The sequence below is a fragment of the Populus alba genome, chromosome 15 (genome assembly GCF_005239225.2).
Source record: "Populus alba chromosome 15, ASM523922v2, whole genome shotgun sequence".
NCBI lineage: Eukaryota > Viridiplantae > Streptophyta > Magnoliopsida > Malpighiales > Salicaceae > Populus > Populus alba.
The window spans coordinates 11,863,799-11,924,746 of NC_133298.1; the positions used below are offsets into that span (position 1 = coordinate 11,863,799).

Below are 60,948 nucleotides of genomic sequence, written 5' to 3' on the forward strand. Positions count from 1 at the left end.
AGGTCATGTGTGACTTCTAAGAACAAATCCATGAGGTCCATGGGTCAAAGCGAACAATATCTTGCTAATGAGGTGGGATGCTACACACATAGCCATAACATGCATTCACAAGCATTTAAACTTAAAAATAAAATCATAATAAACAAAAAAAGTACAAATATACCTAAACTTGAAGGTTGAAGGTTGACTATACAGAGGTATAATCACTCAAAGTTTTTGAAAACCCTAAGCCTTATATTTAAATGCTAGAATGAGACCTTACAGTTGCTTAACTAGAATCCTAAGGAAAACCAAAACCCTAATTTTTTTTTTTTTAATTAAGATCGCAAGGCTAGCATGAACATTGTTAAGGACTACAAACTAAAAAAAACAACTAGGCTATGATATGCCAATATGAAAGCTAAAATGCTTTTTATAAAAATCAACGGAATAATTGTTGAAGACAACAAGGATAACCATTTTTTATTTCTACTTGAAGGCTAGCAAAACACTTCAAACAACACAAAACATATGAAAGAATGACATTCAAATTGATCAAAGTGATGCCCAAATTAGGCCAAACAATGACGACGACAAGGTTAGGTCGAGAGAAGACGAGAAAGAGCACAATTAGGGTTTTTTTTATTTATTTTGGGGGCTAGGTTTTCTAATCGCTTTTGAAGAAGAGGACAAAGGTCATGCAAGCCTTTTATATCAAGGCTTTGAAACAAAGTCATTCAACCCTAATAAAATTCAAATTGGTCATTAAATGTTAGCATCTTTTTTGTTTTAATACCCTTAAGTTTCAATTGTGCAATATGGCCTAAAGTTGAAGCCAAATCAATAAAAAGTCCTAACTAGGTCCTTTGCCATATTTAAATGAAACTCTTTACTTTCTCACTTTCTCAAAATGGTTCTTAGATTTTCAAATCTTATCAATTGAAGTAATAATCAGTTATAAAAATAAAAAAATATTCAAATAAATCATTGATTGAATTAATAAGACTTCTCAAATTTTATCAATTTGATCTTTAATTCTTTAATTTCTCCGGTTACAATAAACTTAATGTGCCTTCTAAAAGTTTGTCTTGTCAAAACATGAGAAATTTTGACCAATCAAACTTGATTTGTTTTTTTTTTTGGATTTTCTTGTTTTTGCTATGTAAAACAAAATACATGTGGGTAAAAAGGAGTTATAATAGGCGGAGTAGTGCCAATTGATATAGTTTAATAATGGAAAAATAAAACAGGTAAGATGCAAAATTTTAATTAAAAAGAGGAAATTTATATCTAGGGGGGTGGGGGGCTGAATTGAGGATATTTAATGCTGGTTAAGGGCCTACGTAATTATTTTTGGACTGGGTTTTTCAATTTTGGGTCAGGTCCAATTGCATCACCCACAGCCACAGTCAAATTCCCAACGAGTCAAAGTTGAGGAGCCAGAGTCAAATTCCGAAGTCAATTATTTTTTGTGCTTCTTTCCAGGAAAACATCACCAGCCAGCCACAGGCAGATAGTGGCTAAAGTTTCAAGCAACAATCCAAGATTCCAATCCTCACTATTTCTCTACTTATTATCTGGCTGTCTCTCTAAATTCCATCAAAACAATCAAATGGGTGTTCTGGGAATCAACAACTTGATCGATTGGGAGTCAGAGTCATACCCAGTGGCCACTGACTTCATTGCCATTCCATTATTTGCTGTCTTCTTCTTTTCAGTTAGATTTGTTCTTGACAAATATGTCTTTGAGGTATCATCTTACTACTTACTTACGTTCTTACTGCTTGTAATGGCGGACTATGTTTTTTCATGCATGTAATATTCTGGGGTTGAGTAGTTATACTAATGGTTGGCGCCATATCAAATTGTTGTTGTTAATTATCACCATTTATTTACCTGCTGTTGGCTGTTAGTTCTGCTTTTGATGTTGAAAGTGCTTTGGGAGAATCAACCTTTTTGTTTCTTTCATCCTTTGCCTTTTTTATTTTAGGGCAAATTCACCCTGGATGGAGCAATATTGCTTTTTCAAGTTTCATTGTATGTGAAAATATTTATCTTGCCAGTTAGTTATTTCATGGTAAATCAGAAGCGTGACAACAAACAGCTGTTTATTTTTGTTGCAGCGTTTGGCCAGAAGATTTATTTTTGGGAAGGGGCATGTTACAGTGGATGTTGGGAAACATGGAAACCGGAAGAAAGTTAATAAATTCAAAGAGTCCGCGTGGAAATGTGTTTATTTTCTTTGTGCTGAGATTTTGGCTCTTTATGTTTCATATGATGAGCCTTGGTTCACTAATACTAAATATTTTTGGGTAGGACCTGGTGATCAAGTTTGGCCTGATCAGAAGCTTAAGTGAGCTCTCCAACTATTTAAAAGCATCTTTCCTATTATTACTATAGATAGCAGAATTAAGCTAGTTTTAGCATTAGATTTTCTTTCCATCAATGTTGTTAGGTTTATATATACAATTTCATATGATCATGCTTAGCTGACTGATTATTCTCTTCGTGCACAGATTCGAATTGAAGGTATTGTACATGTATGCTGGTGGGTTCTATACATACTCTACATTTGCTTTGGTTTTTTGGGAAACCAGGCGTTCAGACTTTGGTGTATCCATGGGCCATCACATTGTAACTTTCATTCTCATTGTTCTGTCCTACATACTTAGGTATGTTTCAAAGGGCTTCAACTTCAAATTTGTTTTCCACTTCCTATGTTTTAAGAGCATTGATACTGATCATTTATCCAAAAAAAAACATCCCAACAATAATGTAATACTGATTATCAACAGCTACAGTATAAGAGCACTCCATGCAAACTCAAATACATTTTTATCCCGGATAAGAACAGAGAGAATGTATAAACAAATTTAACACAATACATCCATCATACTGTCATACTTTTGTGCTAAAGATGCCTGCACGTTGTCTTTACAATCTGCTTCATCTTGCAGGTTTGGTCGTGTTGGTGCTGTTGTTTTAGCCCTGCATGATGCAACCGATGTGTTCATGGAAATAGCAAAGATGTCAAAATATAGTGGCTACGAATTGATGGCTAGTGTTTTTTTCCTTATGTTTGTTCTCTTATGGACCATACTCCGCATCATTTACTACCCATTTTGGATACTTAGGAGCACAAGGTGAGTATCTGGCAAGGCAAAAATTTATCAATAGTCATTGGTTTCCTCTTTTCCTTGAAATGGCACAGAACTTGAGAAACCATGAGATTCTTATGATGCATGAGGTCTAATTTGAGAATTTATAAAGATAACCTCAAATGAGAGGACCTCTATAATTTTCTCAAGCCATTTTTATAAATAAGTCCCAATTGAAAAATTGAAAGTTTGGATCTAAATTTCTTTTTGATTAGATATCGAAGTATATCTGAAATTTCTACCTATCCACCCTGAGAACACTATCATCCTCTGCATCACTCCAATTATTTTGTAAGACTCTTCAGGTGGATAAATAAATACGCTTCATTAGAATTTTTCCCTGCGAGAACTGAGTTAGCAGGAAAAATAGGTAGATTCAGTTATTTGCCATTTCAGCATTGCCTGGCTATTTCTAATATGATATAATGTCGGCGTTTTTGGTGAGACAGGGCAATGATGTATGAACTCTACATAGTTTTTTTCTTTGTGACCTTGCAATGTAGGCCCACTCACATTCTGGTTGGCCAAGTGTTTTTGCTATTATGTGATTGGTTTCACTTTCAGTACCTGTGGGACTTATTAAATACTCTAAATAGAAGCCGCCAAAACAATCCTGCTGAATTAGGAAAATTTGTAATTGTGCTAATTTTCTGTTACATGTCAAGACAGTCTTTTCTTATTCAACCCACAATCTTGCAACTATAGTTATCTTCTGGCCCTATGATCATGAACACTTGTGGACCAATTACCACAACAGCTCTTTGCTTGTGTTGTTAATGGAGGCATTCATGGCCAGGACATCATGAATCTCATGTCTAATCTTTTCAGTTTGCTTCTTCTAATTCCCTTCACTCACTGCTTCTGTTTCTCAGTACAGTCCAACACCCGTCCAATCTCAATATTCTTTCCATTCCAGCAATATAAAACATGTTTTTTTGGGCCATAATTTGAACTTTCCATATATTCACCGGCAAAAGAGTTGAGCTTTTTTAACTATAATTTATTAGAGATACAGATAGAGCCTCCAACTCTGAACATTCTTTTTGTATAAATATGTCTTGCTAGTGGATTTTGAACTATTATAGCACTGTTAAGGATTGCAGTTGAGAGATAATATTTACTCTAGTAAGCATTTAAATCCAATAGACAGAAAAGAAGGAGAAAAAAAGAAAGAAAAAAGAGTAGAACTCTAGGTGTAAATAGAGTATTAAACAGTGGCAGTTCATTTTTTAACTCCTTATTATTCATTTTATCTTTTCATATTTTTCTGAGAAGAAACATAATGCCTGCCTGTTATTTTTTTTTTTTCTGGTATTAAGTTTTTGCACACTTCATCACAGCTATGAAATTGTTTTGGCCATCAAAAAGGAAAAGCAAATGGTGGATGGACCTATCTGTTATTATCTCTTCAACACTCTTCTGTTTTCCTTGCTTGTTCTTCATATTTATTGGTGGATCTTGATGATTGGGATGGTCATGGCACAAATCCAAGCGGGAGGCCAAGTTAGTGATGATGTTCGTTCAGGTAAGGAGCATGATTTCCAAACACAAATTTGCAGCTTTTTCTATACACAAGCACAAGCATGAACACAACGAAAGAAAACAAAACTCAATTGATGTATATGCAGGGTGAAATTTTCATGAAAAAAACAACTAACCTTATCATTGCTTTACTAATATTATATTGTAAGACTTGCATTTAGCGTCTGTTTCTTGCAGTATGTGGAACATAGTAAAAATGTTTGGGATTTGTTGGGTTTTTTACCGAAGGAAAGCTTGGGGGAAACAAAAGATGACTGAAGATTGGAATACGTCTGCATTATTAACAGTACTCTACATTGATTTGTTAGAATTCTATGATGTGATAGGAATGCAACAGGAATTCTTATTACAAGTAGAAGCCACCATGCTCAAGCATTTAAGGTTCCTGTGAATGATAACCTAAATGCCTTTTGAATACTATAGGGTCAAGACAACTTATTGTTCAATGAAAAAAATTGTATTTCTCATTATTTATTTATTTATTTATTTTTCACTACATTTTAAACATTTTGTGGGTAGAGAGCCTCTAATACATTGCTTTTTTATTCATGTCATTGAAAAGTTTTATGATTTGTTGAACATTAGCTATAACTTATTAACTATGATTACACCTGGAAAAGTGATTTATCTTTATCTTAACCTTATTGGATACTGATACTCCTTGATTACTTTCCAATACATATAAACTTCTTCTGAACATGCCCAATAATATTCTATATTGCTAACCATTAAAACATTCTGGAAAATTCACGAACAGTACTTAAAAATTGAGTTGCTTGCGCAACACCATTGGTATGGATTCATAGTGTTAGCAATGTTCTCGCGAGCATATTTTTAAAGAAAACAGTAGGTGTAAACTCATAACATGACCATGATGAAGCTGTTGGAACCTGATCTGATTAAAAATATAATTTAAAGACAACTCTAGTTGAACTTTTTAAAAAAAAAAATTGAAGCGGTGGTTATTTGAACATAAAAAAAAAAAAAAAAAAAAAAAAAGAATGTCCAAGCTGCAAAGAACTCTTTGACAATGTCATTAAACTCGGCGTAATGGGTTAATCTTGAAACCTTTTGGCCCGACTTATTGCCTAGGCTAGGCTTCAAATTAAACCATGTGAGAGTTTGCCTCGACGTCACCTAATCTACTTATAGGGTCCAAAAATAACCTACACGACCGGTCAAAAGGTGGTTTTGCTTTAAAAAAGTTTCAATATGACATTTTTTTTAATAATAAGATGTTAACATATTAAATCGATCTGAATCAACTCAGGTTATCCCGCAATCCAAGTCATGAATATGACCATAATGAGCTAACTTGGTTGAGTCATTCTCTTTCTTTTCCCTTCTCTTTTCTCCTCGGTTGGCCTTCATTGAGCTCGGGTGGGACAAAATTTGGAACTGAATTAATAGAGTTATTAGATAAATAGAGACGAAATTGAATGAAGAGATAAAAAACAGATTGTGCATGTAACACACGCATACACATGAGGAAGGCCTGCACATGCATGCCTCTTCTGAACTGTGATGGATCCCTTCTTGGTGCTGTTGGAATCGTCTTGACTGGAGCTTCCTTTCACAGCAGTCTGTGGTGACAATGTAGCTCCGGTGTGGTTCTAATGATCCTTTTTTCGTTCTTTCTTTTCCTCTATTTTATCTCCCATAGCCTTGGTTTTCATGCATGATTTCCTCTCTTATTCCTTTCAAGGACAAGAGGGCTTCATTTTTTTCTCATCTTCAATTGTAGTCCTTGTATTTTCAATCTTCTAAAAAACAAAAAATCCGAACTATTTTTCGTAAAATCGAGTGTCCATAAATTGACAGGATTTTTTTATATTTTGTGAAAGACCCACAAGAAGTTCATCGAAACAAACTATTAAGGCTGATTTCTAATAAAATCAATGTGAGAGGACCAAATTGAAAAAAAAAACATGCATGACTAAAATAAAAGCAAAAAAAATAAAAATAAAATTGCACCGTGTACAATGTAATTGAGAATGGGGTTATAGTGGAATGAATGGTGTTTTACCTAACTCTTTTACTATTTTGTTAACGGTAATGTGTGTAGGTCATTTTTCAATGTTTAATGGAAAATTAAATTATGTTAATGTTTGTAGAGATTCTAAGACAAATTGAATTGTTGTGATTACAACTACAACAGAGTTATTTAAGGTTCATTTAAAAAGTATAAAGATGAGTGCAGCAAATGAAAAGATGGAGATACATTATCTTACTTGAAAAATACAGTACGTATCGTATTTCAAGTTTTTCTGTTTCCATGACCTATCATATTAGGTTACAAATGAAACAACACAGAAGTTTGATGCTTACCGTACTTTCTAGTATATAAGAGGTACATTCTGATGTTATGCCAAATTACTTGGTTGATGCTCATAAATCACTCAATCGTTGGCCAGGCATTTGAATCATTAAGGGAGGCCTTAAATTTATGTGAGATCTGCAGCAATCTTTTTTTAATTTTCCTCACCTTGAAGAAAACTATATGTTCAGAATATCCTAAATTCTTGTTGTTGTATCTTTTTAATAGTGAATTTTTTGCTTATACACAGATTCTGAAGGTGAGGATGACCATGATGATTAATAGAAGGCATGAAACATGCACATGTAGCCAGGTGATCCAGAAACCATATCTTCATCACTTAAATCGTCTGCTCTCTTTGATGGCATTAACAATGTCTCGGTTCTGCCTTAATGCAGATGGACATCAAGAAAAGACACCTCAACTTTGTCAATACTCTGTTTCCATTTGTAAGTAGGTATTTTGAGTTAGTTTTGGTGATAAACAAGTACATTGATTGAAGGAATTTGTATACTATATTGGGGACACATGAGGGGTTGGTTAGAAATATATAAACTGGCAGATATAGTTGATTTGTGGTTCATGATTTGGTGAATATAAAACATTTTCATGGTTTCTCACCTCACTGAGCATAGGAAATTTGTTAGTGGAAACTTTTAACTGCATGATTCTGTTATTTGTTCTGCTACATGCAATTGTTCCCTTTTTTTTATGGATTGAAGAAGGTGAACATGCTGCTTTTCTTTTCTTTTTCATGCCTAACAATCAAGATGCCTAAATTCAATGATAGTTTAGCCATGGGAATTACTTCCTTTTATGCTCATTTTTCTTGTTTACCATGGGAATTGACATATATCCTTGTTAGTATAGCATATGCTTGCAGGAAGTCTGCTTTCCTTTGGAGAATGTCCTTTCAGGATAGTAACATAGTAAAAGGGAGATTTCCAAGAGAAATATCCTGGAATGGGATGGATCTTTTCTTCACCTATTTTTATGAACACACCATTATCTTCATTCGTATCATTTGACTGTCTGAAATATCTTTAGGAATTCAGATGTTTGTTTTTTTGGTGAGTTAGTCGTAATTCTAAATAATTAGTGACTTTTTTCTTTATCACCCAAGATGTGTAGAGATAGGAGATTTTAAAATTTTGTTGTGAGTTAGTGGCAGTTCATAACTTCATATGGAAATGCATTCTAGTCTCTCTTTAAAAAAAAAAAAATGCTGCATGATCTAATTGGAGCATTGTAGTCTCTGAAGTTTGGTCATCCTGGTTTATACATTTGAATCTGTTCCTAAAATCCCAGGAAGAGTGTTGATTTCATTGGAGCAGTTTCAGCTAATCATACTGCATGATCTCTAAGGATAGGAAAATCAATTTAATTATGTGGCATCTTCGATTCAATCTGTCTGCCTGGTAACAACCAACATATGGAGACTTTTCTGAGGGAGTCTATTCTTGAATCTTCAATTGAATGAGCAAGTATGGCTTGAACTCCAGAAATTTCAGTCAATGAAAAGGATTCATGTAGCTGGCCCCTACTAGTTTACGATGAAGGCGTTGTTGATGAGTTGAGTTGGTGCTTGTATAGAGGAATCTTTGGTGAAAAGTAAAGATGGAGCAGTGTCCTTGGAGACAATATATATGGATTCTTTTGATGTCCTTTGGAGAATTTATGATGCATTTTGTTTTTCACAAGAAACGAGAGAGATTACTAAAGAATTGCAATGCGGAGGAAAAGAGAGTTCTTAAGACTGGAAAAAGTAGGAAGCATTTACTATTGGCTAGTGCAGTCAATCAATCATAACGCTAACGCTTTCTTGCCTCTTCGGTGGTATAATGATTTTCTTTTCTTCTTGCTCTCTCTTCTGTTGTCTTCTTCATTTTCTTTTCTCGTGTAAGCAAAAGTTCTCGCCGTTATTTGAAACTAAAAAAAACAAAAACAAAAAGGTTTAAAACGTTGCCGTAAAGAAGAAAAAAAAGTGAGGTTATATAGAAACTCACTGGGGAGAGTACATGTGGCCCTTTCAACCTTTCTTGATAGAATGGATATTGCTGTTCATGCAGTCATTTTGGTGGCTTCAGTTGTGACAGCCACCATCACAGTAAAAATAAGAATATGATGATGAGTTCTTTTGTGAGTGGAAAAAAAGAAGAAGAAGAAAGAGCAGCCAATAAGATTGATGAGTGGATAGAGAGTGAGTTCCAATAACGAGGAGTGACCCTTCTTCCATAGCCTGAAGGATGGGACCAAAAATTCGTAGCTTTCACTTTGGATAAAAAGGAACCTGAAATGTTTGGACGCATAATCTCCCCTTCCGATTCTTTCCGCGTGGGGCTTGCTTTGGTTTATGTGGGATATCTTTCCCACAAGAAAGATGGAAAGCGCTTTTCTCCTCTCTAGGGCAAGCTCCCTGCAATCAAACCTTTTTCTTGACAAACTATCATTTCTTCATTACATTAAGATGAGTCAGCTGGAAGGCATGAGAGTAACGAGATATCTGATGTTCACTTGGCTATACTGTGGTTAGTACAGAAATTCGCATCCTTGGATATTATTCTAGGCCTTAAAGTTGTTCTGAAATTTGGAATCCTTGGACATTACACTTGGCTGCACTGATTCGAAACTGGAAGAACCATCAACTCTTGTTGGGTGCTTGGTGTAAGAAAAACATCCTGTGAAAGCTATCCAATGGCTGTGCAGGAAAGGATACTCAGTCAGGATGAATAGGGCGAGACTGAGGGCCAACTAAGATCCAGAACATAAGGTGGAAAACTCATATAAACCCTCGAGTAATAAATTCAATGGTGGCTGGCACTTGAGATGCAACTGTGCTTTACTCTCCTCCTATCGTAGCTCCTTGTTTCAGCCGAGTCTAGGTTTCTTTATACGAGTTGAGTTGCTAGTCTTTTTTCTCTCTTATGGGGGAAGGGGTTAGGTCGGGTGCATGAAAGAAAAACATCAAACTAGAAATATAACATTTGACCAGAATACTCCTAAAACCAATTGAGAAATTAGCAAAAAGGAGGATAGCCTCTATAACCTCCTTTTTGTGAACGTAAGAAGACAACTCTCTTGCTGGCTGCTGCTTCCTGGCTTAGCCTGAGCAAAACCGATGAAGCCTTGATATATCCCAAGATTTTGTTTTTGGTTTTTTTTCAAGATGGCATCCCAAGAAAGATACGCTTTTTTGAATAGGCTTAAATATATTTGATGATGATCTTGAAAGCCAGATAAGCTAGGATTTGTTTACTTCATCCATGCTCTGTCAGCATTTATTATCCTTGAGCTAAAAACATTGAATATTTGTGTGCAAAAGACAATCCAGTTCCGTAAATTACAGATTGTAAAACTAAATACAACTGTGACAACGATGCACTAAAATTAAGCCACTGCACAACTGGCAAAACTATTGCCAAAAAAAGGAAATCATCTCTCTGTAACCGTTTGAACAAACTGCTACTACTTTGTTCCGCTTTAGTATTTTGAACATCCACCATCACGGGTGTCTAGGAAGTTGCTGAGCTGCACAATCATCCGCTGCATTCCCAATGTAATATTTCTTTTGTTCTATATTATTATCTCAATTTGAAAACTTGGAGATCAGCTTGTCAACATGAATTATGATATCATCAATGCGAGGACGAACTGCTGCCTGAGGTTGAAGCATCCATGTCACAAACTGATGAAGAGATTCTGGGTATGGAGGTTTGGGTCCAGCTGGCCACTTTATCTGTGCATTTACAATGGCCAATTGAAGGCTTCCTCCAGACTCTCCAAGTGCATATTCAAATGGAGATACTCCATACCTGTGGAAATCAGCCATAAGAAAAGTCAGAAAAATGTAGCTGCAAGTTGAGACATAAATGAGATCTTGCTTCACCTTAGAGGGCAAAGGCAACAGATTTTGAAATAACAAACAACAGTTAAAAGGAAATGTGAATGTACAAGAATATGAAGTTTCAGACAACATGATGCACCCAGGAACATGCTTGCAGCAAACACATCGATACAACACAGACACACGCACACAAAGCATGCATGTGCTCACACACATGATAACGCATCTATGAGTTATATATGCAACCATATAAACTAATATCAATACCATTGTAAATAAGAATTAAGAGAGAAAAAAAGTCAATAAATACTGAACCTAAAATTATACAAAACAGCAGATGGACTCCGTGTTCCTCAATAGTGGGTAAAGCACAGGCATATATAAAATCAAACAGTTTTCACTGCAGAAAGTAAGAAGTACACAACACAAGACTAGTTACAAATGATTTCTGATAATAGAATAAAAAATATGACTGAAGCAAACGATTCTTACATTATTGCATATAGTGTGCATCCTAGTGACCAAATATCAGTTCTCTCATCAATGTCTGCATGGCTGGGGCAATCCCACAACTCAGGAGCTCTGAAAGGTGCTGAACAATGCTCAGACGCCCATTCCTACATTATAGCCATCAAAATCTAGTCATGATACAGTGGTGGATGCTAATATCTTACAGAAATTGACATGTGCTAAACAAACTAAAAAGTAAAGGTAAAGGCTCCCTTGTGTGGTGATAAATTCATAATCAAATAAACTTCAAGAACATTTTAACTTTTATTATGAAAAATAGATGAAGAAATTGAACAAAACATTCAATAGAATGAAGCTTTAAAGATCACATAAGTATGCACCAAGAAAAAATTGTACAAGTACATAACAAAAAACCATAAAAATATATATTGGTACATGGATGCACTAACAAGGTTGCTGATAATGATACTGATGAAGAATGAACATAGAAGAGTAAAAGATTACAATCTGCAAGTATGAAAAGAAAAGGAGAATAAAAATGATTACCTGCAACTGTAGAGCATCTGAGCGAGATCGAATTTGCCTTTTTGCAGGTCGAGCACTCCCAAAATCCATCAATATAGCAAGAGGTGATTTCCCTTGCCTATGTGTTAGGAGAACATTACCAGGTTTGACATCATTGTGTGCGTATGAAGGGTCAAGATTGTGCATATGTTTCAGCCCTGCACAAAGCTGCAGCAGCATTTTTCATAAGTGGGCACAGGACACAATACATTTGATGCATATCGAAGTATGATATTAATGCACAACATGTAAAGATACTACTGCATAACAATCCTGCTTCGAGATCAGAATGTATTGAATTAACAAGAAAATTATATATCATTTCTATTCACCTGTCGAAATATTTGAAGAACATCTGTGGTAGAAAAAAATTCCTTTTTAGCTTTCATAGCAGTGGAGTTGTCCAGTAAGGTTCCATCCAAGTGAACTGGAAATAACAAATAGGCTTCATGGTTCCAAGATCCTTCTTGAGTAGCCTATCCAGTAAATCATAACAGGACAAAAGAATGTTTAAGTAAAATGCATGAAAGAAGAGATACTTATTTTCAAGTCTCCTTGTCACTAATTTTGAAGCACAGAATAAAAATCAACCCTAATCTGATCGAATGACACTAAAGGATCCTGGCCTTGTGTTTGGAAAATGGTTAATGGCCGGAATTTCCCATTTGTTAAAGCAAAATAGAAAGTCCAACCCACATGACATTTGTACATAAATTATTTTCAATTCAACATACAAGTTCCTATTCTTCTGTTATACAACATGCTATTACTTCTACACATAGGTTACTATCTACGAACATGAAGGGGATTCTGCAGTGATAGTTTCACAAATAGAGGGTTCTACGCCTCTGATTGGATAGGAAAACATTGTTGGATTAGAAATCCATGTAGGAGATGCACACACAGATACAGGCACATAGGCATTAAGAAACTTCAACAAAACCCAGAAGTGAAGAAGAGAACATGGGTCCAAGTTCCTTAAATATCTGACTTGTTACCCATTGAATGCTCTTCCCAGCCATGATGCAGATAGACAGAATATGTCCATCCAAGAGACTCAGATGAATTAATGACAAACACAACATCAATTTTATAAGAAATCTATCTACAATAATTTGAAAAGGAAGAACTTGCAGTTATTACCTTAACTGCAATAATAGCATGATCAAGAAGGGGAAGCAGATTGGGGTGATTGAATAGTGAAGAAACATGAATCTCTTCCCGCACCAACTCCAACTGCTCATTATTCTGAATAAGAACTTTCTTCATAGCATAAGTTCCATCACCTGCACAGTATTTAAAGTCAGACCGATGGTGTAACTGAATTCATTTCTTTTCCCCAAATGCTAGAAAAAGTTATATGAACGCACATATTCATCATTTTACAGCGAAAGGAGGAAAAAAGCTGAGATGGTACATTTTGAAAGTGTTATACAGGTTGCTTTTCAAAATGTTTTTTACTCTTAAACGCATCAAAATAATGTTTTTTTATTTTTATTTTTTGAAATTCATTTTTGACATTAGCACATTAAAACAATCCAAAAACACTCAAAAAATAAAAGCATGATTGTGCTGCAATGCCAAACAAGGTCTAATTTAAGAGATCTGATTGAGTTTCAAGATTCAATGTTTTTGCCCCAGATACAAGTAAACTGAAAACTTTTCACCTCATACAAATTCAAAAACATCATAATTTTAGGATCAGCTAAATAACCTGACCAACGAAACACCGTAAGATTAAATTCAACAACAAAACATTCTAGCTTCCCTCATAAAATCAAGACCATGTATATGCATATCCAAATGGCATAATTTACAACAGAAATGTTGTAGATCAGGGATCAATTACAAAACATTACAGCACTAATCACTCAAACACCAAATGATGATGTCCACATAAATGACATCCCATATGCTTTAAGATCCACATTTCAGCAACCACAAGAGAACACGTAAAGAAATATTTAAGAGAAAGGAAATAGATGTCAGTAATAAAAATCGAATCTTTTTGAATTAATATTTGAGAATGAGAAGGTACCAGAGAGATGGGATTTGTCCTTGACTTTTTTAGAGAGGCCACCAGCAACAGCACCACCACCAGAAGCAGGAGAGGAGGCGTTGACCAATTCCTTGACCAAAAACACATAGGCAAATCCACCTTCACCAAGCTGCCTCACGATCCTGAATCTGTTCTCATTGATCCACACATCTCCCCCTCCGTTAACGGCGTCGTATAATGCATTCAGCCCCGAAAAAGAGCACCCCATCTATCTCTGAACTCTCTCTTTCTCTCTTCTGTCTTTCTGTGTGTGTGGAAGAGCGAAGGGGAGCGGATCTTGGACTCTCTCTCTCTCTCTCTCTCTCTGGTTTCTTGTTCCCTGTTTGGAAAACGAAATTAATTAATTTTTACTTGCTTATATGTCTATTTTTTATTTGATTTGAGTTCCAAAATTATGAATTTGTTCTCACATTTTTAAAAAAAAATTCGACCAAGTCTTTTTTATCAATATTTTTCTCAAATGTTTTCTTCGAATTGACGTTATTTTATAATAATATTTATAAGAAGCAGGCAAAGAAAATTTTTTTCCTAGGTAAAATAAGTATTTTTTATTAAAAAAAATATATAAAATTTTCTAACATGGTTTTTATATATAAAAAAAAATCTTAATTATAAACTAAAATATTTATATATATTTAATTAAATTAATTAATATTTAATAAAAAAATAATTAATATTAAAATATTTGATCTTGTAATACAAATTAAGCACTCAAGTATATCTAATAATTTTGTTTTATATAATAAAAAAATCAATCAAATGATTATACCCAATAAAAAAATCATCAATAAAAAAAAATTGAATAAATATATAAAGATTAAGTATCAAGCAACCCAATATAAATTTTTTTTTAAAAAAAAAAAACTAGTAAAAAAACAACATAGGTCCTTTTGGTTGGCTTGTTAAACATATTACCATGGCACAAAATTAGCGTGGACTTATGGAAAGGAAAGTTCAAAAAACAAAAGCATGAAAATCACTCCCCAAAAAATTATATCTTGAATAATGAAATTAGAAGAAAAAAATAAAATGATCTAAAAAAGATAAAAGTTAACTTGTGTATATCTTCAAAATCCATGATTGTGGTTATGAGACCTGAAAGTAAATCCAAAAACAATGAAGCAAAATTTTCAATAAAAAAATAAATAGCGAAGAAACTAAAAAAATATTGAAAAAAATTGAGTCGACTTAGGATTGGGATAATACCACATAAAGGAAAGTGAAAGCAAAGGAAAAAAAAAAGTATGAATAATAATTAAAAAAATTAATATTGAAGGAAAAAAATTAAAGGTAAATCAATTTTACAAAAAAAAAAACCAAGAAAAAAACTAAATACAACTCAAGTTAACTTTTGAAATTCTTGATCTTGGCCGTAAAGCTGTGACTAACTTCATAAAAGGGAGAGATAACAAAAAAACACTTATCAACTAAAAAATGGTAACAGATTGAATTGTAAAGAAATAAAAATGCAAGAGAAAAGACATTCAAAACAAAACAAAAAACAAACAACAATAAAAAAATGAGAACCAAATTCAACATAAAAGTAAATTAAAATCAAATGTTTAGGCATTAAATTGAAAACAAATTATAATTAGTAAAAGGGTAAAACAAAATCAAATGAATGAAGATCAAATTTATCTGAAAATCAAATTAAACTTAATGTTACAGATGAAATTGTAAGAAAAAATTAATTTTATAAATTATCTCAAACCATACAAATAGCAATGAAAAGAATAGGGACCAAGTTTGAAAGATGAAAAAGTTTAAAGGGGTAAATTTGAAACATGCTTCTAATTTTATAAATTATTCTAAATAAAATAAATAATAAAAATAAAAATAGGGACAAAGTCTAAAGGGATTAGCAATTGAAGAGCCTTTTTAAAATCTTGAAGGTACATGCGTGTAATTGGAGGGGGGGTCGTTGACGCCAAACTAGATGACCTTTGGCCACAAGCACCTTCTCCTCGTAAATGCACGCTAAGACGATTCAAATACCACCGTGGAAGGTGATGTTTGACCACCAGGAGCTCTCGTACACACCATCCAAATGGCATCGGGCTTCCCACCCACTAAGAAGTCATTAATAATTTTTTTTAATAACATTTGTATATATTAAATTACACAGTTGCCCATAACCTAACTTGACAATTACAAAAAAGACTGAGCACAAATATAAAAATGCCTATGAACATAAATTATAGAAAATTCAAACCCAGTGGCATGTAAGTCATTTAACTATTCATTAAAAATGACAAAGATAAAAACACCCTTAAATGTAAGCTTTAAAGAATTTTGAATATATGGGTATAAAGGTCATTTTACTATGTATTATAAAATGAAAAGATGTATTTACCCCATTAAAATTTTAGGATGAAAAATAGACCATTGTGAAATTACTAAATTGCTCCAATAGCATCCAATCTTGATTTTATTTTCAATTGAAAAATATGATTTTCACCCTAAAATTCTAAAAAGCCACCAGTTTTATTTATTTGTTTTTCACTTTAGTCCCTTGCCTTTTAATTTTACACTCCCTAACAAATTAGCCTAAATTAACTTTAAAAAAAAACATTATGAATAGTGTGTCTACAATGTTTTGTAAAGGAATCCACAATACTTTTTGTATAGTGAATTCCCCTCACCTTTTAATATTACTTATAATATTAGATTGGTTCACATGCTATGTCACGAACTTATCTTATTTTTGTATATGTAAAAAGATGTTAATGCATTGTTACTTTTAAAGAAGTAAGAAAAATCTGCAATTCAAATCACAGACATGTTTTGATCCAATAAGTTGGTTTTATTTAATTGTATGATAAAAAAAACAAAAAAAAAAACACAACAACAATAATGAACTAGATTAAAAAATAAAGTGATGATGATGATCTGTACACATAAAAAATGCTTGCCAAAAAAATTAAAATTATGAAGCTCATTTTTTAAGCAATTTAATGCTGAAGGATCAAATTAAAAAAAAAATCAAAACCGAAATTAGTAATACGAAGATGCTAAATTGTTTGTTTGAATGTAAAATTTGTAATATGGAATTTTTGAATTGGGTGTTTGAATGTGAAATTATAATGTTGAAATATTGAATTGCGTGTTGAATGCGAAATAATGTTATGGTAAAATTCAAAAGTGAAAAAAATGGATTCATTATGTCCATGTTTCTAATGCCCGAAATAGACTAAGATTATGCAAATGTATGTGGTGACTTATGTATTTATGTGTTTAGGTGTGTTTAGGTTGAATTGGTTAGTAAATGAATAATTGGTTGTGTATTTGGCTAAACAAAAGTTAATTGTTTGGAGTTGTAGAAGAAACTTCTAGGGTGGAACTCCACTTCTCAAGAGCATATGATGCAGAAACATCATGTAAGGGTTGCCCTTACCTTTTTGATTAATTAAGTTGTTTATGTAAATGTTGAAATACAAATTGTATATTTATATGTATTATTGAAAACAAATGTTCATCATCAAAATTATGGTATTATGAAAGATAATATTATAAGATTAATGTCGGGTGGAAAATAAATATCACTAGAAATGATACATTCAAGGTGGAAAAATAATGCTTTCAAGCAAAATAATGACATTAAATAAGAATACACCCATATGACAATAACAATGTAAACATATGAAATGACCACAATAACAAGATTTGATAACGTATGACTACAATGATAGAGATTATCTAGTTTAATTCTTGTATTAGCCTCAATAGTGAAAATTAATAATGTAAATAGTAAGTCGGTTGCAACGACAAAGACTAGTTAGTTTAATTCTCGAAATGGGCACAACAATGAAACTTTTAAAAATAAATGTTGACTCCACCGATTGAAACTAACTAGTTTAATACTTGATTTAGTTGCAATGGAAAAAATCAATAATGTAAATAGTAAGTCAGCTACAACAGCAAAGACTAATTAGTTTAATCCTCTAAATAGGTGTAATGGTGAAACTTGATAATGTTAAAAATAAATTGACTGCATTGACAAAGACTAATTAATTATATGTTAAAGTTGCTTATTTGGACAAAAACTTACTAATTATATGCTAAAATCAGCTAATTAGATCAAGATTTGTCTATTTTATATCTTAGTTTGTTGTTTAAATAAAGACTAATTAATTATAAGTTAAAGTTGATTGTTTGGATGAAGACTTACTGATTATACGTTAAAGTCGGTTATTTGGATAAAAACTTACAAATTATATGCTAAAGTCAATTGTTTGGACAGAGACTTTTTAATTTTATATCCTAGTCGGCTGTTCGGATGGAGACTAATTACTTATATGTTAAAGTCGGTTCTATAAATGGAGATTTAATGTGTTAAATTAAAGTTGGCCATCCTGATAGAGGTTAAGAAAGCTAAGTTAAATGGGTTGTGTCAGGCTAGGATTTTATAGAAAATATGGAGTTGTTCTTAATATATGAAACAAGGTTAAGGACTAATTTGAGCAAAATGGGATTATTGTGGTTATGTTTATGACTAAATTGACATAGCATATTGACATGACCAAAAGATTGATGCTTTATCCCAAGTGTAGGAATGTCGAAGTAATAAATAACCCGGCAAGACCGGGATCAAACCACAGGAAGGTTAACTATATAAATTATAAATAACAACAACAACAAGTTACAGAGGACTTTGAGATATAAGATTAATGTGAGGATTAAACAATGATAAAAATAAATATCAAGGTTAGAGGATCCACTAATAGTATTTCAAACAAGTATAATATAAACTCTTTTTATTACTCAACTAGAAACCATACACAAAGGAGGTTCCAATCGGATGATTTGTCATTAATAGCTCATTATAAATTGTTAACATGATCATATTAATTATCTTATTTAAGTAACACCAAACTTTTAAATATTTTCAGGAATTCATTATGTTAACTTATGTTAACAACCAATCAAGTTCCTTTCATAGCACAAGTGTAGGTTATACCATACGGTTGGGCTATGAAAATGCCAAACATTTGTTGTACCAAGTGTTACACAACACAAATCTAGATTAATCATTTAACAAGCAAGGTATTAAGAATTAATAAGATAAAAATGATAAGACATGTTAATAGCAAGTTGTTTAGGATATAAGCATTGAACTCCATATTGAGTTTATATTATACTTATTCTTATATCATTAGTGTAACTTTTACACCTTGACATAATAAACTTAGCTAAATATAATGAAGAAGAAAAACATAAATAAACAAGATAAGAATATAAATAAGATACAAGTTAACTAAGTAAAAGAAAGGCAATAAAAAGCATAAACAAGATATTAATGAAAGCAAAACTTAAGCGTTACAAAAATATAAAAGAGAGAGAGCAAAAGCAAGATCTTGATCTGAACAACCAAGATGCCTAAATGCATGGCAAATGCCTCCTTTTATATGCCAAAATTTAAAACTATTTATTTGATGAATAATTGTTGAATGGGTGACCACTTCTTGACTTGGTGACAATATTTATCTTCTTGTCTGAACAAAACCTCATTACTAATGTCAAAATTTGAACCAACTTTACTCATGAAAGTTTTAGGAAATTGTCTCAGCTTTCCAGGAAAAAAAATATTGCGGTCATTTGGACTTCTAAAACTCGAGATATGAGTTGAACACTGAACAGTGTCTGGGCTACAGAACAGATTTGAACTTCTTCGTTGTTGCTATAATTTGGACTTGAAAACGGCCTTTTTAAATCATAGACTCCACATGAAAGTCTTAGGTCTATGTCTTAGCTTTCCATCCATATCAAGCAGACCTAAAATCCGAGATCTACAGCTCCAGATATAATCCAATTACTGAATAGTGTTCCAGTTTGGACTGAACCAACATCTCTTTTATAAGTTTGGCCCTCTTTTTGTCCTTTCAATTTCAGTACTTAAACTCATCAATCAATCCTTTTATTTATGTGATAGACCTGCATTTAAGATGAACATTTATTATAAATTAAGGTATCTTATAGTATCAGACTTGTTATTATAAAACATGCTTTACTTAAGGAGTTATTGATACTTCAAGTTCAAAATGATGATATAAAACCTTGATAAAAATACACTTCTAAGTACTAATCACATTAATCACATGTGTGTGTAAAGTATGTCTAGATTTTTATATTCATTGTCCCCATTACTATATATTTCAAGTTCATCGTACCTGCATTGTCTTAGAGATTACATGAGTTGGATTTTTTAATCTTTCTTTTAGATAGATAAAATGTTTTAATTTCAATTTTCATGTTATGTAGTTTAACGTTGTCTATTTATTAAGTGTTAGTATTTTGAAATTTATGATTAAATGGTAGGATGTATTTCTAATTATTAAAGTTTTCATTGTTCAATATATATATATATATATATATAATCATTTAAATGGTAAATCCACCATAATTATTAAAACTGGACTGGTCCGACAGGTCAATCTGCTGGCTAGTCTAGTCTGGGTAAGCCAGAAGATCGGGGTAGGCAAAAACCCGGCAAAACTTGTCGGGTTGACTTGTGATCAAGCGACCCGACAAAACCAGGTTGAGACCCGTTTTTTTTTTCCCTTTAAAATGTGCCTTTTCGCTTAGCTAGAAATCCCTTTATATATATATATATATATATATATATATATATATATATATATATATATTTGAGTTAGTTATTAACCTGTTTTAAAGTTCACTTTATAAATACTAGAAGAATTTTTTATTTTTTCAATGTGGGATTTAAAACCCTTTAATATATATAATCTATGTTCACAAGAAAAAAAATTATTTTTTCAATGTGGGATTTGAAATACTTTAGTATATATATTCTATATTCACAAGAAAAAAATTATGTTTTTTTAATGTAAAATAAAAAACCTTTTTGATTTAAATGCTTCAACTTAAAAAATAACATACTAATATAATATATTTTTTAAGTGAGATACAAAACCTTTTGAAATAATATTTTAAACTTCATTATTTATAATATGTATAACAAATATTCACATAGATTATTTCTTAATTTTTTAATATAAAATATTAAATTTTCAATTTTTTTTTTTAACTTTTTGGGGTTAACCTATATAACCCGAGACCTGACTCCTTGGCTACGTTATCTTCAGGTCAGGTTTGATAACTATGAAATCCACTAGGGGTATTCATGGTATAAATAAATTGCAATGTCAACTTTAGTTGTTTTTACAGATAATAAAGTGGATTAAATTTTGGGTACAATCCCGTGCAAGAAAAACCCAATCAAAATCTTAATTGAAGTGTATAACATGATTCCTTAGTTATCTTCACCGAGATCTTTTTCCATTCCCATGACTAGGTGTTTATGCAATTTTTAACCAAGGCAATTTGGTCCTCACGGCGTAATAACTAGCATTATTTAACCAAGGCAATTTTTTTTTTTTTTTAAAAAAAAAAAAACCAATTTGGTGGCAATGCATAGATGGTTCATCTGTTGGCAAGGTCACTAATGTCACTAATGTTGGCAGAATCTTAACCCCAAAATTGTCGGCAAATGTTGCACAAGTGCAGATTTTGTGGGAGATAAAACAGAGAGTGAATCATGCGTGTGCTAACACTATGGCCTGGACCAGGAATGGATTCATCTGTTCACATGGCTTGTTCATAAACCGAGTTCAGAGAACTTACACCTGCTAATTTGCACATCTCACATGAATGACAAAATTTATCAACCAACAAGAAGAATGGCGTAGAAATGCAAATTCAACATCTTAATTAGGTATAATATGATGATTCAAGAAGTCGATTTCTATTTTGGCATGCTGTTCTAGGGCATGCATTGTATTAGCATCTCTGCCAGATAATTGCCACACGGATCAAATGGAAGATATAAGTTTACCTTTATGGTGCATAATTTAATTGTTAGTCTAAACTATTACCAACGCAACTCATGCCGGCATTTATGCACAATCAACCATGTTTAACAGTTCGTAGAGAGAGCAGCTGGCTGTTGCTGAGTAATGCAATGTATATTCCCCCCTGCCAAAACAATTTCCCTCGCACCTTCGATTCTCACCACCTGAGTTAAGATCATTCAGATTCCATATGTTAAACATAGCAAACAAAACATATTACAATGAACACAAAACTGTCTCCTGTGAGTTTCTGTAGAACATTAGGTGTATCAAGTATAGCTTGAAACTAAAAGGGGGCGGAAGGGGGGAATAAAATCCAGTTCTTGCTACCGTGAGCATTGAAACTTTGTTTTCTTGCAATCAACCACCTGAATTCTACATTACGATTTTAATACGACCTAGGTGAGACTCAGTTATCAAGTCATCATGTCTTTGGAAGTCAATCCGCATGCACTTAGATCACATATCTTGCATATGAAGCTTATAAATATTGATTAATTGAACTGAAGTATTTCCTTACTTCATGATTTGGAAAAGCTTGAGAGAGGACACGAACAGCTTCATCATCCCACTTCTGGTCCCCAAACTGTGGTGTGATGATCCCACCATTGGCAATATAGAAGTTTACATAAGATGCAGCAAGTCTGGTACCTGGGAGTCTTGGTTTAGCATTGCAATCCTGTGGCCAAGAACGTGATCCAATAAGACCATGCAATTTTTATTTATATGTTGCTGCATGAGGGCTGGATATCATAAAGGCTGAAGGGTGATTGTAACAACTTTAGGTCTCCAAAAATTTTAGTATGATTACACAGTTGGGGGACCTAGTTTGTGGATAATTATTGCTCCAACTAGGTAAACAGCATCAAAGAAGATTAAAATATCATATATTTACCTCCGTTCGATCATTCAGTTTGAGATTTAAACATATCAACAACAAACAAAGAGTTGTCCACAAAATAATGACTTAAATAAAAACGAGAAACTAAGATGACATGCACGAAAAGTAAACTAAACCAGTACCAGAAATAAAGATGCAATCAACCATTTTTCACTATTTTAACCTTTTGGACAATGAAGGAGCATAAAAGTCCAGAAGGTAATTGTTTTAATGCTTTTCCTCTTTCACTTTTTATGGAATTTTTTTTTCTTTTCTTTTGAGTTAGTTCCGGCAGTTTCTTGTAAATAAAATTGTGTCTAACCTATTACAAATTTGTTAAAAATTTACCCTACAAACATCACAAATTAATGAATAATTCAGAGCAATGTCTGTGTGGATGAATTCTTTCATTGTTATGTTTTCAGCAGACATTTGGGTTGCTGGAAAAGTAACAGCTGAGACAGACGAATATACTCATAAAAGCCCCACATGTGGAACATTCAGAAGCAAAGGAACAAGTACGGAATTTCCTTTGAATCTAATTCCTCAATTTAGAAATGAACTGTTTGCTATGGTTCAGGACCTATTTGAAAAGCATTTGCGTGTGAGATAAAACACATAGGAATGAGAGTATTTCAGTGTTTTACTTGAATATTCTGTAAAAAAAATGTAAAGTAAGAACACTGGCATGAAAATCAAATTTTAGGACGGTATTCTTACTTGAACAACTCCAGCAGCTTCTTCATCTGTCATATAAAGTGGTCCTGGCACATGAAGTTTAATTATTTCTAATCTCCTACCATTAGCATCACTAGTATTGGAGAGGATTGATAAAGCTTCCATTGATCGTTTGAACTGGGGATCCTTTTCATCATCAGTCCAAGACAACAAAACAACACCAGGCCTCACAAAGCAGCACATGTTGTCAATATGACCATTAGTATCATCATCACCTGTTACATCCCATAGTGTTTAGTTTCACCTTTTGCAATTTTCGCTACCTTCAGGTACAAATTTATAATTGTAATTATAGTAACAACGATGTTGCAAAATAATCAGAAGAAACTGAAGAAAAGAAACAATATGACATGAAAAGAACAAAATGGTGTATAAGTAATTATAATGCAAAATAACAACACCACAACAGAGATCATAGACTGTATATTAAAATCAAATCTATCAGAGTCTCATCTGGTAGTTGATGCAGGCTAAAATCAGCCTTCATTATAAGAATATCCGAGGAAAAGAAAGTGCAGGCATGGAGTAGAGACACAAGCTACAGACTGTTTGGTTACAAGGGCATCATTATGTTTGTTATGTTTTATTGGTTTCATTGTGAGCATCTCATGGAGTTTAGATCATATAAAGTAAAAATTTGTGGATTTTTTTTTATCTATTACAAAGGGGTTTTGGAGAACTCAGGTTCATGTGTAGCCAAGGATTCTTCCTCTTCTATTGCTACTGCAGCTTGATCTCTCTGATTGACTCAGTTCAAGGTATTTGTTTTTCAATCTGAATTATAGCAGGTTTACTTGTTCTTGTATTCTGTATATCAGTTTTTCAGCAGTTTATTAGTTGTTTAAATTACTTGTTCTGATTATCCTTATTGCAATAGGCGAGGTTCTAAGTAATTGTTAAGGTCAACCCTTCACAATTTTTTGACAAAATGAAAGCAGAAATGCACATCACATGCACCCAAATGTAGGGGCACAGCAAAATATGGTTTTGCAAGGTTATATATTCAAAAGGGAATGCCAATAGATTGCAGGATATGAATTATCATGAAAATCTTCTTTATTTTTATGGAAAAAAAAACAAAAATATGAATTATAGAATAAAACTAAAAATTCAGAAGTATTCAGAGGAAAGATAGAATATCTGAAGTGGCATTCATATAATTACATACCATATAATCCATAAGGCAACCAAATAACCTTCTGAACTCCAAGATATGCCTTAAGTTGATCTTCTATCTGTTCTTTGGTCAAATTTGGGTTCCTGTTTTTGTTCAAGAGGCACTCCTCAGTGGTAAGGCATGTTCCTGAAACCAAAAAAAAAAAAAGACATACATTAGCAAGACCAAAAGAAAATAAAATCTACTGATAATTTTGGTTAAAGAGATCCCAAAGCTACTGGAGAAGAGGTCTTTGCCATAATTTTTAAGGCAAGCTCCTTTACTGTGAAAATTACTATTAGCTAGATCCACCCCTGGCAATGATACAACCAAATGATATCCACTCCACAATCAGAGTTGTCAACAGAATTAAATAGAGAAAATCAAATGAAGCTGTAGCATTATTATATTGCATGTCCATGACCTGAAACTTCCAACATGAGCGGATTTTAGGTCTACACAAGAACACCCCAGAAACAGTCTTACAGAAGAATAGGATATCTTCTTCTAGTGCTGAATCTCCCAAATGATGAAATGGAGAGATCAGGTTAGAAAGTAAAGGGCACCTTTGCATTTCTATCCTGGTTGCAGTACCCTGCCTCCCTCATAGACACATATCAATATATTTCTCACACAATTAAATCTCATGCATATTTATAGAGTCCACGGATCAGTACCATCTCCATCTACATGGATGCTTCCACCTTCAAGAATCATAAAGTGGGGAAACCTTGGAAGTTTTTCCGTTCCTATGATCTGAAAAAAGAACATTAATTCAGATCAAAACCCAGAAAACTAATACATGCAAGGTAATTAAAGAAAATAAGATGCACTGAAAGTTTATGCAATCTGTTTTACTACACCACCTTCCTTGCCACGAGAAGGTCAAGACTCCAATCCTGGTAACAACCATCATCAACCCCTATAAGTTTCAAGGCCAAATCCTTTCAGAGAAGGTACTCAATAAAGAGTAAAACTTTACCAACAAACAAACATAATAACACCAGGGTGGTTTCTTGATATATGCAATTAAATGATGCTCTGGCACATATTCACATATCTTACCTCAAGGATTTGAAAGCAATGATGAACATGTTCTACAATTTCACATTTGATTCCTAATTCAATTCCTAAAACTATCATGAAGTTAGTCATCATTTTCTCAACAAAGGGCTCCAGAAATATCAGTAATCACTAAGGAAGGAAAACCTGTAAGAATTTGGAAGTCAAGATTTTAGAATTGCAATCATCGACAGTAACCTGAATAGCAGTATAACGCATTCATATATAGCAAAACAAGGCATCATGTTGTTGCACTGTAAAGCACCAACGTTTAAGGATCATGTTACATCATCTATGAGACGGAATACCCATGATATGTTAATATTTAACATCAAACTTGAATGTTTTAAAATCTTACCTCCCCAACCATTAAAATTCCAATCAATCCCTGCAATGTGTTGCTCGAGGTTGCCAGGATTTGATCCATTTTTCCTTACAACAAACTTGATAAAGAAACCGAAGTTATTCAGGATAAGGAAAAAAAAAAGGAACTGAAATATCAAAATAAAACATTAATTGAACAAAACATCATAGAAATGCTAAGAGAGAGAAGTAGAAAAACTCACAGTCGGACCAATATCACGAAACCAAGAGTCATTCATGCTCATCTCAAGAACTCTCACATGTTCTGGTAGCTGACTTCGTGCATTTTCCCACTAAAAGCACAGTCAATTAAATTATTATTTTTTCACTTAGTTGAGAACAAATTCAAATCCCATAACAAAAACGTAAGACGTCAATTTGTTAAAATGTCGAACAACCTGAGCAGAGCTTGCACAGACAGTTACATGCTCAAACTTTGAAATTGCAATTGCCACCTTGGTGAAAACAAGTTGTGCATGTGATGCATTGTCTCGCCAGTTATCCGGGCGCTCCTGCAAAGCAAACCATAAATACTTGATTCTATAACAGGCTTTAGGAGCTTTTCTCTTTTTTTCAAAAAAAGAAAGAAAGAAAGAAAGAAGAGAAGAGAAGAGAAAACAAAAAACATCCACAATTACTGCTTGAAAAGTGAGAACCCCATCTGCATTACAACGACAAAAGGTAGGGAAAATCCCAACAAATAATGGTATGGATCAACAGATTCTCGAATTTCTACAGGAATAAGATAGCTGTTGTGGTTCGTATTACGAAAATTAACACAGTTTATCAAATGATATAAATGAACCTATTCCTCTACTAAAAGAAAAGAAAACCTTTCTTTCTTTCTTTCTTTCTTTTTGTAAAAGGGATCTCAAGAAGAAGCTCAACAACGCACTCTGGGTGCGAGCACGTCCCAAGAAAAAACGAAACAAAAGAAAACAAACAGTCACTCTACTTAGAATCATGAAGTCGTCCTGCGGGACTGTTGGTTTTCCTATACTGAAGAAAGCCTAGTAATTAGAAAAGAACCTACTTTCAGTCACTGTTAAAGAAAATGATTGATCACATCACAGTGAACAACACAATATAAAGTGGCAGTTAACAAGTAAAAGTTTTATATGTATGTATACTTACAGGCCAGCCCATCCAAGTCTGTGAGTGGGGCTCCCACTCTGCAGGCATGCTGTATCCATGAACAGCCGGCGCCTCTCTTATCACTACCATCTCCCTCTGTTGCATGGAGAGAGAATTCCGATTTCAGTTAAGTTGAAACAGATTGTAAAACAACGAATTCTTGGATTTTAAAAAAAAATAAAGGAGTACAAAATCCAAAGAGAACTTGAGTGAATTCTTCTCGCTTCAGTTTAAGTAAAGGCAAAGAACAGAGAGAGACTGCGCTGTGTTGATGTTTTGTTATTGGCTGGCAAGTTTTGGCAAGTAAAAACAAATACTGCCACAGAAACATTAATAATTTAGAAATATGCCCAATGAGCTGCTCCCACTACTTACAATTAATAATTGTGGTGCTTCAGCTTCTTCTTCTTTTTTTAATTAATCTAATTTGGAAAGAAAGAAAAACCAAAAGTGAGAGTATCAAAGTGTTAAACACGAGAAAACTGCATTGCCTTTCTTAAATACGAGAAAAAAGTGCTTTTGAGTTCACCTACTTTTTTTTTCTCCATTTCTATCCCTTTCTTTTTTTTACATTTTTCTTTTGGTTTAAAAATTTATTTCTCTAGATGAGAGAGAAACTCATCAAAAAATAACAAATAAGAAAAAGTTATTACTTAGTTATAATCTCCCACCAAAAAAAACAATAGCTAATAAGTTTTTCCTCATTAAAATTCAATAAAGTTCATATTTCTCTCTAAACAATCATATGAAAATAGATTAAGATTCATTTGATATTTTATGGCTGATTTTTATTTTTTGCAAGTAACTTTGAGGTATTTTGGGCTTGGTAATTGGTTTTTCAAGGTTTATATTGTGTTTTAATAGTATTTTCACGTAAAACACAAGTTAAAATAAAATTTTAAAATCTAAAAACTTATACCTTAATTTTTCAATCACTCGAGGTGATTAACAAACAAACTAGTCAAGAATAGGTCGTCCATTACTACAAGTGACTTGTTGCCCAATTAAAAAAGAAAAAGATGACACATTATCAACTCTCAAGGAACAAATAAAAGAGAAACACAATCATAAGTCCAAGTTTTTCATTAAGGTCATGCATGTGGGCTTGGTCTTATTTTTATTTTTTATCTTTTTTTTAATTAGTTTTGTTTTTTAAATAGTGATTGTTCTTTTATAATTTTTTAGTTATGTGATTCTTCAAAAGATTAGTTTGATTTGTCTCAATTTTTTTCTTTTATATTTTATATGAATTAATTGTATTTATATGAAATCTTTATAAAAACAAAAATTATTTGATATTAGTAACAACATTAGTCGCTAAGATAAAATAAACGAAAACGTTTAAAATAAAAAGAATAGTTGGTGTAATAAGATATCTTTTATTTTTATTATAATGATTAGCTTCATGTTTTAATATTTCATTAGTGTTAACAACTTTTATTTAATTTATTAGTCTATATATTCTTTAATTTATTTTATAAAGCATGAACAACATCTATTTTTCAATTAAAAAATAGAGATAATTACAAAAATCTACTCTAGGTTACTTATTTTTTCACTTTCTCTATTCTTTCAAAAAATACACTTTATATCCTAGAGTTTATAAGACATTTTATAACCTTATTTTGACGTGCCAAGAAAAAAAAAATGAATTATTTACAAGATTGTCATTATATTTTAACTAGTGACTAAAAAGCTTTTATATTAAATATTATAATTTTACTATTATTTAAAAAAAAAACCCTTGATATTAAATCTTAAATGGACCATGAGGTTTCAGCTTAAAAAACCTTACCTTTCCTTGCCTAGATACGCCCAAACCAAATCACCTTCTTTGAACTCTACATACCTATGATGCTTATTTGATGTGAACCCAATGAATGTAAAGATTTAGAATCTCACGGTCAAATCGATCCTTTTCAAGAAAGTTAAATTTAGATTTGTGATTGAGCATGACACAACGATAATCTATATGCAAGCATCAAGACTATAAAAAAAATATACCTCCACCTAATGCCTATGAAGATACATGAACGAGTAGTATTAAAAATCCATAAAACTTGGTTAATTTTTTGATAAGTCAAAATAACTCCATAAGGAACTAAAGGTAAAAGCAAACTCTCAATCACAAGTTTTATTTCTGAATAATCAATCTATCTTACTATAATTCAATTGTGACCCCATTTGCTTTTGTTTTAATTTTTAAGGGAGTTAAATTTGAAACTAAAAGATCAAGAACTAATTTTATTAAGTAAGTGATTTGTCAAGTTATGGAAAAATTAGGGACTATAATGTGTTTTTTCTTATTTTTCTCATATTCTTCGATTTGAAAAGGATCATCATGATAATTTTAATTATTTATTTTCAAATTTGATTTTAAAATCCTAATCAAACTTAAATTTTAGAAAGAGAATGAATTTGTTTAAGACTTTAAATTCTATATACTCTAAACTCCTATATTATAAATATAAATTTCAGTGCATAGAAACGAGGGAGGATTCTAAATTAGGTGCAAAAAAGAAAAATCTATGTAGAGAGCAAATATAGATATAAAAAGAAACATAGTCCCGCTTTTCTAAAAAAAACAAAGACTTAACAGCCGCCACCACTAAATAGAGCTTTTTCTGCTGCCTTTTGTTTTCAAACCCAACATTGCATCTCAAAGTCTCCAATATACCCATTTTCAAAAAACAAAAACAAAAACTATCACCATTGAAAAAGAAGAGAAACTCACATAGACCCATCTTCATCCCTCTTTCACTTAAGCCATCAACAACGTTAGCCAAGTAGGTTCTTCCACTAGTCTTTTAAGCCATTGTACCATTAACAACATCTTTCTCATGGCTAGCTTATCCACTCCAACCTCCCTTCACCCATAATAACATTGTTGTCAACCACCGTGAGACATTACTAGTGCTAACAGCCTCAACCTAGCTACCAAATACTCCATCATCAATAGCAAGACCCATCTTTCTTCTCAAACCACCAGCTATAATCTTTCCTCTCCTCACCATGAAGCAACAAATGACTACCATTAGAGACAAAAACATTCAGCCACCTAAAAAAAATAAAAACAAGAAGAAAAACATTAAGTAGAGAGAGTGGAACAAAAAAAATTAGATCTAGAGAAGAGATAAAATCAATTGTTTAATGATTTTTTGGTTTTATAGGTAATAGTGAAGCTTACCACAAGTAGGGGAAGGAAAATGGGGAGAAGAGTTGTCTAATCCAACTATTCTCCCTTTTGACTAGCAACAACGCATAGATCCACACGCCAACAATCATGGTAGCGTGTGGGTTTTGCTACTATTTCAGAATATCCAGTGCATCCTAACAGTTTCTCTAAGTATTTAGACCTTGTCTAGAAGGTGATATGCAAATTTTGGATAGTTTTGTGTTTATGAAATATATTGTAAATATGTGTAATTGTTATATGTGTGTTTGTGAATTAGAAATTGTTTGGAAGTGTGATCACTGTTGTTTTTAAAAGTATTTTTTGCTTTAAAATATTTAAAAATAATATTTTTTTAAAAATTATTTTTGATATATGTAGATTAAAACGATATAAAAAAAATTCGAAGTAAAATTGTTTTTTTAAAAATCACGAAACACAATTTCAACCATAGAAAGAAACAACCTTTTAGTAAAATATATGTGTGTTACATGATTTTTAATTATTTACATGTGATAAAACAAATAACATAAAAATAATAATTAAAAGGAAAACAATTTTTAATTTTTTGCATGTGTGTGTTGCATGATTTTTAATTTTTTTTCATGTGTTAAAACAAATAACATATAAAAAAAATAAAAATACCATAAAATTAAAATAAAATCAAATAAAATAATATGTCTTTTAATAATATAGCATAAAAATACTATGGCTAGCATAATTTTTTTTTTTTTTAAAAAAAAACAACAAAACAAAGAAGTCATTTTGTGTTTTTAGCATTAAAAAATGTATTGTTTTTGCATGTATTTGTTTAGTTTTATAAAGTTTATTAAGCATATTAAAAACTTAGCCTAAAATAAATAGTCTTTGGGCCTACCTGGAAAAAAAAAATCAAAATTCATCACTTTTTATTCTTTAAACAAAGACAAAGTTTTTGAACAAAAAGTTATCGTGAGTCTAATGATCATTTTAGAACTCAAATCTAGAATTGTTTGAATAAGTAGATTCATGATAAATATTTACCTCGTTATTTACTAACGCTAGAGTCATAAATATCAACCCTATGTATTTATTAACACTAGAGTAAGAAATATCAATCCTGGTATTTATTGATGTCATGGTTAAGAATATAAATCTTGAAATTATTGAGACTAGAGTTAAGAATATTATAGACAAAGCACAACAAACTTTAGCAATTTAAGATAAAATTAGCAATGTAGTCTATTTAAGGTAAGATATTTTAGGGGTGATAAGATCTACTTTTTAGTATAATCAGTCTCTTGCCATTCTAAAGACCAGTCAAGGTTCCTAATAATCATAATACTAGATGACAACTCTTTAAATAATCTTATCACAAACTTGTTCATGTAACTTCTTAAGCTGTTTTGTCCTTTTTTTAGCACTATCCCTGAAATTCTAATTTATTGGAAGTGAAATTAAGTCAAATCTTGAATATTCTTAATAGATTTTGACTATACACATTTTGAAAATGATAATAACCAATATTTTGGCTAGTGGAATGATTAAAACAAACTCATCTTATAGGAAAATAAGATCCCAATCTTGAATATTCTTTTTCACCAAACTTTTCAAAAGACTTTCCAAACTCCGATTAGCAACTTCAATTACATAAATTTGTGTATGATAAATAGTGCTGAATTGAAGATGAGTTTTATAGAAAGTGTATTTTAAAAAGTCATGAACTTGGAATCTCAATCTAAAGTTATTATTTTTGAAATACCATGAAGCCTAACAATCTTCTTGAAGTATAAATCAACAACATTGGTAGCATCAAGTGTTGATTTTTAGAATTGATTTTTATTTTTAGAATTTCATCATTTAATATTGATTGTTTGAAAATTGAGCTTTTTTATTTTTTATGGGGTCATCTCGAATCTCATGTTTAAAAGATTAACTTAGGTTGATATCGGTCTTTTTTTAAGACCCTTTATTTTTATAATGATTTTCTTTCTTAATTTTATTATTTAGCATTAAGCTTATTGACAATTAGGCTTTGTGATTTTCTTTATATTCCTCTATGTGGGGTTATTTTGGTCTTATAACCTAGATTGCGAGTTTGATAGTTTAACTTAGGTTGATTCGAGTTTTCGTTTTGGGTTGTTTTTTAAGATTGAATTTTTTTTCCCATTTCCCTCTTCAACATTTGGTTTGTTTGAGAATCAAGTTTCATATTTTTTCTTGTTTTGCCTTTTATTAGGTGATCTGTTTTACATGATTCAACTCATGGAGTTTGATGAGCTTGCCCGAGTTTGTTGGTATTTTTTTTTATTCTCTTCGCTAATTGATTTTTTTCTTCAATTTTATCATTTTATATTTGAATTGTTGGGAATTGAGTATCCTAGTTTTTCTCAATTTTCTTATTATGGGGTTGTCTTGACCTTACAACTCGAGTTGTAGGTTACTAACTCGAGTTAATTCATGTAGTTTTTTTTTTCTTGTTATTTTATTTTTAATTTTTTCTTTAAACTTCATTGTTTAGCGTTGAGTTCTTTGATAATAGAATTTCATGATTTACTTATGTTTTAGCAAGTGCTTTTTTTTTTTTTTTTCACATGTTCTCATGATAATTTTTTTTATAAAATAATTCGGATTAAATTTTTTACAATGAAAAAAACTTTAGTCTAATTGTTGCATGGCATAGACCATCTAGTAACACGCTGTAAAGGACAACATCCATGGAAAAGGAGGTAACTTGAGAGATAGAAAGAGAGAGAGAGAACAGGAGAGGGAGGTCCTCTTTTTTTTGTTTTTTTTTTTTTTTTTTTTACGTTAAACAAAAAGTTGGGAACTGAAAACGGTACGGTCCACTTGAAGAGAAAGAAAGGTGAAGAAGAAAAGAGAAGAGAAGACTATTTTTGTGGTCATGATATCAGCAGCAGGACGTTTTATGGTCCACGTCCTATCACTTTCTGGAACCCATCCTCCTAATGAATGAACTAACGATCTCTGTTAATCTCGTCCTTGTTGCCAGCCAATATAGAACAAGTCCACCCCATGACATTTCCTCCCACCTTCTCTTGTAATCACTCCACTCTTTAACCTAATAGTCCAGAAAAAAGAAGCCCAACAGCTTTCAAGTCCATGTTTATAGCTCTGAACATCCAATAATCAAGAAATAAAGAAAGAGAGAGACGAAAGCAATATAAAGGTATATACATATATATTGCTTTCAGTATTATTTTTACTGATTTTATGTTCACTGCTTACAATGTTTATTCCTTAGAGTTGTAGTTGAAGTTTGATTGCAAATTTAAGCGGATTGTTACCCTGTCAAATTTTTTTTTATTCAGCATGATCATGACCCTGAAAATGATTTCTCGTAAAGAAGAACGATTTTGCTAAATAAGGGAATTCGGGGTTGCTTCAGAAACTTCTTGTTGTTGATAATGATATTTCTCTGTAGAAATTAGGATGGATGGTAATTCGGTTAAATCTAAAGTACTGCAATGTTGTTTGTTCAACAGAGTAGTAAATGGCTCAAGATACTACTTCTCCGGGTGCTGATTCACCTAGGCGGCGTTCCGGTCTCTTGAGAGATCAGGTCCAAGCGGTTAAAAAGGACTCTGATCGCTATGAGATTGTTCCAATTGGAGAAACATTGTCGTTTGAGAAAGGTTTCTTTATAGTAATCCGTGCATGCCAGTTGCTGGCCCAAAAGAATGATGGATTAATATTAGTTGGAGTAGCAGGTCCTTCTGGCGCCGGAAAGACTGTATTCACTGAGAAGGTGCTCAACTTTATGCCCAGTATTGCTGTCATAACCATGGATAACTACAATGATTCAAGTCGAATCATTGATGGAAACTTTGATGGTAAAAATCATTTCTGTCCTAGAGCCTCATTTCAATAACTTCTTCTGGTGGCTCCGTCTATTTTCTCTAATTGAATTTTTAAGGGGGATAGAATGAGTGACTTCCGTTTTGATTACCGACATGCATGGCTGTGTTTGAAAATGTTGTTAGGTGACCACCTCTGCTTCTACGCAAAGATGGTTGCAAATGCTCATGTAATTTCAAACATGGTAAAAGGACTGAAAGAGGATAAACTCTTTGTAGAATTTCTCATTGTTAAAATGAGTAATGTCACAGTTCTTATGTGTGACCAATAGAGCTAGCATATGTCAGTTGCTGTAATGGATTGATGCCCTGGTAGATGAGTTCTTGGAGAGTCATTACTTGGCTTATACATAGCTGGTCCGATAGCCAAAGAAGCAGGATCATGCTTAGCAAAAAAGAAGAAATGTTGTAAAAAGGGGCTTGTAGAAGAGTCAAAGTTTTTGCTCTTGTAGATTTGGTTCTACCACCAAGCGATAGGGGATAGTGATTGGTATTGGCCGTGATTAAAATAAGAAAGAGAAAAGTACATGTATGGTTATTAGGACATGAGGAGCTCTAGAGGATAGTTGTTGAATCTAATATAAGATTGGCAAAGTTTAGAACCTTAAGCTCGAAGTACCAGGTGTTTCAAGTGAACATTTGGAGAGCTCAATGAAGAAGTAAATTGAGGTAATTCAGGTAACAGCATAAATGATCTTATATATAAATTCCAAATGGTGGTGGATGCATATTGTGGCAAATATGGAATGGCTTTGGCCATATGAGATCGTGGACAATTATGGAAATTAAATTGTAAGCTCTAGAAAAACTGGTTAGAAATTTAACTATGGTAATCTATTTATTGTGAATATGAAAATGCTCTTGAAATTGATTTCTGGTGATGTAGTTTGTGTGTTAACTCAGTTTTGAGTGTTTGTAACCAGAAATAAAAAATAGAACTTAATTTTCAGTGAAAAGTGCTGAAGCTGTTTCCCAAACTATTGCAGTCATGATTATGGCTCACAGTATCACCCCTATGTAACATGTGGTTTTGGCATTTAGGACTTCTGACAATAGTGAATTTTCTTAGAAGTTCGCAGCAAACTAAGTGCGTTGTCCTACAGTGCTTTCAAACAAGTGTCCTTCATTTATTCTCTGTTGCCTGACATCCTTTTACTTAAACATCTCAAGGCAGATATCATGCAAGATATCTTTGATGAAGATTTCTTGGTCTAGGTCTCCTGCACTTAGAGGAAGCGTCAATCTAGTTTGAGTTTAAGGTGTGGAAATATAGTTTAATCTCATTTAGCTGGTGGAAAATGTAATTTAAGCATCTTGTATCTATGACAATAAACTGCCGGTGCTCCAAACACACAATAGAAGGATTTAGTGGGTAGTCTATGAGGTGAGTATCCTGCCAATAATAAGGTTAATTTTGAGTTGTTCATGCAGTTCAAATTCTTATGGTCCTTGCAAATTGTAATGAGAAAATTATTTGTGCGTATTTTGTTCATCAGTTTAGGGCTGTTTTTAATCACTGATCCATCAACATAGTGATTAGAGAATGGGGATTCGCAGAATTCTAATGATTGTAATTTTTTGAAACAGACCCACGGTTGACGGATTATAATACACTTCTCGATAATATACATGGTTTAAAAGCAGGGAAACCCGTTCAGGTTCCCATATATGACTTCAAGACTAGCTCTCGCATAGGTTACAGGTTCTGGTTCTCTCTGGCCTATTTTTGAATATATGATTTTTTTTTTCCTGCATGACATGCTATCTCTACTTGTTTTACCAACACAAGGAGAGGAGCCCGAGGATGAAATGAATTATGATGCATTCATGAAGGCCCTCATTTTTTTTTGATTCGCCATCAAGAATGCTAGAACTGCTCATGGGACTTCTAGTTCATGCTTTCTTGCTATGTTCATGAGATCATCTTCTCTGTTTTTTCTAATCTTCGCCACTTTTTCAGAAATCTATTTGTTCCTAGTAATAATTTCTAAGCTATGCTTCTAACAGGACTGTAGAAGTCCCTAGCTCCCGCATTGTGATTATTGAAGGCATCTATGCCTTAAGCGAAAGACTGCGACCTTTGTTAGATCTTCGTGTGTCTGTCACTGGTGGTGTTCATTTTGACCTTGTCAAAAGGGTTTTGCGAGATATTCAACGTGCTGGCCAAGAGCCTGAAGAAATAATTCATCAAATCTCAGAAACGGTGATTTGCTGATCCAAGCTAGTATTCTTGTAGCCTATCTGTGTACATTTTATCAGGCATTTCCTAGATGTGTTTCCTATGATATCCAAATTCTTTAGATTTTATGGCAATTCCTCTGCACTTATTTATTGTTGGCTCAACAGGTTTATCCCATGTATAAGGCTTTTATTGAGCCAGATCTCCAAACTGCACACATTAAAATCATCAACAAGTTTAATCCTTTCTCGGGGTTTCAGAACCCAACTTACATTTTAAAGGTAAATCTCCGTGTACTTCTTCCTGCCAAATTTATAATGGTTTCTCATTTTAAGAGCCATGGTTACATTCTTGTTTCAACTCTATATCTACTTTCTTTTGCTGCAGTCAACAAGGTCGGTGACAGTTGAACAGATTAAGACCATTCTTTCTGAAGAATACAAGGAAACAAAGGAGGAAACATATGACATATATCTTCTACCACCCGGTGAAGATCCTGAAGCATGTCAATCGTATCTAAGAATGAGAAACAGGGATGGAAAATACAATCTCATGTTTGAGGTTTGGATGATTGCAGTTTAGCACCTTCTTAGACAAGTTTTGCAGTTGGAAATTATTATTATGAAATAGGTCTTTTTACCCCTTCTACACATACAATTAGGTGTCCTACTGCCCATAATTAATTAATTAATCGTGCAGGATATAAACTCCAATCATAGGTCTAGAATCAAGTAATTCTAGGGTATGATTTCAGATTTATACTGTCATTTTCAAAAAATTGACATTTTTCACTTCTAAGCTTTTGCTCTCTTTGCTTTTCTAGTAATGCCACACCTTATATACTTTGTTGACCATGCTGTTTTCTTGCTATTTCTTTACCCAGCCAGTGCTGATGTGTGAGCTGACCTTTTAGCCCGTGAAAAAAAAAAAATTCTGTTATGCTCTTTGAGACTATAGATCCTAGAATTTCTTTGGTCGTCCATCATACAATGTTTCTATAATTTAAGAGAGCTGATGCTTTTATTTGGAGTCGTGGAATCTTGTGGTATTTGTCATCCTTCTCTCTCTTGTTCTACGGACTCATATAGACATCATGAAAATAAGGTATACTCCTTTGACTCGGGCCATTCGTCTTAACAAATGTAATTTGAGAGAATATGGTGATGTCTTCCATAATATAACTTTTGCAAATAAAGGAAAATTAATAATCTTCATACAATCAATGATTAGGCGATTGGGTATGTTTTGACTGATATACATCAAGAAGAAAATGGAGAAACACTTTCACTTAGGAAGTAGTAATATGAAGAAAAAGTTTCAACAAATCTTAGACAGCCCATGTGGCTGTTTAAAAACTAAAATTAAATAACAAGTGCAGATACACCTCTGAAAAGAGATATACCTGTATATGATAGAAATGCTTTGCTTTTTATTTCTCAATTAAACTTGTTCACTTGCCTAATTTCATTATTAAGATTTTTGCTGAATAGTTTGGGGATACTAAGGGTGCTAAGAAGTTTGGGTTTCTAACCTTTATGCTTCTGTTTCAGGAATGGGTTACAGATAGTCCATTTATAATCTCACCCAGGATAACCTTTGAGGTTAGCGTACGTCTTCTTGGAGGGTTGATGGCATTGGGGTACACAATTGCAACCATCCTGAAAAGAAGCAGTCATATCTTCTGTGATGATAGGGTTTCCATCAAAACTGACTGGCTAGAACAACTTAATCGCCACTATGTTCAGGTACTACATGCTGTTCTCCTTTTATTGCAATTATGCATTCTGTTCTATATTTCCACTTTTTGACATGGATGAACACTCTGTCTGTTTGTGCTGTGATTCAATTATTAGCTTTTCTATAGTTGTTTTGCTTTCATGATCTTGCCTGCGTTTCAGTTAGGATCTCTGTTCTCAATAGTTTTCTGTTCTAATCTCTCCAACTTATCTCATAACTTGGCTTAACTATGCTTTTTTACATAATTCGCTCATTTGAGTTTCAACTTTCTAGCCAGTTGAAAATCCAAGCCAACTGCCGCTATTAAAATAGTTGTGTTGATCAACTGACCGCATTACCCCATCGCCTTACTATTACTAGGGTATTTATGTAATTGCTTACATACTCTATATGTGTCTTTATTGTGGGTCTAAACAGTAAGGACACCCAACACTTTTATCTCTTTCCTATTCTTTCATTTCTCTCTCTTCATCCTTTCTTCTTCCTCTTCTCCTCCTTCATTTTCAGTTATTTCAATCTAAGAAAACCAACGTGGTGGTATCAGAGCACTAAGAACACTAACAAAAGTCAACCTTATGCTGACATTAGTGATGACATCATGTTGATGTCAGATGATGTGCCTTTTCCTGTTTTTGAAATCTCTTTTACCCAGCAACAAAAGCCATATGGTTTCAACAAAAATGATGTCATTTACTTTGCTAACTTGTAGAGAGATTGCTTGATAGAAAGGTATCCACTTTTAAGGATTGTTTTGATCAAGATATTTGGCATTTTTGAAGATATGCTTTGTTACGGAGATAATTTAGGGATTTGATAAGTACTATTTTAGAGATGTTTACTTACCTTTTATAGCATTTAGGTGCTGGAAATCTGCCATTAATACTTACCTTGTATAGCATTTAGGTGCTGGAAATCTGCCATTAATTATGTAAAACTTCTCTTTATAATGAAGGGAAACCCTATGGAAAGGGTATTCAGACCAATTTTGTCATACTGAGTTTGTCTTGGTTTTTAAGGATTAGCAAAGTCAAGTAGTCTCTTGTAGAGTTGAGATTGATTTTGGTTCAATTGTACTAGTTTTAAACATGACAGAAGTAAGTTCAGGGGAACTCAAAAAATTATATTAGCAAGAGTAATGGAAGTCGAGTTAGAGCTTTTGGTGATAATCCCTCATTTCATATCAGTCCTGTTAAATTAGATGGAATCAATCTTGTTTGGTCGCATTCATGCCTATTATTTATCAAAGCCCAAGGGTTGTATGATTATATCACAGAAGAACAAGTAAGGCTAGCAACAACTGACCCATCACTTAATCGATGGTATTCGGAAAGCTCATTAGTTATGTCTTGGCACATTAACTCCATGGAGCCTTCTATTGCTTGTGGTTATCTACTCCTTGCTTCTGCGTCAAAAATGTAGAGTGTTGCTAGTCAGACATGCTCTTCACGTGGTAATGATACCTAAGTTTTTGAGCCATGTAATAAGATACATGAGACCAAGCAGGGTGGGATGATTGTAGCTTAATATTTTGCAGAACTCAACAGTTTATGGCAGAAGTTGAATTTCTATCAAGATTTTCAAGTTGATTGTCCAAATGATGCAGCTAAATTTCAGAAGTTAGTGGATAAAGAAAGAGTTTACGACTTCTTTGCTGGACTCAATATGGAGTATGATCAAATTAGGGTTTAGGTTCTTGGTAAGATAAGGATCATTTTCCTTCATTAAGACAAACATACTCATATGTTTAAAATAAAGAGAGTAGGAGGAATGTTATGTTACAACATGTAATTCCACATAGATCAACCATGATTGTCCATTTTCCCTGATGGGATAATAAAGGACAAACTCGATTTAGTGATCAAGGAATATCAAACAAAGAGCAATTGAAATGTGATTATTGTAGGCGTACTAGACACACTAGAGAAACCTATTGGAAACTTTATGGATGTTCTACTAGGGGACATGGAGGAGAAAGGGTTGGACCTATCTGATCACAAGCTCACATGTTAGTGGTGACTGAAATTACAGCTTCAGGTGGAGACTCAAATTCTTCCACTCTTTCTAAGGAGGATTAGACATTTGATGACCGAGCTTGAATCTCCCTTCAATTTCTCATCTAACTTTGCTCATACAAGTATAAATGTCACAGCTCTAAATAATTCCACTAGCTGATTCTAGTCCATGAGTTACAGATTCAGGAGCAAATGATCACGTGACTAGATCTTCCGAACATTTTTTATCTCATTATCTGATTCAGGAGCAAATAACTCCACTCTATGTTTTGTTTCCGAGAAAGGTTTAGTTTAATGCACTCTTACTTTTCTTGTCTTCATTTCTTCATGTTCCTTATTTTTCTAATAATTTGTTTTCTTTTAGTAAAATAACAAAAGATTTAAGTTGTAAAGTCTCATTCTTTTCAAATTAACTTGTGTTAAAGGACTTAGAAGACAAGGAAGGTGATTTGCTATGATAAAGTGGAAGATGACTTGTATCTATTGAATGTGGATTTTGTTAATCTGTTTGGGACAAGTATAGCTAGATATACTTTGAAATTTGATTCTTCAATGGTTGCTCAACAACAGTTATATCAGTGGGCATAATTGTTTAGGGCATTGTTCTTTTATATCCTTAAATACGATCTTTCCAACCATGTGCAAACACTATAATGTGAAAGAACTTATTATATGATGTATGTGAATTTGCAAAGCATACACGTGTTACATATTCATCTATTAATAAGAGAAGCATTGCGCCTTTGGCATTGATTATCTAGAGACATTTGCTCTTTTGGAGTTCCTCCTAATGTGTTTGGTTGTGTATGTTTTGTTTGAGATCATCGACAAACAGTTGGAAAATTAGAATCTAAAGCTCTAAAATGTGTATTTATTGGTTAATCTGCCACTCAAAAAGGTTATAAATGTTATCATCCTCCTTGCAGAAAAACATTTGTTAATATGAATGTGACATTTTATGAAAGTGAGGCCTATTTCACTGAGTCATCTCTTTGGGGGGAATGGTATAAAGGAATATCTGACTTTGTCCTTGTCTTCTTCATAGACTTCTAAATTTGATTTAGAAAATGGAAGTGAGGGGGGAGAAAAAAAGATAATTCTATAGATGAGGAGAAAGAGGTGGGGACTAGAAGTAAAGAAGGAGAAGAAAGATATAATATCTCAAAAGATGGGGAGAAGAAGATCTTGACTTACTCTCGGAGGAAGCCAATAGATAAAGCTATTTTGCATACTCGACCAAGTCAATAGCCAACCTTCGACACAATGTCACAATCTTCTCCTTTTGGTATACCTCCTATCACCATTTCTGAGTTTTTTGTTCATAGTTTTGATGCTGATGATCTTCCTTCAAAATTGTATTTGGTATCCCATATGTAATTTTATTTTTTATGACTCTTTTATCTTCTTTGTTTAGAGCCTTTGAATGTTCTTTGTTTTCTACTTTAGTTAGACATTCTTGGAAGGAAGCTTTAGGGGAACCAAATTGAAAAACATCTATAGTGGAGGAAATGAATGTGTTGGCAAAGAGTGACACATGGAAGCCTACCACTTTTCCTACTGAGAAGAAACATTAGGATGTAAGTAGGTTTTTGTTGTTAAACAAAAACTTGATGTGCTCAAAGCAAGACTGGTGTTAAAAGGCTTCACTCAAACCTTTGGCATTGATTATATGGAAACATTTGCTCCAATAGTAAAAATGATCACTATACGGGTCCTTTTATCTTATGCTGTTAATTTGGGTTGGGATTTACAACAATTAGATGTAAAGAGTGCCTTTTTTTGCATGGAGATTTGGAAGAAGAAGTTTACATGGAGGTACCCTTGGTTTTTCTTGCAAAAGGACAGAGAAAAGTTTGTAAATTGAAGAAAGCCTTTTATGGGTTAAAACAACCTCCACGAGCTTCATTTGATAAATTTAGCAAAATTGTTGTTAGTTTTGGGACAAACAAAGTAATGCAGATCACACTTGGTTCATTAAACATTGCAATGGTAAGACCATGACTCATTGTATATGTTTGATGATATTGTGGTGACAAGAAATGATTCTGAAGAAATCACCTTGTTGAAGGTTTATCTTGCCCAGAGGTTTGAGATTAAGGGAAAATTATGATAGTTCTTGAGAATTGAACTTGCTTGATCAAATAAGGGCTTCTTCATTTCTCAAAGAAAGTATATCCTTTATTTACTTACATACTTACAGAGACTGAAATGTTGTGCAAAACTATTGATTCTTTTATGGAAACCAGCCATCACCACAAAGGTTGTATAGGTGAGCTAAAGGACAGGGAGATATCAAAGATTAGTTGGGAGGTTGATTTCTCTCTCCCATACTTGTCCAAACATAGCTATTTAGTCAACGTGGTTAGTCAATTTATACATAATCCTCGCTCACCTCATCTAAATATTGAATATCACATTCTTAGATATTTGAAGTCAGCTCCTGAAAAAGGACTGTTATTTTCTAATCATGGTCATTTGATGATGGAAGTCCTTATTGAAGTTGACTAGACTAGATTTCCAAATGATAAAAAGTCTACATCTAGATATTATATTTTTATTGGTGGTAATCTAGTTTCATGGAGAAGCAAGAAACAAACAGCGGTGGCAAGGTCTAGTGCAGAGGCTGAATATAGGGCTATGACACATGGAGTCTGTGAATTGTTATAGCATAAAAATTTGATGGAGAAATTGAGAATAACAAGTGATAATCTTGTTTCTTTGTTTTGTGATAACAAAGTTGCCATTAATAATGCTCATAATTTAGTTGAACATGACAAGACAAAGCATATTGAGATTTATAAGTACTTTATCAAGAAGAAAATAAATGATGATGGGACAATTTGTATAACTTTTGTAAACTTTGAAATCAATTAGCTTATCTTTTTACTAAGGGTTTTTGTAGTAGGATGTTTCACTCAATTTCCTGCAAGATGGGCATCAAAGACATTTATGCACCATCTTGAGGGGGGTATTATCAAGGTATTTATGTAATTGCTTACATACTCTATAGTGTGTGTGGGTCTACACAATAAGACATATAACACGTCTATCTCTTTCCTCTTCTTTCATCTTTCTCTCTTTCTTTTCTCCTCCTTTCTCTATTTTCAGTTATTTCAATCTAAGATAACCAACACTTACTCATCACGTTTTCTTTGGCAATAAACTGATGTAGATTTTGTGCATGGGATAGACAATAACAACTCATTTGTTATGTTTCTTTAGAGATGGAGTTTTTACCTTTCTAGTATACAATCCATTATTATTATAGCTTGTTGGCTAAATTTTGCAAAGCTTGGATCTAATTAAATCCATGTTGTTCATGGGAAGGTGCAAGGTAAAGAGCGTTTGTATGTTAAATATGTTGCGGAGCAGCTAGGCTTGGATGGCTCATATGTTCCTCGCACATACATAGAACAGATTCAGCTAGAGAAGCTTGTGAATGATGTCATGGTATGATTCTTTCAGCTGAAAATATATTCCCGAGTTGCGCACAATCCTTATCTGATCAATCTGCAGGCATTGCCAGATGATTTGAAGACAAAGCTCAGCATCGATGATGATTTGGTTTCAAGCCCTAAAGAAGCCCTTTCCAGAGCTTCTGCAGACAGGAGAAATAAGTATCTGGGCCGGTATTCTCTAGTTCTAGCACATGGTTTGATTTATCTTCCCTCCTAAACAAGAAAGTTAAAGGAACAAAATAAATAAATAAACCAAAAAGAAAGATAGGAATATCAAATAGGTAGGTGTCTATTTGGGTATTAATCTTGTTCCTTGATCGGATGATTGCTTGAGAATGAAATATCACTCGACTTTCAATTGAACTGTACATGTTTGGAAATTCAACTGTTTATTTCACACACACTCTCACTCACAGAGTAATCAAGAGTCCTAATTTCAAAATTGTGGAAATGGAAGCCATATCTGCAATGCTTTTATTAGGCTAATACTGGCAATCTATGAAACTAACATGGTTCATCTGACAATACATAATGTGCAGCAGTTTGTCACTCTCATATTCAAATCAACGGGAGAAGAATCTGTCCAAGCTGACAAGACTTGCTGTTAATAATAGAAGATTTGATGGAAGAACTGTAGAGTCACCTGCTGCAGTTGCCAACCAGGTGAGTATATTCCTGGCATCAGAGGCATCTAGATAAAAGGCATTATAATGGTCTTTTTCCTCGGCATTCTCAGCAGTTATTCAGCTGTTGACATAATTGAGAAAATATCAGTGTTGAACTTTCTGTTATTCATTATCTAGAACATAGGAAGATGATTGTTTTAAGTTCTTGTCAAACTTCTTTTAGTTCTAGTTAATTGTTCTTCCTCTTATATGGGTTTGTTATGGTTCGTGGTAAAACAATTCTTGCCAGTCAGATCCAACTTGCTAGAGAATGCACTCTTGTTCCTTTTGATTTTTTCTGACTAGAATGGTTGCCTTTTCTCTCTCAAAGTTTTTCTGTTTTCATTACCTGCATCCCTTCTGAATGTAACTTTTATTTTTATTTTAATCATAATTTTATCTTCTGGAATGTTTCAGGGTGTCATTACTCAACTCTCTGAGCAAATTTCCACACTGAATGAGAGGATGGATGAATTTACATCTCGCATTGAGGAGCTCAATTCCAAGTTTTCCACCAGAAAAGTTTCAGCTAGCCAACAAAATTTGGCTTTGCAGGGCGAACCCTGCAATGGATCTGGACCAACTTCTCTATTTGTTACTGGCCTGGGAAATGGCTCGCTAACTGGATCGATACTGCCAAATTCTTCATCTTCTTCCCAGTTAACTAGGGAGTCTCCACTAATGGAAGAGGTACCACAACTTTATCTCTTAGAGTTTTTGGCTTGAAAAAGAGAGTAAAATCACGAGGTTAACCATAATATGGTGGGTGTGTGCAAGGCTAATTTCTACATGATATTCATGAATATGGAACAACCTTGTTCAATTGAACTACAGTAGATATTTCTCCGTCTTTTCTTTTGAGCAAAATATGCTACAATAGTAAGCTTTTTATGTTTTACTTTTGGGTTCAAGTTCTTGAAATTTGTTGAAACAACAAAGAACATAGGTGTAAAATTCTCACTTGTTAGAAATAGTGGAACAACTTAACAAAGTGACATTATTTCATTTGAACAGGATAGGTTAGAATAGTAAAGTTTTGTAAACTGTCTTAAACATAACAGAAAACGTGTAATTTTTTTGTTGGGAGTGGTGAGGAGAAACTATCCTTGTGTGCTCGGAAAACTACATCAAGGAAATAGTGAAGAGAAACAATCCTTGTGTGCTAGGACGACTAGTAGATGATTTATATGGATTTAACTGGATATAAATTATACCTTTTGGCAATTTTTGAGATTAAAACTCAATATGTTTTTGATTTTCTAATTACCATGTTAACAACACTCTTTGCTAAAGAAATTGATAGACTAAATTCCTTGGATTAGAGGTGTATTAAGCTTCTTTAGCTCTACCTCTTCATGCTTGAGAATTGGAATAGCAGTTGACATAATGGGGAGTAGGTTTATAAGGGTTTGATCTGTTTGGGATAATGTTGTTGAAGTGACTTACAATCGATCAGCTGTAGCGTGTTCGGAAATGGTGCGAGTCAACCTCAGCATTGCTTCCATCTGAATCTGTGCTTTGATTGCCACCATACATTTAACTCCCTGTTCTATTTTCCTTTGAAAACTGTTTTTATTTGATTGTTGAAGCCATGGCCTGAACAGGTTCTTCTAATTGCACGGGGACAGCGACAAATAATGCACCAATTAGATAATCTAACCAATCTTCTGCATGAACACCGGGGAGAGAGGTCTCGTGCAGATACTATAAACAGTACAGTCGACATTGATTCCATCACCTTCCCGCTTATTTTAGCTTTAGCAGTTGGGGGCTTAGGTGTGCTTCTGTTCAGCAGTATGACCCCCAGAAAATGATTTTTTAGGCAAAGCAGGTGTTATTCTCACCACATGTACTCTTTGTTCACTCCAGTTCTCACCTCTATATAATACTGTATAGGCTTCTTCTTGTTGACCATGTTGCCGGGAAAGAGTTCCTAAGGTCATGGCTCTCTACTATTTGTGCTCCTAAGGAGTGTTACAGTTCAGAAAGAAGTAATATTCATATTATTTGTGGGTGTTTGCGAATGCTCGATTATCTCTCATGTTTAGTTTTTATTTGGAACGATGCAAAAGGGGCTTGAAGCCTGCCATCTGAAATCGAGTTAATCAAATAATCTCCCCTCAAACAATTCCATTCCAAGTTAAGTAGCAGCACAAAAAATTGTCGTAGATTTGAAACGGGAAACCACAAGTGTTTTGCACTGATAACGACCACACAAAATCATACCACCCACTCCATCATTCCCTGTAATAAATCCCCCCCTCATTTGGAGATTGTGCCACAAAATCTTGTTCTCAAGGTGGCTTGAAAGAAATCAAGATCAACAAAGCCAGCTAAAACCCCTCTTCTTGTCTAAATATAAAAGAAGGATCATATGCTAATCACCGATTCCTTCAACCAGTAGCTAAAGAAACTGAAACAAGTAGAGGAAAGAACCACATAGTAAAGGAAATACAGAGTCTATTGGCCAGAAATACAGCTAAAACCCCTCTCCAGGACCCCTCCCAGTTTCCCTTTGCTTCTCCAGTTCCAACAAGCTTAAACTTACAGTCATTAATAATGGAACTCCAACTCCAAAAAAGCTACAATAAGAACAAAACGCAAAGAAAACAAAGTTAGAGGGCCAAGTTGCCTGTGCCTTCCTCCGCCTATTGATGATACTAATAATAGTAATACTATGGACGGAACATTCGGTCTGCACTCAAAATGGTTTAACTCTTGCACCCGAAGAGTTGCTTTCAGGGGCTGCTTCGATCAGAACAGAAGATATTTTCAAAATAAAGTATAAAGTTAAGGAAACTATCAGAGTAATTTTTCCTAATTGAGAAATCAAATAGTCGTTATCGATATATATTATAACGTCTAATTGAGAAATCAAATAGAAAAGGACGGGTAGATAGTTCACAAATCAGATCTCCCCAACTTGGGACGTTGGATTGTACGAATTAAAATCTTCATATCATTGAATTACTGACATACCACAAACTGGTTGGAACACGTTGTTGTAGTGGGGGTGGGGGCTTCGTTTAAGGCACTACAGCCTCTGGCTAAGACATTTCCACTACCAATTTACATTCAGAGACAAACACAAGGCCTCCTTGATCCCATTTTGTCCTAAGTTAATTAGAGCACATGGTAAGAGAAATAACTACAGGTTATTATTGAGGATCGGATCATGTTAGCATCACCGGTACACAGCACAGTTGCAAGACTGATTGACATCATATGAAGCTCAGATCACATATGCTTTAAATCAGCCATAAATTCTTGAATATCCTCTACTGTTGCGTTTGGGAGACCTAGAAAACAAAAGGAAGTATCAGGAAACGCAAACTTTTAATTCATAATGCAATCATATCAAGCTTGCCAGGCAGCAAACAAGAAAATGGTTGCCAGTTAATTTTACCCTTCCTGTAATTTGATGCCAATAAATCTCTGTTCGGATCATTAATCCTCTTTGCTCTAATGCATTCTAAGTTTTCCACCTTTCTGGTCCTCAGCTTCTCCATTTTTTCATGAAGTTCGGACATGGTTGACAACATATCTGTGAGAAGCAATTGTCAATAGCAAATTGCAGAACTAATAAAAATTACATAACAATTTGTCCTATGAGGAATTTCAGGGATATAAATAGCTAAATGAGCCAAGTTTAAAAATAATTATATGATCAACTAAGAGGTGTCATAAATCCTTGCATCCACATACAAAGTTCTTCATTAGTGGCTTTGAAGTTGCTGATAGCACAAGATAAATCACATTCACAAGGTCTAGCCTCCTAGCACGTTACAATACACTACAAGGGAAAGGGGGAAAGAAGAAAAAAGAGGCATTTATTCTAAAGAGCACTATATCAGGGAAAACTTCTTCACAAGCCAGAGTTGCAGAGCTGCATAAACTTTCAAGGATTTACAAGCAAAACCCTCTCAGCATAGCTCTGCAACCAATTCTGTGTTGGTTCCAAATACATTTTTGAAAGACTTAAAGCTGGTTAAACATAATTTACAGGAAAAAATAAAATCTAGGGAAAAATAAAACAGCAGTACTGAATATTCTAAAGACTCAAAAAGTTAGAAAGTGTGTGCATAGCACTAAACCTCCTAGAACATGAAGCACAGCTCATGATATTCGGAATATCAGTGTGCTATTTAAGGGCTTTGGTTTACGTAAAATGTTGGAAGCAACAGTGCCTTAGGCATACATGGCAGTGACACAGAAATGGGAAACAAAATTGACAACAGTGTTCTGTTTCAAAACAGTGGAGATTGTTGCCAACAATAATGACTGCTATGAGCAAACAAAACCACAAGTAACAGAAAACTGGAAAGGTCCACGTCAAACAAAAACTTGCTTTCTGAAAATGTCAAAGCATTGTAAACATGTAATCACCAACATATTTAAGGCTTCAACAGTTACCTTGATACATGTCTTGCGTAGAGGCTTGGTCATATAATAGCAGGGCCTCACTGACAAGTTCTGCACAATGATCACTTGAAGCGGATTGCCTTTCCAAGGCTTGGAGCTCATGATTCAGCTCAGAAGACTCCTTTCCTACCTGTAGAATATATTTTCATAACAAAAACAATCTAGAAAATAAACAGAACAGGAAACCACGCACGGATGGAAGTTTTTGCTCTACAACAAGTTTTTCTTACCATAGTAAGCCTGTTCCTCAAGATATCTAACTGTGCATCCAGATCAGGATCAGAAAGCAAATCTTGACACGTGAAAGTTTCAGCTGGCGACTCCTATAAACAACATTACAACAGATGTTAGATCCAACTAGATCACAAGGTAAACACGATTATCATTGCCCTAAACTAGAGAAAGAGATTACGACAAGGAAATACAAGAAGAAACACGGAAGCAGATCGTTAAAAAACTGATCAATAGCACATTCCATCTTTCACATTTACTGTGCTGAAAATATGCATCCCATTCCATGTAATTGTTCCTCATCATGTCCAGTTGATGAACATTCCCCTGTGCCCTTTAAGACTAGGCTAAATTCTATTCAGCCAATTAAGCTGTTGATCAAGTATCTATTTAACCGCGCCTTACCTGACATGAACGCCAAGTTTCAAGAGGTACAATGAATTGAAAGTGATGTAACAGAGATATAATAATATCCTTTGGAACTGACAAGTGTTGAAATGGGGTATGACTAGAAACCATGCAGCGCAATCCGATAAATGGAAAGTTGACACAACAGAAACTTAAAATCCATGAAAGGTTGGCGATCGTGGAAAGCGAAAAAAGAAACCAAGACAAATATCATGAAGAATGAAGAGCTGCAAGGATTGTTTAAGAGAGAACATACAGTTTGGGGTAAAGAGAAACCCTCAGGAACCGCAAAAACATGGTGAAGACAGTACTTCTCCCACATACCCAACCGCGTATCCAAGTCCGATTGTATCATATCGCGGATGTAAGCAATTCCCTTTTTTTTGAAATTCAAATGACATCAGGCTAATAATTAACCTCAGATCCAATAAATTAAGAGAGGAAAAAAAAAAAAAACCTCGCTGATGAATTGGGATCCACTAGTGCAGTCAGTTTTCAAAAGGGTTGATGCTTCCCTGTGGGGTGGCAAAAAAACAAGAATAATTAGTAACATTATTAGAGAAAAGAAAGAGAAACGGAAATGGTACTGACTGGTGGAAGAAATGGAAAGCGTCGTCCAGCAAATCGTCGACGGTGTTTAGGGTTTCGTTGATGAAAAGTTGGGGGTTCAGATTTAGGGATTCGAACACTGCCTCGCTTTCACTGCCTTCCATCTTTCTAATTCTATTTTTTTTTTAATAAAAAAAATCCCTTCTCCAGGATGACAACTATAAGTATCCTTACTCTGATACTCTCTCCATTTCCAGGACTTTTTCTATTTTTATTTTTATAGAAACTAGCTGAAGATGGGCAAAAAAAAACACTCGATTAATTTGAATACAGAAAGTGGAGGGGAAGCCGATGGAGCTTCATTCTCTTACTTTCATTTTACTTTTATCATTATAATCCGTTTGTTTCACGGGACGTAATTTTTTAAAAAAACATTATGACCTTTTCATGAACAATTAGTAACTTGTTTTTTGAAAAAAACTGTGCTAGAAGAAGTAAGGTGATTTTTTTCAGGTTGATTTAATTTTTATTAAAAATAAATAATTAAATTGAATTATTTTTTAAAAATACTAAAACAAGTTCAAATTAATTAGTTTCAATTTAATACGGTAATTCAATTCTTAGGATAAAACTGGTTAAAATTTAAAACCGATTCAACTTGAATTTTTTTATTTAATTTAGTTTTTTTTTGGTTTTTTTTGTTTGGGTTTGAAAAAATTGAATTGTAAAAAAAACAGATTAAAATTTTAAAAAAATCAATCAATTCCATTCAATTTTTTAAACCTAAAACCATAAATATTTCAATTTTTTTACTCATGGAATTACGTGTATATATAAAATATAAATATAGTCTTAAACTTTATAGATTTATTTTTTTAGATGCATCAATGGATTCTAATGATGCCATGTAGAATATATAAATTAATTTTTAGTGGATAATATTAAGGTTATCCAAATTAATAATTAATTAAAAATCAAAATAATTAAACTAGTATTATTCTTAAACACGAACTTCTAAATTAGAGCTAATAAAACTTTAATGTCAAAGAAAATCATCTTATAAAAAAAACTGGTTACTATCCATACATATTCTTATTGCTCGTATTTTATCAAACATTATTTCTATCTTTTTTTTTTTCGTTATGAATTCTATTTAATATTATATTATATTATATTATTTTTTTGTTAAATTAAACGCATGAGTTAGATGGTTTTTTTTTTTAATTTGTTTAGGAGACGTTGAAGAGAACCAGACCATGATCAAAGACCATATAAATAGTTGATCTAAAAAAAGAAGAAAAGAAAAAAAAAGCTGTCACTCTCCAGTAAAAAAAAGAAATTGACGGCCAGAAATGTTCTCAAAATTCCGAAACGCAACCGATAAGGCAAGAAAGCTTGCTATAGAACACCAAAATTGCTTACTACCTTTCATTCCCTGTTTCAGAAACCTCATAAACATGGTAGAGCAGCAGAACTCATCTTCTAAAGTTCAAGCTTCATATGAGCTCTGCAGAAAGACCTTTACACCCTCGGGGGCACCTCCTTCTTCTAGTGCCATCCAGAAACTCTGCTCTCTTTTGGGTATTTCTCTTTTTATTCCTTTTTATCTTTTATGTATTTTTTTCTCCTGTTTAGTTGAGTTCTGAAGTGGGTTTTGTGAATTTGTTTTGAAGCTGAACGTGAAAAGGTGAAGGCTTGTACAATATTTTTTCTTCTTTATTAGTTATCCCTTAAATCTTTATTTGGAATTAGAAAAATCAAACAAATTTGTGGTGTCATGATTTAAGGATGAAAGTATGAAATGGCAAACAATAGCAATAGAATTGGAGGAGCCAATACGTTATTTTTGCTGTTTGTCACGTCAATATATTGATTCCCAAATTTCCATTATAATCAGAGGAACGAATTGTGATTCATTATTTAGATTATTACAAAATCTCCTCGCCTGCTGTGCAGACACATTTGGCCCTGCTGATGTAGGGCTTAAAGAGGAAAATCGAGATGATCGAGGGCATGGCATGCTTGGACTTAATCGGTTGAGTAGCGTTGCTCGATGGGCTCAACCAATAACATATGTAGATGTTTATGAATGTGATAGTTTTACAGTGAGCTTTACCTCTTCTCTCTCGATTATAATTTGTTCTTGTTGGGATAGCTGTGTGCTTCGTTGTTTTTCATTTCGGTTATATATCAATTCCTTGGCAAAATTTGATAAGTATAGTTAAATTAATTTAGGAACATTTCAGTTCTTATAATTTCTTCCTGGCATGTGCTTGTGCTTGCTGATTATCAAAATATTAATGCAGATGTTCTCCTTAATATTGTTTGAGCCTGCATTTTTATTTTAATTATATATTCTGGATTTTAAATCTGAAAGCAGATCAATGTTTAAAGTTTTTGACATGATGATTCTTTGTACGCAGATGTGTATATTCTGCTTTCCTACTTCTTCTGTTATTCCACTCCATGACCATCCTAGCATGACTGTTTTCAGCAAAGTTCTATATGGTTCATTGCATGTCAAAGCTTATGATTGGGTTGAGCCTGCGTGTTACCCAAAAAGCAAGGAGCCTGGTTATCCTGCAGGTTTGCCTTTTGAGAACCTTTTTATCATCTGCCCTGAACTCACAAACTAACATTTAACTTTTTTTTTTCTTAATTATTCCATAGCCTTCCTCCACTAACCATCAAGAATTGGAATAGTTTGTGCGCTCAAATGGGCTTCAATTCCAAATCATCAACAGTTATTTGTGTACTTTTTTCTCATAACTCTTAGTTTAGGTCCAGCTTTAATCAATAACGTTACATTATTGAAAGCAAGATCAAATAGAAATGAATATCCATGGATTCAAATGCGTTTTCTGTTAGTTGTCCCCTCAATTTATGGAACATACGTAAAAGTTCCTCTATTTCCTTTTATAACCATTGGTTGAAACCTGTTGATCTTTTAACCCTATAATCTGACCTCATTTTCTCCTGATTTAGATAGAACATTATCCATCATGCATCACCAATACATGCTCAGATATGTTCATGGTGGTTGGAGTTAGCGTTTTTTCTATTTAACCAAATGCTGAGCAGACTAGTAATGAAATTGTTGGCCCAATATATAGATAATTCTCACTTGTTCCATGCTCATAAGAGAGACAGGTTTTATTCAGAACTATATTTTCAGACACAACATGCCTTATTATGTGTATTTGTATGTTTGCAGATATGTAAATATGTATGAATGTATGCATATATGAATCAATGTGTGTATGTATCTATGAGCATACGTGTGTACTAAGAATTTCTTGGTATAAGCTTGTTGGAGAAACCCACTGATGATGTCACTGCTAAGACGGTTGGCCTGTTTGCTAGAATATTCTAGTTTTCCCTTTGAAGCAGCCCCTTTATCAGCTAAATTATATGCCATCATTTAGCTGTGTTTGGAATTGAAGTTGGTCTGCTGGATTATGCTTTCAAATTCAAACCAATTATGAACTACCCACCAAATATATTTCGGCCTTTTAAAATTGCATGATCATGGCTTTGATTATGGGACTGGCTGACCATCGTGGACTACTGTCCCTGCAGTTGTAGCATTCACTAAAATTTGATGGTAGCCATGCCTTATGCTGTTGTCTGGTTTGTTTTGCTTTAGTTTGGTATAAAAGGAGTAAAATAGGTGTCAGTGGCTATAGGGTCTCTATTTTAGGGTTTCAGTGTTTGAAATGAATATAAATAGGTGCAGACTAATGGATGCGTATCTTTGGCAGTAAGGTTGGCAAAGTTGACAGTAGATAAAACTTTAACAGCTCCATGTGAGACGTCAGTATTGTACCCAAAACGTGGTGGGAATCTGCATTGTTTCACTGCAGTCACCCCTTGTGCTGTGCTTGACATTCTTACACCTCCATACAGAGAAGATGCAGGCAGAAAATGTACTTATTACCATGACTATCCTTTTTCCGCCTTCTGTAAGTAACCTTTATTTGTTTTCATTATTACCATTACTATCATCCATGCTTTTTCATTTTTGTCCCTTGCTGCTCATCTACTATTCTTGCTGCATATATAAGTTGAAGCATGTAACATTCATATTGAATACTTGTTTAACCATGCAACAAAGCTGAATAACTTTTTAACACCTTGCAGCTAGAGGAAATGGAGCTGAGATAGATGATGAAAAAATAGATGACCTTGCATGGCTTGCAGAGATAGATACACCTGATGATCTTTATATGCGTCAAGGAGCTTACACAGGACCCGCTGTTCAGGTTTAACTCTCATCATGTTTGATCAATATACATTACCTGTAATTCTCTTCTCATTTTTGTTTTATATCTCGACTCAGTATCGTGTAATTGCTGAGTCTAAGTGCAATGTCCAAACTGGAGAGGCCATAGAAATGCTAAAGTTTGAGCTTAATAGATAATTATCTTAATTCCATAGATGAGGATATGTTTCTGTTCTCTCTTTTTCAAGGGCTGCAGACGAGGTGCTTGAACCAATCATTTCATGTAAAGCACTATCTTAAATGTTGATGAAAGGAGGCCCGGAAATGGATATGATTAGCTGGTAGATGGCATTTTCTAGCATGACATCTTGCCGCGAGAACTCTCCCTCTTTTGAACCCATCATTGGTCAATTTTGTCAGCGTTCTGTTGGTTGATTTACAAACATTCTATTGATATTGTGATATTCAGTGCATCCAATAAAAGAAAAAATCGTCTGAACATTACAGAATGTATAAAAAACTATTTTGAAATAAAAATCTCATCCCATAAAGAATAATAATAAAAATAATAAACTTTTGCTCGGAGGGTGCTGCTGGTAAATTATATATGATTTATTGGAGAAGGTGCGGTACGGTTCTTTGGCGAAGCCCAAATTTCCATCCTCTACGTTGGAACATAGCTTTGAAAGGAAATCTCCCAAGATATCAAAGTGAGGAATAAGATGAGAAAAAACCATCAGATTGGCCACAATCGAAAACACTTCTCCCATTGCTCAAAACCATTTGGCCAAGAACTTAAGCCATTCAACCATTTCTAAAACAAATCCAAATCTAGCTAAGAGTAGAGGGAACACCTGAGTAAAGAAAGTAAGTGAGTGAAGTTTAAATTGTGTGGAAAAAATAAAGAATAACCTTGATTTTTATACTTATTTTTATGCTAAAAAGAGTGAAGTTAAATTCACCTATTAATTAAACTAACCGATAATCCTAGCTACTTGTTTACAAGAAATATTATTTTAATACTAATAAACTTGACCCTTCTATTCCTACTATTGCTATATCTTTGTTACGGTGTTTTGAGGATGGTATAAGACGATCGAATTCAGATTTGAGCTAATTTTGTTATGTTATGTAGCTTTACACCAATAAACATAAATCTTGATCCAATTGTTAGATTAAACCGAAGTTTTTCGAGAAGTTTTCAAAGATATTTTTTGTAAGGCTTTTTAATAAAAGATAGAATATTTGTTCATATTTTTCTATGTATTTCTTGATGAGATTCATAGTGGTTTGCCATTGATAAAAGATGCAATTAATAATAATATGGTAAATGTTAGACTTGATGGAAATAAAAAAGCACCGGTGATAAAAGTATTTTTGAAGAAGGTATGACAATATGTTGAGAAAAAGAATGAGAAGTATGCATTCCAAGCCAACAAAAGATGAAAAGGGGTTGTCTTTGAACCAAAAGATTGAGTTTGGGTGCATATGTGCAAAAAGAGGTTTCCTAGATGTAGGAAATCAAAGTCGATGCTTAGAGGAGATAGTTCATTCAAATTCCTTGAAGGAGTCAATGCCAACAAAGTGGACTTACAAGGCAGGAGCGGAGCAAGGAAAAACATTTAGGGGGGGCAGATCATAATTTAAGGGGGCCAAGAAAAAAATTCAGTTATGTTTATTAAATTTATAAAGGGAGGGGCATTTTTCCTCCGCCACTGTTACAAGGTGAGTATAATGTTAGTGCTATATTCAAAGTTTATAACTTTTATTTGTTTGATGTTAGTGATGATTCGAGGTTAAATCCTTTTGAGAAGAGAGAAGATGGTGTGATCCTGGTTACGACATTAAAGAATCCATTTGGAGTGTCAATTGGGTCTATTCTATGACCTAAAATGAAGTGGATCTAAGATAATTTCAATGGGCTAAGTCAACAGGCTTAAGTTAAAAAGGTTCAGATTTGCCAGTTTGGATCTTTATATACCCTTTGGGTCATATCTGAAGCTACATGAGGGTTTTGGATGCGATTCTAATTGGGCTAAAGGCCAAACATCTTTATCTTCCCAATGATAAATGGTAGTCCCGCTAATTTATCCAGACAATAGAGAACGATGTGTTTAAAGTTGGGTCTAGAATCTGTCAGCAAAGTGTGAAAACAGGAAAGACATTGTTTCCTTAAGAGCTATGGATTCCATTCACTACAAGAAGTCCTTATTGCTATTAAAAACTTATATGACAACCCTTGGGTTACTTATTTTACAAGGATTCCTATCAAACACGAAGAATTAATTGATTAGAAATTAATTCTTATTTTACAACACATCAAATTTTAGTTTAGCAAGGATTCTTCAACAATTATTTATCTAAGGTATTTTTCACTAGCATATGTGGTAAATGGTGAAAAAATAATTTTAGACTATTTTTTTATTTATTTTATATTTTCTAGACCTTATTTTAATTTAATTAGTTTAGGCTTTATTTAAATTGGGTGTATTTTTGACCCATTAGCATTAGGTTTTTTTTATTATTATTATTTTAGAGTATAGATACTCTTTGTAAGGATAAAATATTAAGACTTGATAATAATATTGCTGCTAAATTTATTCAGCTTGTGTGAGAGAGATTCTCATATTTTTTGGTTTTTAATGAACTAAATTGACATATCGAAGATTAACTAGTTTAGTAGTGTCTTCTTTATACTTTTCATTCACGATTTGATATATATTAATAGGGTGGGGGTTCGTTTTTGGTTCATACTTCTATCAAACTTCTTTTGGCTTTTCGAGATTCATTGTCAATATTGTAATGGGTTACGTGACCAGTGATCATAAGGTTCGTATCATGAGACCTCTCATTCCTAGATTTAAGGATGTTAGTGGTATGCTTGTATGATATGCAATGATTGGGCTTTGAGTCATAGGAATGCAGACTTAACTACCGAGTTAGAGGTTAGACATACCTTCGAAATCAAGTTTGATTTAATTACTGCAGTTAAGCAATGTTATAAAAAGATTTCATTACAATACAAGGTGCAACTTTCAACCACAACTTACGTACAATTACAATGTATGCATGAATCAACATGTCAATAGTATTTGTGTGGGGGGATATCACAAGAATTCTAATTTATTTGAGATATAAAAATTAAAAAAGCACCACACAAGTATCAGTTCAATGGTTATTCAATCCCACTATCATATTGACTTATATTTTATCGATAATGTAATTTTGATCATTGTCAAAGTTGATATAAGTATTAAAATTGCAACCATTAAAGCTATTATACATAGTGATTTTGTGTATGATGTCTCATACAAAAATACATAGGTAGCTAAATAGAAAGTATTGGAGTAGATGTTTGGTTCACATGAGAAGTCCTTTTAAATGTTGTCTAGATTTCTATTAGCTCTTAAGGAATCAAATCCAGGTGCAATTGTTGAGCGAGATCACAAATTAAATTAATGATGGTAATAGAGCAATATTTGGGAGAGTATTCTAAGCATTTAGAGTATAATTTAAGGGTTTCAATACTGTCGTCTACTGATAAGTATTGATGACATTCACTTTTATAGGAATTACAAGGTAAATGTGTTGATTGGAGTTGTTTATAACAAGAATAATAGGGGGTTTTCCATTGTGTCATGCTTTGGTCAAAGAAGAGACGAACAATAACTGAACATGGTTCTTAAATTTGCTTAGCCGACATGTCATGGGTGGTTGTATTAGATTGTGTGTGATATATTAGATAAAAATGCAACAATTACGAATGTTATGGCATGAATATAGTTTAAGCTAATTAGATGTCATCGTTATTATTCATGATACTTTATTAGTAACTTCAACAAAAGGTTTAAAGTTGTGACTTTGAAGAAAATGTTGAAAAAGATGTGTAACGAACCTTTAAAAAGGAAACTTGATATATATAATGTTGATATAATTGAGATAAATGAAAAAAAAAAAATAACTAGAAGTTGAACCTAAGAACATATGAAAACTCTTATATGATGATGGTGGTCATTGTTACGACAATATAACAACTAATTTGTCAGAAGTTTTTAGTATGAAAGGTTTTCTTGGCTTGTCCATAATGGCTATATTGCAAATGATCTTTTATAGGTCAAACAAATATTTGTTGAGTGAATAAGCAAGGTTAAAGATTTCATAAGAATTGGTGTACTGTGGCATTCAAAAGTACTTAATGAACTAATTGTTGATGCAGAAAAATGAAAAAAAAGATATTTCTCAAGCCTATTTAATTTTGAAATTAGCTTATTTTAAGTTGAGACTAACCTTGGGTTGGTAGTAAAAAAAAAAGCGATGAATGATCAATTTTTAAAAATAAAGCTTCACTTGTGGTAAATAAAAACTATATTATCAACCATATTCACTTCTCATTGCATATTGCACCCAGTAAATACTTGAATTTGAATAATTTGCCAAACCCTTTATTTTGTAGATAGGTCATGTATGTATGTACATGTATGTATGTATGAGTAGCGCGACCTATCAAACAGAATTATTCTGGGTATTTTTTTTTCTACTGTACTATTTAAAAAATAAAACATCGACGTTGTTTATGTACTAGGAATAAGTCAAGAAGTTACAAAACACTTGAAAAAGAAGAAGAGAAAAGCGCAAAATGTTGGTTAGAAGTAATCCTCGGATTACTGGAATTAATTCGAAATTCAAACTCTAACCACTTGGAAGTTAGGACTCTAATCCATTCCATCAAGGTTAACACTTGTAAGATTCCTAGTAGTAATTAACTCCTCTTTCCCAAGAAAGTATTATCTTAAAGTAACCGTTTTTCACGTACGTAGAAAAAAAAAAAGGGATTAAAACCCCAATCCCATACAATTTTAGAACCCTAATTAATTCCCTGCCTTGTTCCTTCTCTTCTATCCATATAAGTAAAGACTAGTCTGCATGCATAGCATTCTTCTCTTTTTGTTACATTGCCTTCTAGGTTTATATATATTTGAAACTAAATCACAACAAACCGAAGCCTCACCAAGAACAAGAGATTAACCACACAATGGCTCGCATTAGCAATGGTGTCTTTACATTTATAAACTCGTTGATCTTGATCTTAGGCCTTGTCTCTATCGGCGCTTCTGCTTATCTAATGATGCATCACTCTTCCTCCTTGTGTCAAAAAGCCCTACAACTCCCTTTATTTTTACTGGGTGTCTCTTTATTTGTGGTGTCATTGCTAGGGCTAATCGGATCACTCTGTGAGCAGACTTTTTGGATCAAGATTCATTCTTGCTTCAACTTTTTGTTGATTGTCGGGCTCATATGTTTCACTGTTTTCGCGTTCATCGTCACAAATAAGGGTGCCGGCAAGGCCTTGTCAAGGATAGGGTACAGGGAGTACCGGCTCGGAGATTACTCAAATTGGTTGAAGAATCACTTTGTGAATCAGAATACCTGGGATGAGATCAGGAGTTGTTTGATGGACGCTCATGTTTGCCAGACTCTTGTTATTCATTCTGATGTTAATCAACAGGTTGCGGATTTTTACAAGACCAAATTGTCTCCTGTACAGGTATTATCTCTTCTTCTTTTTTATCAATATTTTACATCTAAATATATATGAGGTTCATGAATCGATAATATTCCAACTCTTACCGTTTTGAGTTTGGATATTGTTTAGTTGGCATGTATGATTTTCTTCCCTTTCGCTAGCAGCTGCTTGTGAGTCTTGATTTCGGTAGAAACGTCCATCTGTGTCTAATGCAACAATTCTTGCGTTTGTAAAGACATCGTCGAGGCTGTTGCGTGCAAAACATAATTTGTTTGGATTTTTAATGTTTTTAGTCTGGTTGCTGCAAGCCCCCAGCAGACTGTGGATTCGAATATAAGAACGCAACATTCTGGATAGTGCCCGAGTCTGGCCCAGCAGTGCAAGACTCCGACTGTACCACATGGAGCAACAACCAAAGCAAGCATTGCTACGACTGCAGTTCCTGTAAAGCTGGATTTCTCGCCAACATTAAGAAAGAATGGAGGATTTTGGCCATCGTCCTCATCTTTATCACCGTTTTTCTCATCATCGTATACTCCCTTGGTTGCTGTGCCATCAGGAGCATCCATCAATCCCATTCCAAATACTCCAAATTTGGCCCTTAAGCTTCTTTAGTCATCTCTCTAGTTTCTAACTAGATTTGTTTAACTTTTTTGGAATCTAGTGCAACGATTTGTGCTGATGGCTTAATTAAATTTTAACCAGTCCATGATGATGTAACTTGAATTATTCTTGTTTGGTGCATTGCATTTGACTTTCGTCATTATGTATTCTGGATTCCTAGACTCAAATAATATTTCTTCCTAATTTAGAAAAATATTTGTTATTTTTCTCATGAATTTTATCCAGGTGAGTTTCTTTGAACATCTTCAGCATTGCTTGCATTCTACATCTTCATGCAGCACACTAAACCCCAACTCTCTCCCTCTCCCATCTTCTCATCCACAACTGAAGCCAAGACACCACCCTCCACCACACCATTTCATAACCAATCTCAACTTCCTAACACACGTCAGCAACACTCAACATTGCTGATCTAAGAAAGGTTTTAGAGACGCACAATATTCTTAGGAGAAGGATAAGAAAATAGTTAGCTTCTTAGTTTAGCAGAAAAAGGCCCACCTGTGGACAAGATTATTCTTTGTTGTATCCACCTGTGGGTGTTCTAACATTAAAATTTCAGTCCATCAGGAATGTTTTATAAAGCAGCCAAATCTCAGAAAATGGCTTTAATTGTAATGAACTTGATCTAACTAGCTCTGCCTTTTCAGCCCTCTCCTGATACCAATGTGGACGTCTGCGTGTGTGTGAGAGAGAGGTCTGTGTTATCTAGATTCTAGAGGTAGAAAAAGCATTAAACTTGAAAATATGGATGCT

The 60,948-nt window shown here is 33.5% G+C and overlaps 7 protein-coding genes across 17 annotated transcripts; 4 read left to right on the plus strand and 3 right to left on the minus strand.

Moving 5' to 3' along the window:
- The first annotated feature begins 1,424 nt into the window (after nucleotides 1–1,424).
- LOC118033400 (ceramide synthase 1 LOH3) lies at nucleotides 1,425–7,744 on the plus strand. 2 transcript variants are annotated; one of them, XM_035038376.2, is made up of 8 exons: nucleotides 1,425–1,729; nucleotides 1,970–2,016; nucleotides 2,084–2,332; nucleotides 2,496–2,651; nucleotides 2,937–3,122; nucleotides 4,478–4,662; nucleotides 7,247–7,309; nucleotides 7,395–7,744. In XM_035038376.2, exons 1-7 carry the CDS (start codon nucleotides 1,592–1,594, stop codon nucleotides 7,276–7,278), a joined length of 993 nt encoding a protein of 330 aa, XP_034894267.1. In that variant the 5' UTR covers nucleotides 1,425–1,591; the 3' UTR covers nucleotides 7,279–7,309; nucleotides 7,395–7,744. The 2 variants fall into 2 exon arrangements, with proteins under 2 accessions (XP_034894267.1, XP_034894269.1); XM_035038378.2 differs by lacking the exon at nucleotides 1,970–2,016 and having other exon boundaries at nucleotides 1,428–1,729; nucleotides 2,103–2,332.
- A 2,539-nt stretch (nucleotides 7,745–10,283) lies between these two features.
- Nucleotides 10,284–14,276, minus strand: LOC118033399 (uncharacterized). The gene is made up of 6 exons (XM_035038375.2): nucleotides 13,914–14,276; nucleotides 13,019–13,161; nucleotides 12,208–12,351; nucleotides 11,858–12,043; nucleotides 11,333–11,457; nucleotides 10,284–10,808 (listed from the first exon to the last, which is right to left on the minus strand). Exons 1-6 carry the CDS (start codon nucleotides 14,140–14,142, stop codon nucleotides 10,583–10,585), a joined length of 1,053 nt encoding a protein of 350 aa, XP_034894266.1. The 5' UTR covers nucleotides 14,143–14,276; the 3' UTR covers nucleotides 10,284–10,582.
- Nucleotides 14,277–21,632: 7,356 nt separating this feature from the next.
- On the minus strand, nucleotides 21,633–27,445 carry LOC118033398 (agmatine deiminase). Of its 3 annotated transcripts, none has more exons than XM_035038374.2 (11): nucleotides 27,341–27,445; nucleotides 27,136–27,231; nucleotides 26,400–26,513; nucleotides 26,205–26,294; nucleotides 25,997–26,081; nucleotides 25,443–25,498; nucleotides 25,254–25,332; nucleotides 24,589–24,723; nucleotides 23,403–23,635; nucleotides 22,323–22,481; nucleotides 21,633–21,966 (listed from the first exon to the last, which is right to left on the minus strand). In XM_035038374.2, the coding sequence occupies exons 2-11, from the start codon at nucleotides 27,223–27,225 to the stop codon at nucleotides 21,868–21,870; spliced, it is 1,140 nt and encodes a 379-aa protein (XP_034894265.1). In that variant the 5' UTR covers nucleotides 27,226–27,231; nucleotides 27,341–27,445; the 3' UTR covers nucleotides 21,633–21,867. The 3 variants fall into 3 exon arrangements, with proteins under 3 accessions (XP_034894265.1, XP_034894264.1, XP_034894263.1); XM_035038373.2 differs by having other exon boundaries at nucleotides 27,325–27,444; XM_035038372.2 differs by lacking the exon at nucleotides 27,341–27,445 and having other exon boundaries at nucleotides 27,136–27,318.
- A 5,647-nt stretch (nucleotides 27,446–33,092) lies between these two features.
- On the plus strand, nucleotides 33,093–46,249 carry LOC118033395 (inorganic pyrophosphatase TTM1). Of its 4 annotated transcripts, none has more exons than XM_035038364.2 (12): nucleotides 33,095–33,476; nucleotides 33,793–34,140; nucleotides 35,752–35,866; nucleotides 36,172–36,367; nucleotides 36,511–36,624; nucleotides 36,731–36,904; nucleotides 37,894–38,088; nucleotides 43,420–43,542; nucleotides 43,609–43,721; nucleotides 44,093–44,213; nucleotides 44,633–44,905; nucleotides 45,805–46,249. In XM_035038364.2, the coding sequence occupies exons 2-12, from the start codon at nucleotides 33,801–33,803 to the stop codon at nucleotides 46,027–46,029; spliced, it is 1,989 nt and encodes a 662-aa protein (XP_034894255.1). In that variant the 5' UTR covers nucleotides 33,095–33,476; nucleotides 33,793–33,800; the 3' UTR covers nucleotides 46,030–46,249. The 4 variants fall into 4 exon arrangements, 3 of the variants coding, with proteins under 3 accessions (XP_034894255.1, XP_034894254.1, XP_034894256.1); XM_035038363.2 differs by having other exon boundaries at nucleotides 33,096–33,476; nucleotides 44,090–44,213; XM_035038365.2 differs by having other exon boundaries at nucleotides 33,101–33,476; nucleotides 44,090–44,213; nucleotides 45,820–46,249.
- A 902-nt stretch (nucleotides 46,250–47,151) lies between these two features.
- On the minus strand, nucleotides 47,152–50,205 carry LOC118033397 (protein MIS12 homolog). Its single transcript, XM_035038371.2, has 7 exons — nucleotides 49,868–50,205; nucleotides 49,734–49,791; nucleotides 49,533–49,652; nucleotides 48,868–48,960; nucleotides 48,629–48,767; nucleotides 47,622–47,759; nucleotides 47,152–47,514 (listed from the first exon to the last, which is right to left on the minus strand). The coding sequence occupies exons 1-7, from the start codon at nucleotides 49,987–49,989 to the stop codon at nucleotides 47,453–47,455; spliced, it is 732 nt and encodes a 243-aa protein (XP_034894262.1). The 5' UTR covers nucleotides 49,990–50,205; the 3' UTR covers nucleotides 47,152–47,452.
- An 869-nt stretch (nucleotides 50,206–51,074) lies between these two features.
- On the plus strand, nucleotides 51,075–55,849 carry LOC118033396 (plant cysteine oxidase 3). 5 transcript variants are annotated; one of them, XM_035038366.2, is made up of 6 exons: nucleotides 51,084–51,406; nucleotides 51,782–51,930; nucleotides 52,249–52,411; nucleotides 53,587–53,787; nucleotides 53,966–54,087; nucleotides 54,304–54,490. In XM_035038366.2, exons 1-6 carry the CDS (start codon nucleotides 51,178–51,180, stop codon nucleotides 54,352–54,354), a joined length of 915 nt encoding a protein of 304 aa, XP_034894257.1. In that variant the 5' UTR covers nucleotides 51,084–51,177; the 3' UTR covers nucleotides 54,355–54,490. The 5 variants fall into 5 exon arrangements, with proteins under 5 accessions (XP_034894260.1, XP_034894257.1, XP_073260860.1 ...); XM_073404759.1 differs by lacking the exon at nucleotides 54,304–54,490 and adding an exon at nucleotides 55,831–55,849 and having other exon boundaries at nucleotides 51,086–51,406; XM_035038367.2 differs by having other exon boundaries at nucleotides 51,086–51,406; nucleotides 54,296–54,490.
- A 3,194-nt stretch (nucleotides 55,850–59,043) lies between these two features.
- Nucleotides 59,044–60,349, plus strand: LOC118033347 (tetraspanin-11). The gene is made up of 2 exons (XM_035038293.2): nucleotides 59,044–59,592; nucleotides 59,865–60,349. The coding sequence occupies exons 1-2, from the start codon at nucleotides 59,080–59,082 to the stop codon at nucleotides 60,174–60,176; spliced, it is 825 nt and encodes a 274-aa protein (XP_034894184.1). The 5' UTR covers nucleotides 59,044–59,079; the 3' UTR covers nucleotides 60,177–60,349.
- Nucleotides 60,350–60,948: the final 599 nt, after the last annotated feature.

Bases quoted from the DNA above. Each gene is read 5' to 3' on its own strand.
- LOC118033400 (XM_035038376.2), top strand. From the start codon at position 1,592: ATGGGTGTTCTGGGAATCAACAACTTGATCGATTGGGAGTCAGAGTCA. The intron at 1,730-1,969 runs GTATCATCTTAC...TTTTTATTTTAG, and splicing joins TTGACAAATATGTCTTTGAG to GGCAAATTCACCCTGGATGG. The intron at 3,123-4,477 runs GTGAGTATCTGG...ACTTCATCACAG, and splicing joins TGGATACTTAGGAGCACAAG to CTATGAAATTGTTTTGGCCA.
- LOC118033399 (XM_035038375.2), bottom strand. From the start codon at position 14,142: ATGGGGTGCTCTTTTTCGGGGCTGAATGCATTATACGACGCCGTTAAC. The intron at 12,044-12,207 runs GTGAATAGAAAT...ATGCTGCTGCAG, and splicing joins TTCTTCAAATATTTCGACAG to CTTTGTGCAGGGCTGAAACA. The intron at 11,458-11,857 runs GTAATCATTTTT...GCTATAATGTAG, and splicing joins CAGATGCTCTACAGTTGCAG to GAATGGGCGTCTGAGCATTG.
- LOC118033398 (XM_035038372.2), bottom strand. From the start codon at position 27,240: ATGCAACAGAGGGAGATGGTAGTGATAAGAGAGGCGCCGGCTGTTCAT. The intron at 25,333-25,442 runs GTGGTGTAGTAA...TTCTTTTTTCAG, and splicing joins ACCTTCTCGTGGCAAGGAAG to ATCATAGGAACGGAAAAACT. The intron at 23,636-24,588 runs GTATGTAATTAT...GGGATGTAACAG, and splicing joins GTTGCCTTATGGATTATATG to GTGATGATGATACTAATGGT.
- LOC118033395 (XM_035038363.2), top strand. From the start codon at position 33,801: ATGGCTCAAGATACTACTTCTCCGGGTGCTGATTCACCTAGGCGGCGT. The intron at 36,625-36,730 runs GTAAATCTCCGT...CTTTTGCTGCAG, and splicing joins ACCCAACTTACATTTTAAAG to TCAACAAGGTCGGTGACAGT. The intron at 44,214-44,632 runs GTGAGTATATTC...GGAATGTTTCAG, and splicing joins CTGCTGCAGTTGCCAACCAG to GGTGTCATTACTCAACTCTC.
- LOC118033397 (XM_035038371.2), bottom strand. From the start codon at position 49,989: ATGGAAGGCAGTGAAAGCGAGGCAGTGTTCGAATCCCTAAATCTGAAC. The intron at 49,653-49,733 runs GTTTTTTTTTTT...TTCAAAAAAAAG, and splicing joins GATCCCAATTCATCAGCGAG to GGAATTGCTTACATCCGCGA. The intron at 47,515-47,621 runs GTAAAATTAACT...TTTGTTTTCTAG, and splicing joins GGCATCAAATTACAGGAAGG to GTCTCCCAAACGCAACAGTA.
- LOC118033396 (XM_035038366.2), top strand. From the start codon at position 51,178: ATGTTCTCAAAATTCCGAAACGCAACCGATAAGGCAAGAAAGCTTGCT. The intron at 51,407-51,781 runs GTATTTCTCTTT...CCTGCTGTGCAG, and splicing joins GAAACTCTGCTCTCTTTTGG to ACACATTTGGCCCTGCTGAT. The intron at 51,931-52,248 runs GTGAGCTTTACC...CTTTGTACGCAG, and splicing joins ATGAATGTGATAGTTTTACA to ATGTGTATATTCTGCTTTCC.
- LOC118033347 (XM_035038293.2), top strand. From the start codon at position 59,080: ATGGCTCGCATTAGCAATGGTGTCTTTACATTTATAAACTCGTTGATC. The intron at 59,593-59,864 runs GTATTATCTCTT...TAATGTTTTTAG, and splicing joins CCAAATTGTCTCCTGTACAG to TCTGGTTGCTGCAAGCCCCC.